At 43.7% G+C, this 72,089-nt stretch overlaps 1 protein-coding gene across 1 annotated transcript; it reads right to left on the bottom strand.

The window, feature by feature from the left end:
* Positions 1-15,787: 15,787 nt before the first annotated feature.
* LOC132222902 (zinc finger protein 772-like) lies at positions 15,788-60,882 on the bottom strand. The gene is made up of 2 exons (XM_059678258.1): positions 60,721-60,882; positions 15,788-18,124 (listed from the first exon to the last, which is right to left on the bottom strand). The coding sequence occupies exons 1-2, from the start codon at positions 60,839-60,841 to the stop codon at positions 17,061-17,063; spliced, it is 1,185 nt and encodes a 394-aa protein (XP_059534241.1). The 5' UTR covers positions 60,842-60,882; the 3' UTR covers positions 15,788-17,060.
* Positions 60,883-72,089: the final 11,207 nt, after the last annotated feature.

Genomic DNA, 72,089 nt, shown 5'->3' with positions numbered 1-72,089 from the left:
TACCCCTGAGGGAGGCAGCAGGAACTGAGGGCATAGTCTGAGTCCATGCCCCACTCTCTGTGTCCAGCCTCACAGATTGAGAGGCACCTCAGGTTTCTTTTTCCACTGACCTGGTCACCTTTACTCCCCCGACATGCGCAGCAAACTTCCACAAACCCCTCAAGAAGACCTCGTTAATCTGATCTTTAAGGTCTTTAATAATAGAGATGAGGAAACCCAAATCCAAAATCAAAGACGAGATCAGGCCAAGGCTGAGGCCCATTAGGAGCCTTCCAGCTCCTAGCCACCGCTTTCAAACCCCAAAGGAAGTGCCGGTCCTCCAACTGCGGGTAAGTCAGGGGTTAAGCCGCCTCCGGGCCCATGCTTCAAATGCAGCAAGGAAAGACAGTGAGCCAAGTCCTGCTCAAACCCGAGACCCCCCCCCCCCTCCACCGGGCCCTGCCCAAGGTGAGGAAGGAAAGGCCACTGGAAATCAGACTGTAGACTGGCCTCCGGTCCAGGCCTCAGCCAGTCCAGCATGGCCGCCCTCTGGATCCGGTTTGGAGCTCCCAGACCTCCTGGGACTGGCCACGGAAGAAGCTGCCCAGGCCCTGACAGGGCCCCACAGACTGACATCACAGGACAGAGCCTCGGGTAACGACTGTGGCGACAGGTAAGCCGATCTCCCTTTTAATTAACACCGGGCCACTTATTCTGCCCTCTCCAAATTCGCTGGGACCCTTGTCCGCTCCTCAGTCTCTATTATGGGGGTTGACGGATTAGTCTCACAGCCATTAGCCACCTCACCTCTATACTGCATCTTACTAAATTTCCCCATTCACTGTTTTCTCATTCTACCTCGGTGCCCAGCCAGGGCTACCATGCATCCCCTCATAAAGCCCAGTTGTCCCAAACCACAGTCACCTACCTCAGTTTCACTCTCTCACCGCACAAGGCTGCGCCATTCTGGGACTGTAAATGCCTTATCTTATCTCCTCTGTGACTGTCCCCTCCTCTGAACAAGAAATCTTTCTCAGGCTCACTGAGTACTCTCGCCTCTGGGTTCACAACTGTAGTCTTCTTGCAAAGCTCCTCTATGACATGACATGGCGAAGGGACCCCCCTCACTGAGCCTTTAGATCCCAAGGCCAACATTCTCACCCCTTTAATGCTCTGAAAACTACTCTGACCTCAGCGTCTTCTCACCCTGCTCCCCTCGCCCACTCCACTCTTCCCAAGAAACAACTTCCTTGACTGTGAAGGTTTACTCAACAGTCCGGCTACTATCAGAAACTGAGATCGTTATCTCTAGGAAAAATGCGGCAGCTTTAAAATCCAAGCGGCTGGAGGCCTGAGAACAGATTGCAGGGCCTGCTCCCTCCTCCCCCTGCATTTTCTCCAGCCTCATATACCTAACATAATTTTCCAAAGTCTTGATTAACTTAGAGACTTTGGAGCATTGCTGGGTTAAATGAATTCGCCTGCTCTTAGAATGTATACTTTATTGAAAGTAATGGAAGGTCTGAGGCATGGTTATGCATTTTTGAAGGACATAGAAAGAAGGTTTGAAGGCTAATTTGAAAGTGTGAAATTTACGATGGTTGTGTATGTGATGAGAAGGAAAAGAGAAATGTTGAAAGAAAGAAAGAAAGAAAGAAAGAAAGAAAGAAAGAAAGAAAGAAAGAAAGAAAGTTCTAAATTAACTATTTACAAGAATTGTAAAAGGGCCATTTTACTCTGAGCAAGAAGTGAGGTTCAGTCTCCAAGCCTGGCAGGACAAGCCTGCTGGATACTTCTTAAGATAAACCAGAATATTCAGAAAAACAGCAAGGACTAAGGTTCAGTAAAAATAAGAAGTTAAGCCAGCACAGTGTCTTACTTCTTATCCAACCATCCAGGTCCCCGGCTTCCACTGCTCCTTTCCTTCCTATTTTCTTTTCCCTTGGATACAGCCCATTCTAACATTCCCTCCCACTTTCACTGCAATACCTACCTCTCTCAGGCTCACCGAGTGCCTCCCACCATCCCCGAAGAAGACTCGGTGACACCATCCAGGACCCACCCGATGACTATTAACTCTTCACAGGCTCTTACCTGGCAAGGGACCCTCCGACTTTTTACTCTGGAAGAAGCTCAGGTTTTTAATATTTTCAGATGAAATGAACTTGGGATGTTGAGGGAGTCATCAATTCTACTATAATTGTCTTTATTAATCCCAACCTATCCCTCCCTCACTAAAGGACATTCTCTCTCGCCCTGCAAACCCTGGACCTACTCCTTTGCCCACCCTCCTCAACACAACTTTCTATCTACTCTCTAACATCAATCCCTCCTTCTCTACATCCTGCTGGATTTGTCTGTCACTGGCTCGAACCCTCATCATAGCCACTCCAATCCCAACCTATTGGACCACTAACTTAACTCTTACCTATACCAGACTTCAACGCACCCTATACAACATCTCTCTCTTTAATATGGAAAACACTACCTGTTTAACAAATACGTCTCAAACCACTACCTCAACTACTCCTGCACCTTACTACTGTGCACAATCTATAAATTTATCCCCTCCCTTAGCCTGCCCTCCACTGGGTATTTTTTCTCCTTTGTGGGACTACAGCCTACACCTGTGTCCCCCAGGACCTGTCACACTCGCTCTGCCTTTATGTCTTCCTAACCCCCAATCTTTCTATCAGAACAGAGGGAGAACTCGAATCCTCTCTTGGTCTTCTCAGGTCTCACCACAAAGGGCGGCCCTTGTCCCACTCCTAGTGGGTACGGGAGTTCTCACTGCAGTAGGAACAAGTGTGGGAGGCATTTCCTCCTCTGTTCATTTCTACCACAAATTGCTGAATTTTCAGAAGATATCTCCATCATTAGCAATTCCCTTGAATCCCTTCAAAGGCAGGTAGACTCCTTAGCAGCAGTAGCCCTACAGAACCTGCGCACTTTAGATCTCTTGACAGCAGAAAAAGGAGGTACCTGTGTCTTTCTTGGGGAAGAATGCTGCTACTTTGTAAATGAATCAGGAATTGTCGAAGATCACATTAAATCCCTCCGGGACAGGATTGACCAAAGACGACGTAACCACCTAGAAGGGGGATATGACATCTTTGGCTCACTTATACCATGGCTCCTCCCACTGTTAGGCCCACTGGTGTTTATTCTTTTAATCTTGCTCTTTGGCCCCTGTCTCATGTGCTGTTTCACTAGTTTTTTGCAGAACAGAATGCAGGCGTTCGCCAACCAGAAGGTGGGAGAAATCTATCTGGCCTTGAATTCAGAACCTAGAGACACCTATGTCACCGGAATCTTTGAGACCCCGGGTAGATGCCCCTGACGACATCCCCTCTCAGCAGGAAGTAGCTATGGAAGACAGACCTTCACCCCCTGACCTTGCCCGGACTCTCAATTTTTTTTTACTATTACCAAAAGCCTGGAATGATAGATCATCCCTTCCCCCAACTGGTGGGCGGGGTATGATGTAACCCGCAGCCCAGAAATACCTGAGTGACTAACCAGGTACCTTATATGGACTATACATTGGACCACCAATCCACACCTGCCAAATACCCTAAGCCCTTGTCCTATATGGACAATACAGTAAGCCACCAATCAGTGTGCGCCGAGTACACTAAGCCCCCCACCCCTTCCCATTCTGCCCCTCAAAAGGCGTGCCCACCCTGCACGGGCTGCTGTCTTCCCCTTGTGAGGCAGCCCGGCAGGTGCTTCTCCTCTAATAAAGCCTGTGGTCCTGGTTTTAGGCCTCCGTCTGATCTTTCAAAACCCACATGTACCATATACTTACAGATTTTATCTGCAATGTTAACATTCTCCACCACTCTTTTATAAGTCTTAGCGTTGAATAATACATTAAGCAAAGCACAGGTTTGTAATAGTTGTTAATTTCCCTGTTATAAATACTCTCATTGTGGTTAGTTTAAAACTGTCAAAATGATGGCATTGAACATGGATATGATAAGACAATCCAGTAGAAAGTTATTATATTTTATTTTCAACATACTGATGCAGTAGCAACAAATAACCTTCAATAACATTTATAATAAAATATTAAAATAGGGGAGAAACCAAGATGATGGCATAGGTAAACACCGGAAATTGCTGCCTCCAACAACAACTTCAAAAATACAAGGAAAAGAAAAAATGGACATCATCCAGAACTACAGGAAGGCTGGCTGAGTGGAAATTCTACAACTAGAAGGAAAAAGAAAAGCACACGTAGACTCATAGGAGGTGCGGAAGTAAAGTGCAGAGGTACGGAGGCTCGAGTGCACGCACGGAAAGGGGCGGGCACCTGAGGATGCGCTGTCTTTTTGAATCGGGAGGGAGTCACTTTATGGAAGCTGCCGACTGCTCTGAACTCCAGTTCCAGGAAGTCTCTGGGGACCCAGGACTCATACGGGGAGAAACTGGACTGTCTGGCAGCAGGCAGAACTCGGAACTTGAGGGCAGCTTTCCCTCAGAGGTGCTTGCAGCAATTACCGGGACACTGAGACGTGCGGCCCCTTAGGGCAGGGCTGAGGATCCGCCATAGCTGCTTGCTCTGCCCTTTGATTCCCTGAGACCCCGCCCAACCCAGGCTGAGGCAGAGGCTTTTGCATGTGAATGCCCTGGCCCTTTGCAACCTGAAAATTACCATACTGCAGCTGGGCAGACAGACCCAGAACTTCCAAGAGAAGGCCCAAGGCCCCACATCAGCTTGCATTGCTTCACAGCTGGGCCTCATCTGGGCACCTCCAAACTCCAAAAAAGGAAGGGGAATCTGCAGTTCTCTTCTTAGCTCCTTCTGGGTACCCTCAGGCAGAGGCTAAATTAGCACCTCCTTAGATCCAAGAGTCAGTGTACCCAGTGGTCAGAGTGGGACCATCCAGATTACAACTCCTCAGATCCATAAGGGACACACTCAGGGGGCAGACTCAGTGAGCACCAAAGCCCCACTGAAGCAAGTCTTGCCCCAGAAGGGTGTCTTCAGCACAGAAGTTCTCCCACTGCAGACACAGCTGATTCACACTGCCAATTGGCCTGGAGGTCAATTCCTCCCAGTGATCCTACAACAATCAAGGCTTAACTTCAATAAGACTGTGCACAAAGCCCACAAGGGGGTGCACCAAGAGTGTCCACCTCAGGTAACTGGGGAGGCTGAGCCACTGGGCCCTACAGGACACCTAGCACACAAAGCCACTCTACCAACACAGGGAAGCATAAAAAATGTGGAGACAAAGAAACAGGTCACAAATGACAGAAACGGAGGAAAGCAAACGACTGGATATAGAGTTCAAGGCCACGTTTATAAGGTTTTTCAAGAATTTTATGGAAACCGCCGATAAATTTAGTGAGACCCTGGAGGATATGAAAAAAGACCAACTAGAAATTAAGCATACTGACTGAAATAAAGAATAATATACAGAGATCCAACAGCAGACAAGAGGATCCCAAGAATCAAGTCAAAGATTTGAAATACGAAGAAACAAAAAATACCCAACCGAAAAAGTAAAAAGAAAAAAGAATCTGAAAATATGAAGATAGTGTAAGGAGCCTCTGGGACAACTTCAAGCATACCAACATCAGAATTATAGGGGTACCAGAAGAAGAGAGAGGGCAAGATATTGAAAACCTATTTGAAGAAATAATGACAGAAAACTTCCCCTACCTGGTGAAAGAAATAGACTTATAAGTTCAGGAAGCGCAGAGAACCCCTAACAAAAGGAATCCAAAGAGGACCACACCAAGACACATCATAATTAAAATGCCAAGAGCAAAAGACAAAGAGAAAAATCTTAAAAGCAGCAAGAGAAAGACAGTCAGTTACCTATAAGGGAGTACCCATACGACTGTCAGCTGATTTCTCAACAGAAACCATGCAGGCCAGAAGAGAGTGGCAAGAAATATTCAAAGTGATGAACAGCAAGAACCTACAACCAAGATTACTTTATCCAGCAAAGCTATCATTCAGAATTAAGGTCAGATAAAGAGCTTCACAGATAAGAAATAGCTAAAGGAGTTCATCACCACCAAACCAGCATTATATGAAATGCTGAAAGGTATTCTTTAAGAAGAGGGCTGAAACCGGTTTGGCTCAGTGGATAGAGCGTCGGCCTGCGGACTGGGGGGTCCCAGGTTCGATTCCAGTCAAGGGCATGTATCTGGGTTGCGGGCACATCCCCTGTGGGAGATGTGCAGGAGGCAGCTGATCGATGTTTCTCTCTCATCGATGTTTCTAACTCTCTATCTCTCTCCCTTCCTCTCTGTAAAAAAATCAATAAAATATATTTTAAAAAAAAGAGGAAGTAGAAAAAGGAACTCTTACCATTTACCACAACATGGATGGAACTGGAGAGCATTATGCTAAGTGAAATAAGCCTGTCAGAGAAGGATAAACACCACATGATCTCACTCATTTGTGGAATATAATGAACAGCATAAACTGATGAACAAGGACTGATCCAGAGACGGAGAGGCATTGATTGGACTGTCAGGCCTTGGAGGGAAGGTAGGGGAGGGTGGGGGTAAGGGGGAAAGATCAACCAAAGGACTTATATGCAAGCATATAGGCCTAACCAATGGACATGGACAACAGGGGGGTGAGGGCATGAGCGGGGGGTGGGGGGGTAGGGAGTAACGTGGGGATAAGGACACATGTAATATCTTTTTTTAAAAAATATATTTTATTGATTTTTTTACAGAGAGGAAGGGAGAGAGATAGAGAGTTAGAAACATCGATGAGAGAGAAACATCGATCAGCTGCCTCCTGCACATCTCCCACTAGGGATGTGCCCACAACCAAGGTACATGCCCTTGACCGGAATCGAACCTGGGACCCTTCAGTCCGCAGGCCAATGCTCTATCCACTGAGCCAAACTGGTTTCGGCCGCATGTAATATCTTAATCAATAAAAAATATATTAAAAAATTAGCCAAAACCGGTTTGGCTCAGTGGATAGAGCGTCGGCCTGCGGACTGAAGGGTCCCAGGTTCGATTCCGGTCAAGGGCATGTACCTGGGTTGTGGGCACATCCCCAGTGGGAGATGTGCAGGAGGCAGCTGATCGATGTTTCTCTCTCATCGATGTTTCTAACTCTCTATCTCTCTCCCTTCCTCTCTGTAAAAAATCAATAAAAATATATATATTAAAAAAAATAAAATAAAAAATATATTAAAAAATTAAAATAATTGGGAAATGGAAAATGTTAAACACTTCTTTATACTTTGATTTATACATAATTGATTTCAAAAATACATTCAAAAATATTTTTATTGATTTCAGAGAGTCTAGGGCAGTGGTCGGCAAACTCATTAGTCAACAGAGCCAAATATCAACAGTACAATTGAAATTTCCTTTGAGAGCCAAATTTTTTAAACTTAAACTATATAGGTAGGTACATTGTTATTAACTTAATTAGAGTGCTCCTAAGGCTTAGGAAGAGCCACACTTAAGGGGCCAAAGAGCTGCATGTGGCTCACGAGCCACAGTTTGCCGACCATGGGTCTAGGGAGAGGGAGAGATAGAAACATAAATGATGAGAGAAAATCATTGGTAGGCTGCCTCCTGCATGGCCCCTACTGTCATGGAGCCTACAGCCCATTCATGTTCTTTGACCAGGAATGTGAAGATAGTCACTGTAGTCGCTTTGGATGACCAGGATCAGAGCGTGGAGTCATGGCTGTTCCATAGGCCCATGTGGACGAACTTGACCTTCTCCTCAGGAGGCCTCACAGTTTGCCTTCAGCCATAGGCTGCCCTCAGAAGGGTAGACGTGTGACTCTTTAGCAACATCTGTACCAGAGGGAAATTTACAGAACTGAATGCAGCTAAAAAGGCAGTGGCTTACACTTTTGCTTGAAAGTGTATCTGTAATGTACTTTAGTATATTCACCACAAAGATAGTTCTCCAGAGGAAAATGACAAGTACCAAAATTTATAGGGAGGCATTATAGATGGTAAGCATCCACAGTATTTCAGAAAATCTGGCAAAAGTTCACAGTGATGGAGCAAGATACGGAACAGAAGAAATAATATTTGAGATAATAAGCCTTCAGCATTGAAAATGCATTGGTCTGTAGAAATCATCTTTAGAAAACCAACATCATCCTCCAAGAGGTCTCCAGGGGATTCCTCTGTTTTAAGAAAGACTGCAAGACCTGGACAGCTCCCTCAGTGGTTAGGGCTTTGACTCAAGGAGCCAATGGTCTTTGTTTCCATTCCTAGTCAAGAGCACAGACTTCTGTTGGGGGTTTATTTCTAAGCCCAGTGCAGAGCATGAGAGGGAGGCAACCAATTGATGTGGCTCTCTCTTCTGTTCTCTCTCTCTCTCTCTCTCTCTCTCTCTCTCTCTCTCTCTCTCCCTCTCTCTCTCTCTCTCTCTCAATCTATCTCTATCTCTATCTCCATCGCCTCCCAGCATTCCACTCTCTCTAGAAGTCAATGGGGAATATGTTTATCCTAGAGTGAAGAGGGATAAAAGAAAAATAAAGACTGCACGTTGACCAACTCATGCTTCCTGCTAAGTGTTTTTAGACATTAGAAGCGAGGGTATCTCTAGGGAAGCACAGTTTCTAGTTCATCATGGGCTCTACACCCTCCAGTTTCCAAACTTATGTTGGAATCCCAAGGAAAAGTTAATTTTTATCACTCAAAGACTAACCTAAGTTAAAAATAAAATGAACAGATTACTCAGAAAGTATCATGGATCTTTCTGTTTAAATAAAAGCAATGAGGGGATCATGACTATGACATTGTGTGGGTTTATTCTGAAATGTGGTCTTGATTGAATTAGCCTCTTATGTGAAAGAAGGCAGACTTCACTGAGATCAGATGATTCTCATAAATGTTCTTGATATAGATGTATTTTGCTTATAAAACTGTTGCAGTATAGGTGAATGTTTACTTTTTAATATATGCAGAACTGTGCTCAGAGGAAATATGCCCCATATGCACCCAGCCTGGACCCTGACACCCCTTCCCAGAATTTCTCAGGGAGACCCCAGTGACCACCCTGGCAGCACATTTCTGGCTGAGCTCTTACCACCTGTCATAGCAATTCTGCCCCATTGTTTTGGGGATGTCCTACTCTAGAACCAAGCAAACAAGGACAGGGGTCTTTATACTTCTCAAGTCTGCAAGAGTCAACAGTGTCCATGCCCTTGTCCCTTACAGGTCACAGCTGTGCCTTCCCTTGATTGCTGCCCTCCATCCAGCCCAGTGGTTCTCAACCTTCTGGCCCTTTAAATACAGTTCCTCATGCTGTGACTCCAACCATAAAATTATTTTCATTGCTACTTCATAACTGTAATGTTGCTACTATTATAAATCATAATGTAAATATCTGATATGCAGGTTGGTCTTAGACCACCACTGTGAAAAGGTCATTTGATCTCCAAAGAGAACCGCTGGTCCAGCCTGATTCATTTTCTGGTGCATATGGGAGTATGTATATGAGGAAATGCTGAGGGGAAAAACTCTTAGGCTCATAATTCCCCCTTAGAAATAAGGAACTGGACATCCCTGGAGTAGATGGGGACAGTCCTGTGAGTCTCATAGTCCCTGGAGAACAGGTCACACCCTTGCCTATGTGAAAGCTAGGCTGACAGTTAATAGGGGAAAGTGCCTGGGGCTGCTCAGAGCATCACTCCAGAACTTCTATATCCTGGTAATCTAGTGGGAGTGCATGGCCATCCGGGAACACTATGACCAGGAGGAAAAAGTTCCCCAGTGCTCTCTCCAATGGGATGGGGAGAACAATGGAGGGGCCATATTTAGCACAAGTTCATGAGCAGAATGAATGGAAACCACAGGATCACCACTGATGTAAATATCAGCATATATTACTGTGATCCCCAATGGGAGTGCTCACCAGGGCAATTGAAATGATAGAGAGACATAGAGTCAGGGTAGTGTCTGATGTGAATGCAAAAGAATAATGATGCTGGAATGTTTGCAGTCCTGTGTCCTTCCCAATCAACTCTATTAATGTGTGTCTTCACCCTCAGCACAGGGTAGAATAGCTCAGATGTTTGAGCATCTTCCCATGCATGGAAAGGTTGCAGGTTCAATTCTTCGTGAGGCACAAGCCAAGTGTTCTTGCTGGATTCCCAGTGTGGGGGGGTGAGGGGTCAACAGGAGGCAGAAGATGCATGTTTCTCTCCTTCCTGTCCCATCCTCTCTCTCAAAAATCAAATTAAGTAACCATTGCAATAACACTTTTCACCTCAAGGAGCATTCTGAGATTTGTGGAATCTGAAATAATATCTCCAAACAAAAAATCAGATGGAGACAACAATCCCCAGAAACTACCACCAGCCACACAAGCCTAATGTCATTTCCCAGCAACACACTGGCTCCCAAACACCAATATTCACAATGGTCAGTAAATGACTGGGATCCTATTTACACCTGGGAGGGCTGGAAAGGTATATTACCCACAGGGCTATGCCCCTAATGATGGCTGGGTGTAGCCAATGAAAGGCCAGGAGAGGCATATTATCCAGGTGCACGTGGGTGAGGGTGGGACTTCCTGCCTCTTTACCTGATGGTCATGTTGATCTCTTTGGTCTGTTTACAGAGACTGAGGCTTCTCCAGTAGGGCAAGGCCCAGAGGCAGTATCTCCCTATGCAGTAGTGTGTCTGAGGTTTTCTGAGCCCCAACACGCCAGAATTGGGACCTTTGTGACTCCTGGACTCCTCTCTGTTTACAGACTTTGTCTCAGCTTCACTGGATTTAACCCTCCAGCCTGGTGTGTGGGCACCTCATGTGTGACAAAAAGGTGTGATGGGGGAAGATGTTAACAGTCTACAGTTCCTCCATGTAAGGACATGAGGGTGTGACTGAGCTAGGAGGATTTGGGAAACCCAGGACTTGTTTTGTGTCTACAGGCCACAAAGATGAGGCAGAGTTTTGCATGAGGAGTTTTACTTTCATTCTCAGGAAACTGGCGACATGGATGGTCCTGACCAAAAAAGGGACATTGTGTGAGGTAGTTCTTTAAACTTTCCCCAAAGCAGCTCAGAAGAACAGACTAGAAGAGAGATGATGGCAATTAGGAACAGGAAGCAGAAGTCCTGTAAAAGATAAGGTAACTGGCAAGAGTGTGCACTGAGGACTGAGCCTTGAAGTAATGTGGGCATTTCCAGGACACGTGGCCCCATTGGCTGGGAAATGGTACTGAGAAGTCTGAGCCCTGGATCCAGGTTGGTGGCCTGGTTCTGAACAGATCTTTCTCTGAACACAGATTCCTGCAAATGCAGGGTGGTTTAAGGGTGCTGTTTTGTGGAACTTATATCAGGGCCTCACACTCTTATGACTTCTGAGATAGAGGTAGCCCGGAATTGCCCTGCCTCTCCTCTAGCCTTTGTTATCTGGGAACCTTGATGAGACACCAAGCCCAGAATTCTAAGTACATGACTAGGTTTGTATGAAGTGTTCCCTGTTTTTGGCAAACATTGGGATCAGATGTGAGAGGTCCTTCCAGGCACAGGTTCCTAAATGTGCAAAGGCTTAGAGTGAAGACTGAGCTCATTCAGGAACCAACTGGTGTCCTTTATATAAAAATATGTTTTTATTGATTTCAAAGATGAAGGGAGAAGGTGAGAGAGAAACATCAATGATCAGAGAGAATCATTGATGGGCTGCCTCTTGCATGCCCCCCACAGGGGATTGAGCCTGCAACCCTGACATTTTGCCCCTGACCGGAATTGAACCCAGGACCCTTCAGTTCACAGGATGGTGCTCTATCCACGGAGAAAAACCAGCTTAGAGTTTTACTTTCATTTTGTCCATTTCTTAAATATATATTTTATTGATTTTCTACAGAGAGGAAGGGAAAGGGATAGAGAGCTAGAAACATCGATGAGAGAGAAACATCGATCAGCTGCCTCCTGCACACTCCCTACTGGGTATGTGCCTGCAACCAAGGTACATGCCCTTGACCGTACATGCTCCGAGTCCACAGGCCAACGCTCTATCCACTGAGCAAAACCAGCTAGGGCATGTCCATTTTTAAAAATAAGACCTGGTCACATTGGGACAGGAGTCAGGACTAGAGGAGCTTTGTGATACCTTTGAGGTCTGTTCTGCAGGTGAAGGAAGTAATGGGAGATTTGGAGCAGTGAAGGCATGTGGTCTGACCCAGGCCTCACTAAACTTCCTGTGGCTGAAGCACAACGAACCATATGGGTGTGAGGGAGGTGGTAGAAAAACTAAAATTTAAGCTGCTGTGATAGTTTTGGTGAGCGTGATGGTAAGTGGTCCATGATGGTGACCGTAGATGTGAAAAAAGCAATTGGATTCTGGATCGGTGTTTTAGGTGTGGCCGCCTGGATTTTTTAATTGTGAGGTTGAGAGAGAGAGGTAAGAGCCAAGGATGACTTGAAGGTCTGTATTTGTCAGCTGGAGGTACGCAAGTACCATCAACTGTGATGCAAGATATTCATAGAAGTGTAATGTTCACTGGTGATACCAAACTTTTATTTTTTTTTTTATGTTACTAGTGGCCCAGTACATGAAATGTGTGCATGGAGAGGTGGTTTCCTCAGCTCAGCCTGAACCCTCTCCAATCAGGGACCCCCTGCGGGGATGACCAACTGCCAGTTTAGCCCTGATTCCTGTGCTAGCACCCAAGACTGTGGGGCGGGTGGCTTGTCCCTTTCCAGTGCCAGAGGCACAGGCACAACTGCTGGCACCCAGGACCCTAGAGCGGGTGGCTTGTTCCTCTCACTGGCTGCAGCCTGGCTGGCCCCCAATCCTCTCTCCCCAGTGTTGAGTGTCTGAGCCATTATGGCATGAAGGTGTGATGACTATTTGCATATTAGCTCTTTATTATATAGGATTTTAACTTGTCATGGTCTATCTTCAAGTGGATATTATATCATTTTACATCTTGTATAGAAACTCCTCTGTAACAAAATTTCACTTTTCCAGGGCAATCTTTGTGGTATTGCTGTCATGTATTTTACTTTCACAGATGTTATAAAACTGACATTACATTATTAGTTAATTATCTTTAAACTAGAGGCCTAGCACATGAAATGCATGCACTGGTAGGGTCCCTAGCAACTGCCTGCTCCCGGCCAGGGCCTCCCTCCCTTCCCCCAGCCAGCCCCACTCCTTGCTCGAACTCCTGAACGAACTCCTGGTCAAGGGGACAATTTGCATACTATGCTTTTATTATATAGGATATATTTAAATAAGAAACTTCTATTGGATGTTTTCCTATGCGTTTACTGTCTTTGGTGTTTTCCATTTCTTGGCATAGATCATTATTTGTTTCTGGCAAAATTTTATTTCTGCTTGCAGGACTTTTTTTTAACATTTCTTACACTACAAATCTGGTGATAAAAAAATTCAATCTTTTATATATGAAAAACATATTTTAACTATTTTAAAAAATATTTTCACTCAGTCTAGAATTATAAATTGAGATCCCCCCCCCTTGTGAATAGTTTAATGATGTTGCTCTACTATCTTCTCCCTTACACTGTTTCTGATGAGAAATCTTTTGTAATCCTTATTTTTATTCCTTTGTATAGTGTGTATCTTTTCTTCTGACTACTTAAAACATCTTTCTTTTCTTCATTGGTGTTGAGCAATGTGATTTTTATGTCTTGATGTAGCTTTCTTTATGTTCTGTGCTTGCTATTCAGTGAGCTTCTTTGATCTGTGAGGTTTTTTTTTTGTTACTATATTTTGCTAAATTTGGAAATTTTCGAATCATTCTTTCTTCAGATGATTATATATATGTAAGTTCGGGTCTCTAGAGGAGGCTGAGGAGGAAGAGAAGTGAACCAAACCATAGGGTCAGGACCTCAGCAGGCAATTGACTACGGGGACACCCAGCTGGGCCATCCCTGCAGTGGCCAGCTCATGACCAGCTGCCTGAGGCTGGCTCTTTCCTAGGCCCGGGGGCTTTCATGCATCTGCTCTGTGATGCCCACCAGTGCAGTGCCCGTTGGGGCTGTGCGTAGCTTACAGGAAAGGCACGCCTGAGGAGTCAGAGCCTTGATCCCAGGCAGTATGGTTACATCCCGGCATTAGAATGTGGCCAGTTCTCTGCACCCTGAGTTGCCCCACTGTTGCATCCCCAGAGCGGTCATGGTGCCTTCTTCCATCACAGTCCCCTAAGATTACAGCGATGGAGGTGTGCTGTCAGGTTTGGGTGAACGGAAGACTCATGGGTAATAGCAGGTGCCGGGTGCTGGCTAGGAATGCGGTCGTGTGGGCTTGTATGACGCGCTCAGTCACAGCTTTGGAAGCCTTTCTTAGTTTCTCAGAGAGCTCCGTGGCGAGGAAATGCAGGTATTGTCCTGCAATGCAGTTTCCGTGGGAAACCTCGTCATTGGGGGTTTCAGAGGGGTTGCCTGGGAGAGCCTGCAGCAGAGAGACACCCTTCTCCAGTAACCTCTTTGCAGGTGGACTCATCGCCGGATTCCTGGGAACTGCTCAGTGGGTCCCTGCTGTTCCACAGAGTTCTCTGAGCAGCTGTCCATCTTCTGTGGGAAGAAAGGTATGTGCTTGTGCACTGTCACTGCCCAGCCCTGGGTGGGCGGGGGCACCCCAGCCCTGGATGTGTTCTCCCGCTGGGTTTGCAGAGGTCAGACAATCGTCCAGAATTCCCTTGTTTAACAAAGAAAGTTAAGTTCCCAGCAAAGCCCATGGTTAGAAACAGAGAGGATTGGGGAGAGGAGGAGGAGCTGAGCTGCCTCTTCCCCTACTGCCGGAAAGCACGGAGTCCGAGGGATGACCGCCAGCCCGCTCACCTGCCCTGGGATGCTGCTTCCAGAGAGACCATGAAGGCTGGGCTCTGCTCCTGTGTCCTGGTGGGACTGAAAAGCAGGAGACAGAGCCATGCTCTCACCTGGGCCTCGGGGCAGCAGTCTCCTGGTTCTTGGCAGAGACGGTGCCCCTGGGGTCTGACCACTCCTACGTGGTTGGAACTGTGTGTAGGAGCTGCCGGCGCAGGCGAGCCCCTGGGAGGCAGATACAATGGGAAAACCATTGACCTCGTTGCCCGGATGACAACGCAGTGTCCCGCCTGGCCGCTATGGGTGCTGCCATCTTTGTCGCAGAGTGATGGCTAATTTGCATATTCCCTCTTTATTAGATAGGATACTTACCAGAATAAGAGAATTAACTGTGTGTTTGGCACACTCAGAACAGTAAGGCTACTTTTTTCCCAACATGGATGTGGGTAACAGAGAAGCCTATTTCACCTGTGACGGTTTCTCAGTGTTATCCGTGTGTACAACCTCACCAAATTGTACACATTAGAAAAGTGCATTTCCTTGCTCATCAGTTATACATATACCTAAGTAAAGCCTTGCAATGTGGTTCCATATAAATCCTAGATATCCCTCTGTTGTTAGAAAATTAAGATCGCAACCTTATATAGATACAACCACCTCTCTCCTCATTTCTTGGGAGGAGCAGCTTAGCCTCAGTGGCAGCAAATATTGGTAAGCAGTGAAGACTATTGCTATCAGCCCAGTCGGTGAGACTCAGTGGTTGAGCATAGACCTATGAAGCAAGAAGTCAAGGTTCGATTACTGGTCAGGGCACATGCCCAAGTTGTGGGCTCGATCCCCAGAGTAGGCTGTGCAGAAGGCGGCCGATCAATGATTCTCTCTCATCATTGATATTTTGTTCTCTCTCTACTTTTCTCTCCAAAATCATAAAAGTATATATTAAAAAAAACACAAAAACCCACAAAAACTATTGCCATGAAATTCAACAAGAATGCTGACTGCTTACAAAAAACACATCCTGGGACAGATGGCAGGATTATTCTTCCTCTAGCTCTGACTTCTTGCCTGGTGAGCAACTACCTTATGTGAATATCCTAGAGGGGCCAGGGAATACACAATAGCATTAGATTATTTTATCTGCCAATGACTTCAGCTACATGAAACAGTTTTGGAGGTCCTGAGAATGTCTGTACATAAAGGTCACACAAGCCACAGGCCCTGGGACATTCGTGGCCTTATGTTCAGAAGAGGCCCTTTTCATCTAATTTACTGCAGGCTTTCCCACTTACTATGGAAACAGTGTTTCTGTCCTGATTGTGGTTCCACCTCCGAGTCTTACAATAATGACACCAGCCTATGAAATTTCACACTTCCTGGCACATGGCCCCTTTGCAGTACGTGGAGAGCAGATTCCCTAAACATAGCTGAAACTTATGTAATACATATTGTGAACAGAGAACATGATTCATATTGGTCACAGAAGCAGAGCGATCTTCGGAGTGATCTTTGCCCTCACCAATAATCGAGGCACTAGGCTGCAAAATAAATGCACAAAGTCATGTGGTCTTTATTTCAAGGCCATGGGCTGCAGTAAATAATAAGCCAATATTGGACAAAAAGTGACTTCCTGCCATTATGCTCTCCCTTCCAAACCACATAAACTTTGGGATAAACACAACATCTATTCATCTCTGCACGCTGACGGATCACATTTGTGTTTGCAAATCATCCGTGGCAGGGAATAAAACAAAAATTAAAGGTACAAATGTAAAAACACCTTTAAAAAAGATCATAAACCTGAGCAGAGGAGAGCAAAGGGTTTACAGGATGGTGAATACGAATCCCCCCAAATTTATCAAAGCATAATGTGATTTACCAATATGTCCCTGAAAAAGGTAGCACTTCTTAGCTGAGAACAGGTACTCTGGATGAATCCTGGGCCAGGTCCATTTTCTAGTCATAGGTAAATTAATGAGGATACTGCCAAGAGCTTGGAGGAACCATAATTACTTCAAGCAAAAGTGAGAACACAGACTACATTCCCCTGAGCACCCACGGATTGTGACCGATGCACACTCCTCAGGTGAGCCAGGTTTTAGAGGTGAAATCTCTTCAGTGAGAAACAGATGGTGACATCATTTGGGTAGTAGGTCTGGGCATGTTAGCAAGTACAACACAACTCCTTCAAGTCTCACGTGTACGTCAAATTTATGAGGAATCTAGCAGAGTGTATCCTCTCATAAAAGGGGTTTACATTCATGTAAAGGGTCCCATAGAGCTCCTTAAGTGCTCTTATAATAAGTGAAAATAAAACATTCCCTGTATATTTATGGCTTTTCTCCAGTGTGAACTCTGTGGTGTAGAGTGAGGTGAGACCTTTGACTGAAATGCTTACCACATTCACTACACACATATGGCTTTTCTCCAGTGTGAACTCTGTGGTGTATAGTGAGGTGAGACCTTTGACTAAAGGACTTCCCACAATCACTACACTCATATGGCTTTTCTCCAGTGTGAACTCTGTGGTGTATAGTGAGGTAAGACCTTCGACTGAAATGCTTTCCACATTCACTACACACATACGGCTTTTCTCCAGTGTGAATTCTGAGGTGTCTAGTCAAGTCAGACCTGTGACTGAAGGACTTCCCACAGTCACTACATTCATACTGCTTTTCTCTAATGTGAACTCTGTTGTGTTTAATGAGAGCAGTGCTTTCACTGAAGACCTTCCCACAATCAATACATTCGTAGGGCTTTTCAGTAGTGTGAACTCTCCCATGATGAAGGTGGTTAAATATTCGTCTAAACACTTTCCCACATTTATTATACTCATCAATCCTATCTCCAGAGCAGAGACCTTTCTGATAAGCAACTTTCTGTTTCTGGTTGACAGCTGTTTCACATTCAACACACTGGTGATGTCTTTTTCCACTGAGAAATTCCTGTGAAATCTCATTGCTACTGTGTGGCTCCTCAGTGTTAAGAGTGGCCTGGTGCTGGAGCAGCCCTGAGATGGCTGGGGAGTCTTCACCGACCTCCATATTGGCTGCAGGCACCCCAGATAAGTAGAAGCAGCAACTCGTCACAAGCGAGGCACTCTCCATATCTTCTTTCCAGGGCTTCTCTCCACTGGCATCCTTCTGTTGCTGGTGAGGGTTTGCACTGAAACACAAGTCTCTCACACAGGCATCACTTAAGAACACATTCTTCTCAAAGTAAACCACTTGTAACTCAGTCAGGTGCAAAATATCTTTTAACACTGAGAAGCACGGCTTACACAGATGGGTCCTCTGGGTGGGTGCGGCTGTCTTGGAAGCCCTGACCTGAGACTCTCCTACAGATACACTGTGCTCAGAATAGGCCTCCACATCATCCCTTTTATGCCAAGGACCTGAAACAGAGAAATTATGCGATGAATGTTAATTCTTGTGACAGGGGGAAGTCCCATTTTAAAAATGTGTTGCACATACTACACTGGTTTCAAGAAATTGGCTGAAAATGAAAGACCTATAGGATGGATTAATAAGAGGCCCCTGTGAATTTCTTGACCACTGAAGATCACAAAACAAGGGAGACTTCAACAGAAATAGAGCAAAAACATGGCAAGCACCACATGGAAGAAAAGTGGACTGTCCAGCTCATTCTGCTGCTAACAGCCTTCAGTTGACCTCTGCTGGTGACATCAGCAAGCTGTGCAGAAGGCTGGTTACATGTCATTCCCAGTGAAATTCAATAAACAAGTAGCTGGTGTTTGTGACAGCCAGTTGGCCTGGAGGTCAAATCCCCCTAGTATTAACTACAACAATCAAGGCTTAACTACAACAAGACTGCGCACAAAGGCCACTAGGGGGTGCACCAAGAAAGCATAAAAAATGCGGAGACAAAGAAACAGGACAAAACTGTCAATGGAGGATATTGAGTTCAGAACCACACTTTTAAGGTCTCTCAAGAACTGTCTAGAAGCCACCGATAAAGTTACTGAGATCCTCAAGAAATCTAATGAGACCCTCAATGTTATGATAAAGAACCAACTAGAAATTAAGCATACACGGACTGAAATAACGAATACTATACAGACTGCCAACAGCAGACCAGAGGAGCGCAAGAATCAAGGCAAAGATTTGAAATGCGAAGAAGCAAAAAACACCCAACCAGAAAAGCAAAATGAAAAAAGAATCCGAAAATACAAAGATAGTGTAAGGAGCCTCTGGGACAGCTTCAAGCGTACCAACATCAGAATTATAGGGGTGCCAGAAGATGAGAGAGAGCAAGATATTGAAAACCTATTTGAAGAAATAATGACAGAAAACTTCCCCTACCTGGTGAAAGAAATAGACTTCCAAGTCCAGGAAGCACAGAGAACCCCAAACAAAAGGAATCCAAAGAGGACCACACCAAGACACATTATAATTAAAATGCCAAGAGCAAAAGACAAAGAGAGAATCTTAAAAGCAGCAAGAGAAAGAAACTCAGTTACCTACAAGGAATACCCATATGACTGTCAGCTGATTTCTCAACAGAAACTTTGCAGGCCAGAAGGGAGTGGCAAGAAATATTCAAAGTGATGAATGCCAAGAACCTACAACCAAGATTACTTTACCCAGCAAAGCTATCATTCAGAATTGAAGGTCAGATAAAGAGCTTCACAGATAAGGAAAAGCTAAAGGAGTTCATCACCACCAAACCAGTATTATATGAAATGCTGAAAGGTATCCTTTAAGAAGAGGAAGAAGAAAAAGGTAAAGATACTAATTATGAACAACAAATATGCATCTATCAACAAGTGAATGTAAGAATCAAGTGAATAAAGAATGTGATGAACAGAATGAACTGGTGATTATAATAGAATCAGGGACATAGAAAGGGAAACGACTCACTATTCTTGGTGGAGAAAGGGGTGTGGGAGATGCGGGAAGAGACTGGACAAAAATTGTGCACCTAGGGATGAGGACAGTGGGGGGGTAAGGGCAGAGGGTGGGGTGTGAACTGGGTGGAGGGGAGCTATGGGGGGGAAAAAAGAGGAAAAATGTAATAATCCAAACAATAAAGATTTACTAAAATAAAAAAATAAAAATAAATAAATAAATAAATAAATAAATAAATAAATAAATAAATATAAATAAACAAGTAGCTGGTGTTTGAGGAGTGTTTAAGCACCTATGTGCTCCTTATAACACTTGCATAGGTCCATGTTGTAGAATACTGAAGAAAGAGATGTGCAGAGGAATAGGTGATGTAAAAAGGACACAAAGGAAAAGATAGCCTGACTAAGAAGTCACTGATGAAATGACAAGCACCAAAGTGTCAAGTGTGGAAAAGGAAAGGTAAAAATGAGGTGTGGCTATTGGAACCTGCACCTAACACCATTGTACAGGAGCAGGTTCCTGGTACAATCTGAACACCATCCTTATGTCATACCTCCCCCCAGTTGCCACTCAGCCAGGCCAGGCTTCCTCTAGGACCGTCCTGTATGTTCACTCTGGAGAAATCCAGGGTTCTCCCTGCTCCTCCTTCTCTAGAAATATGTACAAACTAAATATTCCAAGCATCAATGAAAGACAACAGAGGTGAGCAGCCATCACTTGCCCATAGCATTCGGTTTGCAATAGTATTCACAGAAGGTAATATTACAAACGACAATGGAAGGAGCGTCTTACAAGAACAGTCTCTGGTGCATGTACGTAAAGATGATACCTGGCACAGGCATTCACCAAGGTCCTTATCTACAGGAAAGGTGCAGAAGTGGAAGCCATGGATCTGGATATAGTCACCCTCCTGGGAGAGGAAGACCAGGAGGGACCCATTAAGCTGCCTGTAAGACTGCTGACACCCACACACTTCCTGCAGTTTCTGAGGCAACTGGTGGTAGGGAGGCTTATGTAGTCTATTGCTCAGGGCTCTCTGACAGCTCAGCACTGGCAGCCACAGCCCAGTAGATAAGACAGTGGGGGAAATGAGCAGAGCCCATGTTCTTGCCTTGAGAGAGAGAGAAATATGTCTGGAGAATAAATAAAGAGCGGGCATCACGTCAGGACACTTGGAGAGATGAGAATGTCTTACCTACAAATGATGCAAGTGCAAACACTTCCAGCATCACATCACAGTACAGATGTCTCTGAGCCTCATCAAGGATCTCCCACTCCTCCTGAGAGAAGGCAATGGCCAAGTCCTCAAAGTTCATATCCTGTCATAATGGAGACAGTACATTCCATGATAAGATTCTCTCTTGAGATTCCAAACTTGTCATATTCCTCACCTTGCACATCCATCTGCTCCCTCTACTCCCCACATCAGAGAAGATAGCAGGCCTTGGTCCCATCAAAGTCAATCTCTCCTTATATTCCTACTGATGCTGTGTCTTCCCACAACAATAAAGGCAGATGAGCAGATAGAACATACCTGTGCTCTGTGCCTCAAATGTGAGTCACACTGCCCCTTTTCAAAAATAGTGGGTATCAGGGACATAGGGTAGGAAGTGATGTTGCACATAAAGGGAATGTGATGGATTTGACACTGGTCCTGTCAAGCAATACCCATGTTGTCCTCCAAATCCAAATTGTCCCTCCAAGACACCATAAAACATGGTAATGCCCATTACACTTCTGGCTCCAATCCCAGTTTGCCAGGGCCATCACTTTGCATTACCTGCTGCCCATAGTTCTTTGATCCACACTTGTCTCACAGCTTCACTCCCACAGGCGTAACTTCACTGGTAACACAAATATGCCATGACAAGGACAGGTTATTTTCTAATCAGCGTCTTTTCCAAAATTCTAGTTCACCACCTCTGTAATATATTTCTCTCTCACCCTTCTTTCTTCTCCTTTCGCCATGTCGGTGGAGATTATCAAGTGCAGGTGACACTGATGTATGCTATCTCATTCCTACCATTTACTGAGTCAGCCCTCAACAAGAAATGGCAGCTGGACATATATATGGCACCTAAGCTCTGGACATGGCATGTAGCAGCACAACAACGCATCTTGTTAGAAATTAACCTAAAATTCCCCATATCGTATCATAAAGACACCATCAGAAATGGACTCCCTTAGCCAAAACCGGTTTGGCTCGGTGGATAGAGCGTCAGCCTGTGGACTGAAAGGTCCCGGGTTCGATTCCGGTCAAGGGCATGTGCCTCGGTTTCGGGCACATCCCCAGTGGGAGGTGTGCAGGAGGCAGCTGGTCGATGTTTCTCTCTCATCGATGTTTCTGACTCTCTATCCTTCTCCCTTCCTCTCTGTAAAAAAAAAAAAAAAAAAAAAAAGAAATAGACTCCCTTTTCATTCACTTGTATGTCAATGTTAGTGCCCTGTCTTCATGAATTCACACTCCCTCTCTAAGTGCAAATCACTCTTCCTACTACACCTTTCTCACACCTGAACTCGCAAAGCCACACCCCCCATAGTCATCTCCTGGGTTTTCTACTCAGTACTCAACATGTGTGTTCCAGAGAATGCTTGGCAAATTCAAAGAAGATCAAGGATTCCACCATCTCTGATAGTCCAGACATAGCAACTGTCTTGAACCTGCTATGAAGGCCTCCCTCCCTGACTGTTTATTCCTTCAGCCTCACCTACTGAGAACACATCACATCTCAGATGTCCATAGCCCACCTCCACTGGTGCTGCACCTGATGTCACTTCACCAGTCATAGGCTTCATCACTCAAGTCCCATCACCTATGGCCCTCTACCCTATGCCCAGTGAGTCTCACAGATGTCCACTCATGGCCCTACGCAAGTCAACCAAACTGACTGCAACAACTCAGGCAACACCAAAGGCACAAAAAGTTCCTGATGGATATTTTAGAAGCAAATATGCACCAGCCCTGTCTCAACTTGTTTGAATTACTCTTAAGCCTCCAATTACAAAAATGACCTAAAGTGCTTCCTGGTCCATAATTCCCCAGAAGCTTTTGAAGAAGTCTTCATCTTAAACTACCCCCTCAGAGTCAGAGATGCTCATGAACTGCTCTGAAATCTCAGACTCCAATAGGCCAAAAAGAAAAGTTTTTGTATCTCCAATGAATATTACTCTTCTACTATGATTTTTCGCCATCTCAGTTGATGGTGCTTCCATACCTCCAGCTGCTAAATCCAAAATTCACGACTTCTCTGACTTTTACCTTTCTCTCTCTCTTGTCCTCAAAATTAGAATATTTATGTGGCCACAACTAAAACAAGAATCCATAATGCAACTGCTTCTTCCACTTCCACAGCCATCATCATGGGCCAGTTCCCATTACACTCAGCAAGACTATCTTCCTAGTATTTCTACCACCTCCCTCACACCCATATTGTGCATCATGCTGCAGCCACAGAATCTAAGGAGACCTTGGTCAGATCCCCTGCCTCCACTGCTCCAAATATCCCATTGCTCCCATAACATGCACAACAGACAGCCAGGTTGTCACAAAGTTCCTCTACACCTGACTCCTGTCCCATTGTTACCTGTTCCCATTTTTTAAAAAAGAATACCTGCCAGTGCTGTAATCAGCTCCATCTTATCTCCAAGCCATTGCACATTCTGGTACCTATGCCTGGGAGGACCCACAACTTCTCATTCCACTGGGTGCCCCAAACAGGGACCACTTTATATAATACTGGACCTGGACTTAACAGTCTGGGCTTGGTGTCTGTTCAAGGTCCCAGGTCCAACGAAAGGACCGTCCCAGGAGATCACTATCTTAGGCTACAAGAATCAGAGGCCGTAAAGTTAAGTTCCACAAACCAGGACCCCTAAGTGATTCTGCATTTGCAGGAATCTATGGAAAAATCAATGTTTATTGAGAGCCTGTCAACCACCGCCAGGATACATGGACTCAGGCTACTCAGTAGCCTTACCCAGCCCTAGAGCCAGGCGACCTCAAGACACCTGCATTACCTCAGGGCTCAGTCCTCAGTGCACATTCTTGCCAGATGCATTACTTTTACAGGACTTCTCCTTCCTGTCCCTAACTGCTCTCCTCTCTCTTCCAGTCTGTTCTTCCTCTGAGCATTTTGGGTAAATGTTTAGAACCCTACCTCAGACCATATCCCTTGTTTTTGTCACTAACATGGATGGCCCCACTTTCCTGATCTTAATGTAACAAACATTCAAAACGGTAAAGAATTTTTGTCAGTTCATTTTAGCAAAACTGACGACAATTGGCCAAAAGCAGAATCTCAAATTATTGAGATAATGTCCAGGGAACGGTGGTTTTTCCCCTATTTTCTTACTTTGCAATCAAAGCAGGAGATGTGAGTGGGCTACATGAAATCCACTGGTGATAGATCAGGGAGGCAGGGGCAAGCAAAGTGAGGAAACCTCTGGGATTGGATAAAAAGTAAAATGATAGACCTATGCTGTTTTACATAGGTTTGTACAAGATAGTTAATAGTCACTAATTAATAGCATAACAATAATAATGAGTGAATTTGTGGTCTCCACCCTGGCCCATTGATTATTCCCTGAAGGGTCCAGAAAAAGGGGAAGTTACAAGTTACTCTGACATTCCATCCATATGTTATCGTTTTTGCTTGTTTGTCTTTGCTTCTGTATTTCTTCTCCTCACTTGTTCTCTTCTTCTACTAATAGCTTCATTAGTTTAAATCAGCACTCAGGCCTATCTACTCTCTATTCTCCTTTTCCAAAAATAGATAAATATATAGATAGACTAAAGAAGGGGAAAAGAATTTTATATATATTTGGATTTTCTTTTATATACATATTTAAATATATATATATATTCTTTTTTTGTATTTTGCTTTTTACTTTTCTTCTTATACACTCATTCTCTTTCTCCCTCCTCTATACTGAACCATGGCCATGTCCCCATTCCTTCAATTCCTTGACCTCACCTTCTAGAAATAAGCTCTGCCTCTTCAGATTCATCTGGGTGTTTGTTGTTTGTATTTTTTGGATTAGTTGTATTTTATTGTTTGCATTCTTCTCTGGGTGTTTGTTGTTTGCATTTTTTGGATTAGCAATTGGTTTTTTGGAGTTTTCTCCCCATATACATATATTTTCCCCCTTCTTTTTTCTTCACTTTCTTCACTCTTACATTTTTTCCTTTTCTCAATATCATTTTGCACTCTTTTCTCTCCCCTAAATCTCTTTTCTCTGGTGGTAACTATTTTTGGGGTTTATTGGAATTGTGAATACATTTGTGTATGGTGCCCTGTGTGTTGTGTCTTGTCGTGCTGTATTTTGTACCTTTAAGTAAATGCAGGAGAGAGAGAGAGCTACAAAACTCTCTCTCTGAGAGGAGAGAACATGGGGAGACAAAGAAACCGCCCCCATATGAAAGAAAAGGAGGAATCACTGGAAAAGGAAGTAAAAGAAATGGAGGCAAACAATTTATCAAAGAAAGAATTCAGAGCAATGGTCATAAGGACGCTGAATAGTATGGAAGACAAATTCAACAATATGTGTAAGAATCAAGAGGAAATGAAGAAGAACCAAGAAGAAATGAAGAATGGCATCGCTGCAATAAAGAACACAATAGAAAGCACAAACAATAGCCTAGAAGAAGCAAAGTACTGCATCAGTGAGCTAGAAGGTAAATTGGAAAAAATATCCAAGCAGAGCAGCAATTGGAAACAAAACTTAAAAAATAGAAGGAGAGCCAAAGGGAACTTTGAGACAACATGAAATGAAAAACATCCTCATAATAGTGGTGCCAGAAGGAGAGGAAACTGAGCAAAGAATAGAAAACCAGTTTGAAGAAATAATTACAAAAAACTTCCCTGATATTGAGAAGAAAAAACTCACACAAATCCAAGAAGCTCACAGCGTTCCAAACAGGATGAACTCCAAAAGACTGACACCAAGATACATTATAATTAAATTGGCAAGCACCAACAAAATAAGAATCTTAAAGGCTGCCAGAGAGAGACAGAAAGTTACCTACAAGGGATCTCCCACCAGACTACCAACTGATTTCTCAACATAAACACACAGAACCAGAAGGAAATAGAATGAAATATTCAAAGTCATGCAAAGCAAGGGTCTGAATCTAAGAATACTGTATCCAGCAAAGCTGTCAATCAAAGTTGAGGGTGAAATCAGGAGCTTCACAGACAATAAAGGACTAAGGGAGTTTATTACCACCAAACCAGTAATGCAAGAAATTTGCTAAAGGGTCTGCTGTAAAAAGAAGAAATAAGAAGGGAAGAAGGAACACAGGCATAAATAATAAAAATGGTGACAAACAAGTACCTATCAATAGTAACTTTAAATGTTAATGTATTAAATGCCCCAATCAAAAGACAAAGGGTAGCTTAATGGGTAAGAAAACATGACCCATATATCTGCTGTCAATAGGAGACCTACCTCAGAACAACGGATTCCAACAGACTGATGGTGACGGGATGGAAAACAGTTTTTCAGGCGAATTGAAATGAAATGAAAAAAAAAAAAAAAGCTGGGGTAGAAATACTTACATCTGACATATGAGACCTCAAAGTGAAGGCCATAACAAGAGATAAGAAAGGCCACTTCATAATCCTAAAGGGAGTAATTCAAGAAAAAGATATAACTCTGGTAAACATATATCACACAATACAGGAGCTCCCAAATATATTAAAAAAAAAAACTTCTGGAAGATATCAAGGGAGAGATTGACAGCAATACAGTCATAGTAGGGGACTTTAATACCTACTAACACCACTGGATAAATCCTCGAAACAAAAACATCAGCAAAGAAAGATCAATCCTAAATGACTCACTACATCAGATGGAATTAATTGACATAGCCATAGCCACAGCCCATAGCCACAGAATATACATTCTTCCCAAGTGCACATGGGTCATTTTCAAAGACAGACCACATATTGGGGCACAAATATCTTCAAAATCTAGAAGATAGAAATCATATCAACCATTTTCTCAGATCACAATGGCATAAAATTAGAAATCAACCACAATGAAAACAATGAAAATAAATCAAACATCTTGAGGCTAAATAGTATGCTATTAAACAATGATATTGCCGGGGTCCAGCTCCAGCGGTCCAGGGGTTCCCAAAGATGCGGACAGAGTCAGTGAAGAATGAAGGACATGGAGACAGAGTTCAGATGATCAGCATAGCCAGGTTCTCTCTTTATTCTTCTGTTACATCTGTATTTATACCATTTGATCCTATAAGCATGCCTCTATAGTTACATCATCATATGTTTTGGGTCCTCCTTTTACTTCTACAGTTGCTTGTTTTACGTTTATAGTTTCTTATCTGACCTTTGATAAAACCTTATCTCTATCTAGCTCTGTTGATTTTAATCTTGTCTAGGTTAGTCTCTGTGTTCCATTATAAAGGCTAGTTTGTTTTCTCTATTCCAAGGTCATTATCCTATTGCTATAAGGAGATTTTCCTATTCTATGGCCTAAGTAAGGATTATGTAGCTTAATCGTGATTGTTTGTCGTTAAGGTGATTAACTACCCACCTGGCACTTAGTTAAGGGGTTTTACTGATTTATTCCCTTCCCTAGCCCCTTTAATCCCTAAGTCCAGGGAAACAACCTTTCTTGGGGAGGTGGCTCTGGTTATAACACCTAGCGCTAAAAAAGGGGGTGCAAACATATTAAGAACAGTATGCCATATACGCCAAGTCCCTTGAAACGTATGCTGTGCAGATGTTTCTTCCCTGCAGCCACTGTGTCAAGCAGCAAGGATGGATCGGCTTGTGGCATGATTGGGTTACTAAAGACATCAAGGAAGAAATAAAATGCATCATGGGAACAAACAACAATGAAAACACAACAATCCAAAAGCTATGGGACACAGTGAAAACAGTCTTGAGATGGAAGTACATAGTTCTACAGGCGTACCTCAAAAAACAACAACAACAAAAAACAAAAAAAAAGGTAATAAATTATCTAACCCTACAACTCAAAAAGTTAGAAAGAGAACAACATAATAAGCCCAGTGTAAGCCAAAGGGGGAAAATACTAAAGATCAGAACAGAAATAAATGACATAGAGACCAAAAAAAAAAAAAAACAATACAAAAGATCAATGAAACCAAGAGCTGGCTCTTTAAAAGGATAAACAAGATTGATGAACCTGTAGCCAGGCTCACCAGGAAACAAAGAAAGGGGACCAAAATAAACAAAATCAGAAATGAAAGAGGTGAAGTAACTGACCCTACACATATACAAAGGATTCTAAAAAAATACTACAAATAACTCTACTCAAACAAACTGGACAACCTCAACAAAAATGGACATATTCCTAGAAAAATACAAGCTTCCAAAAATCAGGAGGAATCAAAAAACCTGAATAGGCTGACAACTACTGATGAAATTGAAACAGTAATCAAAAAGCTTCCAGCGAGCAAAAGCCCTGGACCAGATGGCTTCACAGGGGAGTTTTATCAAACACTCAAAGAATAACTAAAACCAATCCTTCTCAGACAATTCCAAAAAATTCAAGAGGGTGGCACACTTCGAAGCTCTTTCCATGAAGCCAGCATTATCCTAATTACAAAACCAGATAAAGACACCACAAAAAAAGAGAACTACAGGCCAATATCCTTGATGAACATGGATGCTAAAATCCTTAACAAAATTCTGGCAAATCGGATTCAGCATACATTAGAAAGATCATACACCATGACCAAGTGGGATTTATTCCGGGGATGCAAGGATAGTACAATATCTGCAAATCAATAAATGTGATATATCACATAAAGAAATTGAGAGACAAAAATCACATAATCATATCAATCGATTCAGATAAAGCATTTGACAAAATCCAACACCCTTTCTTGATAAAAACTCTTAGCAAAATGGGAATAGAGGGATCATACCTCAACATAATAAAAGCCTTATATGAAAAACCGACAGCCAACATCATACTCAATGGGCAAAAATTAAACTCACTCCCCCTAAGAACAGGAACAAGACAGGGATGCCCACTTTCACCACTCCTGTTCAACATAGTACTGGAAGTGCTAGCCATAGCGATCAGACAAGAAGAAGAAACAAAGGCATCCAAACTGGAAAAGAAGTAAAACTGTCCTTATTCATAGTTGACATGATAGTATACATAGATAACCCCAAAGACTCCATCAAAAAACTACTAGACCTAATGAATGAATTTGGCAATGTAGCAGGATACAAAATTAACACCATAAAACTATGGCCTTTTTATACACCAATAATGAACTCCCAGAAAGAGAAACAAACAAAACAATCCCATTTAACATTGCACCAACAAAATTAAGATACCTTGGAATAAACTTAACTAAGGATGTAAAAGATCCTCACTCGAAAAACTATAGGACATTTAAAAAAGAGACCAATGGAAGAATATACCATGTTCATGGATTGGTAGAATCAACAACATTAAAATGTCCACACTACCTAAAGCAATCTATAGATTCAATGCAATCCCCATTAAAATACCAAGGGCATATTTCAAAGATCTAGAACAAAGTCTCCAAAACTTCATCTGGAATAATAAAAAGACCCCAAATAGCCACAGCAATGCTGAAAAAGAAGAACAAAGTTGGAGGGATCACAATACCAGATATCAAGCTATATTACCAAGCCACGGTTCTCAAAACTGCTGGTACTGGCAAAAACACAGACATATAGACCAATGGAACAGAACAGAGAACCCAGAAATTGACCCAAGCCATTATGCTCAATTAATATTTGACAAAGGAGGCAAGAGCATACAATGGAGTCAATAAATGGTGCTGGGAAATTTGGTCTGATACATGCAAAAAAATTGAAACTAGATCACCAACTTACACCATACACAAAAGCAAACTGGAAATGGCTAAAGGACTTAAATGTAAGATGTGAAACCATAAAAATCCTACAGGACTCCAAAGGCAGCAAAATAGCAGACATATGTCATAGCAGTATCTTTACAGACACAGCTCCTAGGGCAAGGGAAACTAAGGAGAAAAAAAACACACAAATGGGACTACATAAAAATAAATAGTTTCTGCACAGCAAAAGAAACCACCAAAAAACCACAAGAAAGCCATTGCATGGGAGAACATATTTGCCAATGATATTTCCAACAAGGTTTTAATCTCCAAAATTTGCAGAAAACTCATACAACTTAACAAAAGGAAGATAAATGATCCAATCAAAAAATGGGCAAAGGACCTAACTAGACACTTTTTGAAAGAGGACATACAGAAGGCCAAAAGACATATGAAAACATGCTCAAAGTCACTAATCAGTCAAGAGTTGCAAGTCAAAACAACGATACCATCTCACACCTGTCAGACGGGCTATCATCAACAAATCAACAACAACAAGTGCTGGAGAGGATGTGGAGAAAAAGGAACCCTCGTGCATGGCTGGTGGGCGCGCAGACTGGTGCAGCCACTGTGGAAGACAGTATGGAGTTTCCTCAAAAAGTTAAAAATGGAACTCCCATTTGACCCAATAATCCCACTTCAGGGACTATATCCAAAGAAACCAGAAACACCAATCAGAAAGGATATACACACCCCTATGTTTATAGAAGCATGATTTACAATAGCTAAGATTTGGAAACAACCTAAGTGCCCATCAGCAGATGAGTGGATTAAAAAACTATGGTACATCTACACAATGGAATACTACGCTACTATAAAAAAGGAACTTTTACCATTTGCAAAAGCATGGATGGACCTGGAGAGCATTATGCTAAGCAAAATAAGCCAGTCGGAGAAAGATAAATATTACATATTCTCACTCATATGTGGGATATAATGATCAACACAATTTGATGAACAAAAATAGATCCGGAGACAAATGGCACGGGAGGTGGGGAAGGGGAGTTATAGAGCAAGCAAAGGACTTGTATGCATGCATATTAGCATAACCAATGGACAGACACAGGAGGTGATGGGGGCTTGCCCAGGGTGAGAATGCCTGGCGAGGGGTTCAATCAGGGAAAAAGGAGACATATGGAAAACTTTAGAAAATAATAATAATAAAATAACTGAATGCAATATTCCCAACAAATTTATTTATTATACCCCTAAACTGGAAATAACAAAAACCATAGACAGATCAATAGATAAAGAGTTTATACACAGAACACAACACTTCTCAGCAATAAAAAATAATAAACATGTCACATAAGCATTAGTGTTCAATCTCAAATAACTGCGCAGCATGAAACAGACCAATATTTGTTAAAGAATACACACCTTATAGTGCTTACAATATTATGAAAAATATGAACTAATCTTGTAAAGGAAGGAAAATCAATGAATGCACTTAGGGCTGGGGAAGGCAGAAGACAGATTATAAAAGGCAGGAGGTAAGTATAGGGTGTGGTAAAGTAGCTTTAGAGTTGTATGGAAATTAATTAAATAATAAATGAATGATAATACAAGTATACACTCTTCCTGACCACTGTACTTCCATTTGTTGGGCACCATCCCTTGTTCTGAAAGGTCACTGATTCCATTCTAGGACAGGGAACATACTTGCCTGGATGCTATGTACAGGAGGCAGCCATTTGAGGTTTCTCATATAACCATTTCTCTCTCTCTCTCCTACCCCCCCCCCCCCGCACCCTTCCTCTCTTTTTAAAATGTCAATGAATATATTTTTTAAATACATAAAATACTTATTTAAAATAGAGAATAAGCTCTTTGTTTTACATACTCAATCTGTAAGCCTCCTTTTGGCCTAACCTATGTATGGGTGAGAGATACATTTATTTCACAAGTGAATGTTTTACAGTTTAATCCATTTTTCCTAGCTCAACAAATAGTACACATGACAGTTATAATTATACCTAAATAAAGCCTTAAAAAGTGCTTCCAAATGAAGACTTAGATATCTCTGTCTTGTTAGAAAATTAAAATAGCAACCCTATATGGGCTTTACCTCTCTCTCCTAGTTTCCTGGGAGGACCAGCCTTGCCTCATTGGCAGAAAATATTGGCAAGCAGTGAAGACTGTTGCTATCAGAATCGGCATGAATGTTGACTAGTTCCAAAAGACACATCCTAGGACTGAATACAGGATTATCCTTCCTCTAGCTTTGAGATCTTGCCTGATAAGGAAACCTTTAGGTGAATGCCTGAGATAGGCCAGAGGAATCCAAAAAACAGTTAGATTATTTTTCTGCCAATGACTTCATCCATCACGGTGCAGATGCTCAAGACAGGAGCTGCCCCCTAGTGGTCAATGCGCTCCCACAGGAGGAGAGCTGCTCAGCCAGAAGCCAGGCTTACCACTGGCGAGTGCAGTGGCGGTTGGCAGGAGCCTCTCCTCTAGCTTTCAGTTCCTGCCTGTTGTGATAACCTTGAGGTGAACACCATAGAGGGGCCCAGGGAATTCCCAAACCATAATTCTTTCCGCAACCAATCACTTCAGCTACAAAAAGAACAATCAAGCTTTACGACTGGGTCATTTGTGAATAATGTTGAGCAGAGGCAATTGTCATCCAATATACTGCTGTCTCTTACATTCATTATGAAAAGAGTGTTTGTCCCAATATTAGTTGCACTTCAGCGTTATAACAACTGAAATCAGCCTGTGAGATTTCACACAACATGGCACAGGGCTCCTTTGCAGTATGTAAGACATACTATGAGCAGAGAATATAATTCATATTGTTCACAGAAGCACGACAAAGAACTCTTCTTCTGGGTGATCATTGACTTCACCAATAAAACAGGCACCAGGCTAAAAAATTAGAACCAAAAAGTCATGCAGATTTTCCTTAAAGGGCTTGGTCAGCAATAAAAAACAAACCAAGACTGGACAAAGAGTGATATTTTGCCATTATTATATGCCTTCCAAAGCACAGAAAGTTTGGGACCCCACCATATCTGTTCCCCTCTCCATGCTGACAGATCACAACTATCCTTTCAAATCATCCCAGGCAGTGAATATAACCAACCAAATTAAGGGCAAAAAAGCAACAAACCCTTTACTAAAGGAACATAAACCAGAACAGAGGACAGCAAGCAGTAGGTAGGTTGGTGAATTAGAACCTAAAACAACTCCTCAGAGGATAACGTGAGAACAATGACAGAAGCACAAAAAAGGACCCCTCTTCTGGGGGACCACTGACCTCACCATTAGAGGCACCACACTACAAATTGGAACCACAAAGTTATGCAAACTTTCTTTCATTGCCTTGGTCAGTGGTATAAAATAAGCCATTATTGGACAAAGAGTGATTTTTCTGACATTACTATAGCTTTCCAAAGCACAGAGTTCTGGACCCCACCATATCTGTTCATCTTGCCATGATGATAGATCACAACTTTTGTATCAAATACCCCAGAGAGTGAAATTAAAAAAAAAAAAGCTATGAAAGAAAAAACATCTTGGCAATTTTCAGGTTGGTGAATTAGAAAGTAAAACAATTCACAAAAGCATAATGTGAGACCCACAATGTCCCTGAGAGTGGTAGCACTCCTTAGCTGAGGATGGGTGCCCTGGACAAACCCTGGGTCAGATGCATTCCCTAGTCAGAAAGGAAGGAAGATCCTGTAAAGAGCTTGAAGTAATCATAATTTCCTCAAGCACAAAGGAGAACACAGCATACATTTCCCCTGAGCACACAGAGTTTGTGACTGATGCACACTCTTCAGGGTGAGCCAGGTGTTGGAGGTGAAATATCTTCAGCTACAAATGCTTGCTGTGACATGAATCGGTTAGTAGGTCCGGGCATGTTAGCAAATACAATGCAGCTCCTTCAAGCCTCACTTATACCTGAAACTTATGAGGAATATATCAGAGTGCATGTTCCATTAAAAAATGTTTAAATTCAGGAAAATAAGTCCCAAAGAGTCACCTTCAGTGTTGTTATACTAAGTGAGAACAGTAAAATATTCCCTGCACATTTAACAATTCTCTCCAGTCTGCACTCTCAGGTGTCTAATAAGGCTAGATTTTTGGCTAAAAGACTTCCCACATTCAATACACTCATATGGCTTCTCTCCAGTGTGAACTCTGCGGTGTACAGTGAGGTGAGCTGTTAGATGAAAGGACATCCCATTCTCTATACTCATACGGCTTTTCTCCAGTGTGAACTTTGTTGTTGTTTGAGGGTAGACTTATAACTGAAGGACTTGCCACAATCACAGCACTCATTTCGCTTGTGGCCACTGCAAACTCTCAGGTGTTTAATAAGGTGAGATTTTTGGCTAAATGTCTTCCCACAATCAGTACACTCATATGGCTTCTCTCCAGTGTGAACTCTGAGGTGTAAAGTGAGCTGAGCCCTTCGAAGACAGGACATCCCACATTCTCTACACTTATAGGGCTTTTCTCCAGTGTGAATCCTCTGGTGTTGTTTGAGAGTACACTCATCCCTGAAGGACTTTCCACAATCAGACCACTCATGGCTTTTTGCCACTGTGAACACTCAGGTGTCTAATAAGTTTAGACTTATGCCTAAAAGACTTCCCATATTCCGTACATTCATATGGCTTCTCTACAGTGTGAACTCTGAGGTGTGCAGTGAGGTTAGACCAGGGGTGGGCAAACTTTTTGACTCGAGGGCCACAATGGGTTCTTAAACTGGACCGGAGGGCCGGAACAAAAGCATGGATGGAGTGTTTGGGTGAACTAATATAAATTCAAAGTAAACATCATTACATAAAAGGGTATGGTCTTTTTTTTTTTTTTAGTTTTATTCATTTCAAACGGGCCAGATCCGGCCCGCGGGCTGTAGTTTGCCCACGGCTGGGTTAGACCTTTGAGGAAAGGACATCCCACATTCTCTACACTCATATGGCTTTTCTGCAGTGTGAACTCTCTTGTGTTGAATCAGGTTAAAGATTCATCTAAATACTTTCCTACATTTGTTACACTCATAAACCAGTTCTCCAGAACACACACCCTGACACTGAACAACTTTCAGGTTGTGGCTGGCAGCATTTTCACATTCACCCCACTGGTGATGACTTTTTCCATCAAGAAATTCCTGTGAAATCTCACTGCCATAGGGGAGCTCCTCAGTGCTGAGAGTGGCCTGGTGCTGGGGAAGCTCTGAGTTGTAATGCAAGTCTTCCCCAACCTCCCTGCTGGCTGAAGGCACTGAAGGTAAGTAGAAGCTGCACTTTCTCAAAAAGGAAGCCCTTTCTATAGCTTGTTTCCAGGGCCCCTGTCCACATTCATTCCTCTGTTGCTATTGAGGGTTTGCACTGAAACAGAAGTCTCCAACACATGCGTCCCTACAGAAGGCTTTCTGCTCAAAGTCTGCTGCATGTGACCCAGTCAGGTGCAAAATACCTTTTAACACAGAGAAACACCGCTTACACAGAGGGATCTTCTGTGTGCTTGGAGGTGCCTTAGAAGCCCTGACCTGCGACTCTTCTTTAATAGATACACTCTGATCAGAACAGGCCTCATCACCATTGATTTTATGCCAACAACCTAAAAAGTGAAAAAGGGTAAAGAGCCCTGACCAGTTTGGCTCAGTGGATAGAGCGCCAGCCTGCGGACTGAAGGGTCCCAGGTTCGATTCCGGCCAAGGGCATGTACCTCAGTTGCGGGCACATCCCCAACAGGGGCTGTGCAGGAGGCAGCTGATCCATGTTTCTCTCTCATCAATGTTTCTAATTCTCTATCCCTCTCCCTTCCTCTCTATAAAAAAATCAATAAAATATATTTTAAAAAAAGAAAGAAAGAAAAAGGGTAAGGAAATGAATGTTGAATGTGGTGGCAGAAGGAAGTCCCATTACAAAAGTGTGTTACACATCACACGTTGGTTCCATGCAATTGTCTAAAAATAAGAGATGTGCAGGAAGGATTAATAAGAGGCTCTTGTGACTTTCTGGGCTAATGAAATCACAACACAGGGAGGCCTCACCAGAAATATGACAAAAATATGGCAAGGACCACATGGATGAGAATATGGATCTCCAGCTAATACTTCAACTAACAGCATTCAGCATGGCTTGTCTGCTGGGGACTGGGGCAAGCTATGTAAAAGGTTGGTTCCATTTTACTCCAAGAAAAATTCAATAAAGGAGTATCTGGTTTCGAGGACTACTTAGCACATATGTGCACCTCATAACACATGTGCAAGTCAATGTTGCAGAATACTGCAGAGGCACCAGTGCGGAGGAACAGGTGATGAAGAGGTGAGCAGTCAGCACTGGGCCAGAGCAACACAGCTTGCTATAGTATTCAGGGAAGAGAATATAACAAACAATTGATGGAAGGTCTTACAAGAACAGCCCATGGTTCATGTAAGTAAAGACCATAACTTGGCACAGGTCACCATAAAGAACCTTTACCTAGACAAAGAGTGCAGAAGTTGAAGCCATGAGTGTGGACACTGTCAGCCTCCCATGAAGAGAAAGTGCAAGCTGGGAACCGTTAAGCTCACTGCAAGACTCCTAACTTTCTGTTTCCTATACTTTTTGAGGTAACGGGTGTTAGGGATGTTCCTCGGGTCCTTTGCTCAGGACTCTCCATCCAGCTCATCCATGGAAGCCACAGCACTTTTAACATGACAGTGGGGAAAATCCGCAGAGGCCATGTTCTCGCTGTGGGAGAGAGAAAGCTATGGATGAGGAATAAAGGAAGAGAGGGCATCACCTCAGGACACTGGGAGAACATCAAGGTCTTACCTACAGATGACACAAGTGCAAACACTTCCACCATCACACTACAGTACAGAAGTCTCTGAGCCTCATCAAGGAGTCCCCACTCCTCCTGAGAGAAGACAATGGCCAAGTCTTCAAAGTTCATATACTGTCATAATGGGGTCAGTACAGCCCAAGATGGGATTCACTCCCATGATTGTATGTCTGTCATACTCCCCACCCTCCACATCCACTCCACACATCAGAGAAAATACCAGGCCTTCATCCCATGAAAGCCACTGTCTTCTTATATTCCTACTGACATTTTGTCTTCCCTCCATAATAAAGGCATTTGAACAGATAAAAGATACCTGAGCTCTGGACCTCCTGTGTATACCACACTGACTTTTATCAACAGAGTGGGTGTCAAAAACCATAGGTTAGAGAGAGATCCAGGCTATAAAGATAGTGTGAGTGATTTGATACTGGTCTTGTCAGACAATACCCTCAGATTGTTTCTCAAAGGCACCAAATACATGGCATCACACTTCACCCTCTTGACCCCAACCGCAAGGTGCTGAGGCCATGGCTTTGCACTGCCTGTTGCACAGAGTTCTTTGAACAACACTTCTCTCACACAGCTTCACTCCCAGAAGGACAACTGCAAAGGTAATGCAAATTTGCTGTGGTGAGGACGAATTGTTTCCTAATCACCTTTTTTTCCAAAATTATACTTCACCATCTCCATAATCTCTTATCCCTTACCCATGCCAGTGGAGATTTGAAGCCTGTGTAACACTGATGTTTGCTATCTCACTCCTATTAACCAGGGTGTCATCCCCAACAACAAAAGGCAGGTGGTTAGTGAAATTGCACCTAAGCTCTGTACCTCAAATATAGTGCCAAAACACCCCTTTTTACAGGCAATTACCCTAAAATTCACCTTATTGGATCATCCACACACCACCAGAAATGGGCTCTCTCGTCATTCACTCTTATGTCAGCATAAGACATCAATTCCAATTCTCTCTTCAAGTACCCAGCACTCTTTACCACAACAGGCTCACAACTGCACTCCCTCAGCCCAGCCCCCATAGTCCTCTCCTTGGCCTCTGAGTTATTACTTATCAAGTGTTGTCCAGAGAATGCTTGCCAACATCTCTTCCTTAACTGCCACTCAAGTCCCAGTGCCAGTGGCCCTCTGCATCATGCCCAGTGAGTCTCACAAATGACCACTCAAGCCTCTAAGCTAATCCATAAGATTGACTGCAACTTCCCACAGCCAGGCCACACCAGGGTTACAAAAAATCCCGGTGAGTGTTTAGAGGAGTTAATATGTACCAGCCCTAGTCTCATCTTGTTTGAATAATTCTTTAGCCTCCAGTTAATCTCAGGTCCATTCATCATTTAAAGGCCTTGACCACTACAAAATGATTACCTCTCCCCAAACTCTACATGACAACTTCTCTCCCTCTGCTGTGCTGTGACACCCACCTCCTACAGTGGCCCCAGCAGGAAAGCCAGTCCTCAGCCTCACACTGTCCCTTCTGAGCTACTACTACCATTACCAACCTCACCATGATTGACTGTATTAAAGTGATCTACAGCTCTGGCTCATGTGTGTCAGTTGGTTGAGTAGAGACCCATGCACTGGTGAGGTCACATGCCTGTGTTGTATATATTTTAAAAAGATACCTAATGGTTCCTGAATCAGCTCACTCTGCACAAAAAGCCTTTTCACATTCTGTAACCTATGCCCTGGAGAAGCTGCTGCCATGGACCACCAGTTTGGGACCACTGCTCCAAAAGTTTCCTTAAACCGCGGTCACCAACCTTTCGACCTCACAGACCACCAGTGGTCCACGGGCAAATCATTGGCGACCACTGCCCTGGACGACCTCCAACTCATTACACTGGTTTCCAGGAAGAAGATTCACTTTATGAAGTCCTAGTCCTGGCCTTAGGAGTCTGGACTTAGTGTCTGTTCCAAGTCCCCAGGTCCAAGGGCTACAAGAGCAGCTGACAGTCCCAGGACTCTGCTCTCTCAGAGGCCACAAGAGTGTGAGGCCCTGAAATAATCTTCACAAATCAGTACCCCTAATTCATTCTGCATCTGCAGGAATCCCTGGAAAGAAAATGGTCTGGTGAGAGCCTGGCAATCACTGCTAGGAACTACGGGCCCAGGATGCTCAGTGCCCTTGCCCAGCCCAGAAGCCAGGTGCCCTCCAGATGCCTGTGTTATCTCAGGGCTCACTCTGCCACTTACCTTATCATTTACGGGACTTCTCCTTCCTGCCCACAGCTGCTGTCCTCTGTCTTCTAGTCTGTTCTATCTCTGAGCAATGTTAGGAAAAGTTAGAACCCTACCTCAGAAAATGTCCCTCCTTTTTTTCCCAAACATCTATGGCCCCAGCGTTCTGAGAGTGAAAGCAAAACTCCTCCTACAAAACCTCACCTCATCTCATTGTTGCCTTAACACCCAAAACAGGCCCAGGTTTCCGAGTCCTCCCTGCGCAGTCGTCCCATCACGTCCTGACAAGGCGGCCCTGCAGCCTTTCACCCTCTTCCCCCATCAGCCCTGTGTCACCCACGAGGGACTCACCATTCTGCGCGCGGGGACCTGGGCGGCGGGACCTGAGAGGCCGGTCCCCCAGGCTGGAGGGTGAAATGGGGTCAGGCTGCGGGGACGCTGTGAGCAGAGAGGAGTCCGGGAGGCACGGGGACCCCAATCTCGGGCTGTTGGGCTCAAGGAGCCTCAGACACACCCCGCACAGCAGGCGCGCTGCCTCCCAGGCCGCCTCCTCCTCACGACCAGCGCCCTGAAGCCTGTGAATCTGTTAATCTGTGAACAAAGACCTAAAAAGTTAAAATGACCACCAGGAGGAGGAAGGCGGAAGTCCTTCCCTAACCAGATATTCAGACACCAAAATGCCCTTTAGCTCCGCCCACATGGGTGCATTGCCTTCTGGGTAATGTAGTTTTCTTAACGGCCCTGGGGTGTACAAACAGCCCAGGCAATGACTTAGGTCAGGGGTGGGCAACCTTTTTGTGAGTGCGTGCCCAAACCAGCAAAATCTCTGACTCAAAATTCTTCTGCGTGCTAACCCTAATTTTTTGAGAACTTGTTACACCTACTTGATATCTCTTAAGGTGTATGTATGAGAATAACCTTGAAGAAATAATAAAAGAAATAATAAAATTCATTCGAGTGACAAAAACAGTATATGATGATGAAAAATACATTTATTTTTTAATGTATACATGTACACTGATAGTCCCACAGAAAACTTTATGACTCCGTTTGATATTATCAGTGGGACTTTTGCTGCTGCATCACTGATGACAGAGATTTTACAAAAGGGTATATATTTCGTGACTTTCAGAGATATGCACGAACTACTACTCTCTTTTTTTAAATTAAATTTTATTGTTCAGATTATTACAGTTGTTCCTCCTTTTCGCCCCCATAGCTCCCCTCCACTGGGTTCCCACCCCACCCTCTGCCCTCACCCCCCCCACACACACACTGTCCTCATCCATAGGTGTACAATTTTTGTCCAGTCTCTTCCTGCACCCCACACCCCTTTCCCCCCAAGAATTGTCAGTCCACTCCATTTCTATGCCCCTGATTCTATTATATTCACCAGTTTATTCTGTTCATCAGACTATTTATTCACTTGATTTTTAGATTCACTTGTTGATAGATATGTATTTGTTGTTCATAATTTGTATCTTTACCTTTTTCTTCTTCCTCCTCTTCTTAAAGGATGCCTTTTAGCATTTCATATAATACTGGATTGGTGGTGATGAACTCCTTTAGCTTTTCCTTATCTGTGAAGCTCTTTATCTGACCTTCAATTCTGAATGATAGCTTTGCTGGGTAAAGTAATCTTGGTTGCAGGTTCTTGGCATTCATCACTTTGAATATTTCTTGCCACTCCCTTTTGGCCTCCATAGTTTCTGCTGAGAAATCAGCTGTAGGTAACTGACTTTTTTTCTCTTGCTGCTTTTAAGATTCTCTCTTTGTTGTTTTTTTTTTGCTCTTGGCATTTTAATTATGATGTGTCTTGGTGTAGTCCTCTTTGGATTCCTTTTGTTTGGGGTTCTCTGCGCTTCCTGGACTTGTAAATCTATTTCTTTCATCAGATAGGGGAATTTTTCTGACATTATTTCCCCGAATAGGTTTTCAATATCTTGCTCTCTCTCTTCTTCTGGCACCCCTATAATTCGGATTTTGGTATGCTTGAAGTTGTCACAGAGGCTCCTTACACTATCTTCATATTTTTGGGTTCTTTTTTCTTTTTGTTTTTCCGGTTGGTTTTTTTTGCTTCTTCGTATTTCAGATCTTTGACTTGATTCTTGAGATCCTCTATTCTGCTGTTGGAACTCTGTATAATATTCTTTATTTCAGTCAGTGTATGCTTAATTTCTAGTTGGTCCTCTTTCATATCCTCGAGGGTCTCACTAGACTTATTGAGAGTCTTACTAAATTTATCGGCGTTTTCTAGAAAATTCTTGAAAACCTAATAACTGTGGGTTTGAAGTCTATACCCAGTAGTTTTCTTTCCTCCATTTCTGTCATTTGTGACCTGTTTCTTTGTCTCTGCATTTTGGCTGCTTCCCTGTGTTGATAGAGTGGCTTTCTGTGCTAGGTGTCCTATAGGGCCCAGTGGCTCAGCCTCCCCAATTACCTGAGGTGGACACTCTTGCTGCTCCCCTTTGTGGGCTTTGTGCACAGTCTTGTAGTTAAGCCTTGATTGTTGTTGGTATCAATGGGAGAAATTTACCTCCAGGCCAACTGGCTGTGAGAATCAGCTATGTCTGCAGTGGGAGAACTTCTGTGCTGGAGACACCTTTAGGGGCAATACTTGCTTCAGTGGGACTTTTATGCTCACTGAGTCTGCCCCCTGAGTGTGTCCCTTATGGATCTGAGGAGTTGTAATCTGGATGGTCCCACTCTGACCACTGGGTACACTGGCTCTTATATCTCTAAGGAGGTGCTAATTTAGCCTCTGCCTGAGGCTACCCAGCAGGTGCTTTGGAGAGATATGCAGATTTCTCTTCTTTTTGGGGGGTTTGGTGGTGCACAGATGAGGCCCAGCTGTGAAGCAATGCAAGCTGCTGTGGGGCCTTGGGCCTTTTGGAAGTTCTGGGTCTCTCTGACCCAGTTGCAGTTTGTTAGGTAATTTTCAGATTGCAAAGGGCCAGGCCTTTCATATGGAAAAGCCTCTGCACACAGCTTGGGTGTGGCGGGGTCTCGGAATCAGCAGGGCGGAGCAAACAGCTATGGCTCATCCTCAGTCCTACCCTAAGAGGCCCCAAGTCTCAGTGTCCCAGTAATCGCTGCAAGCACCTCTGAGAGAAAGCCGCCCTTGAGTTCCGACCGATGCCAGACAGTCCAGTTTCTCCCCATATGAGTCTGGGTCCCCAGAGACTCGCCTGGAACTGGAGTTCAGAGCAGTCGGGATCTTGAGACTCCCTCCCGATTGAAAAAGACAACTGTGTCCTCAGTTGCCAGCCCTTTCTGCGGGCGCCTCCGTACCTCTGCACTTTACTTATTAACCAGTCAGTCCACACACATGTGAACACCAGCACATGTATCTCAGTGTGCTTTTCTCTTTCCTTCTAGTTGTAGAATTTCCACTCAGCCAGCCTTCCCGTGGTTCTGGATCATGTCCATTTTGTCTTTTAGTTGTATTTTTGAAGTAGTTGTGTGAGGCAGCAATTTCCGGTGTTTACCTATGCTGCCATCTTGGTTTCTCTCACGAGCTACTACTTTCATCCATCAGGCTACTCCTATTACGGGACTTAACAAAATTCATCACTGAGAACAAAGATTCATAAGCGTATGTGGAAGAAAACATGGAGAGTAACGCTGTTGCAAAGTTTTTTAAACAGAAAAAATTTTCTGGAATGGCATTCCAAGTCCTCAATAGTTTGTTTTTGACACTATTGAAATTGCTCTTCCCCTCTCTCGTCAATCCATGTCTATGGTCTTTAAGAGAACTTGTTATGTAAAATTATTTATTTATCTAAGATGCACCTACACTGAATTTATCTGAAAAATAAAAAAGTCGATATTAAGAAAAAAATTGTAAATAGAAGATTATAAGAGAGCGTTTCGTGTGCCAGCAAGTTACTGGTGTGCCATGTTTGGCACGCATGCCAGGGGTTGCCCACCCCTGACTTAGGTGAATTAAGGTGTTGTGGCCCAGCAAGTGACTCCTGGGGAGGGACAAGATGGGACAAGAGGCCTGGCTAACTGGAGCAGACTAACAGATCTCTGAGGGGAAGGAGGTGGAGAGAAATGCAAGAGATCCACCAAAGAATATACACAGAGGGGGAAATGGGAGACATCGATAATATATCAACGATAAAAAATATATGTATTTTGGTAAATTTTAAAATAATGCAGCCCAGCTGGTGTAGCTCAGTGGTTGAGCTTCGACCTAGAACCAGGAGGTCATGGTTCTTTTTATTTTATTCTTATTTTTTATATAATTTATTGTTTAAAGTATTACATATAGTATTACATATAACTCCTTTTTCGCCAATGGAGTTCTGCCCAGCCACCCCCACACCTCAGCACATGCCCTTACCCACTAGTGCCTGTGTCCATTGAGTATGCTTATATGAGTGCATATAAGTCCTTTGGTTGATCCCTTATCCCCACCTTCCCCTGACTTCCTTCTGAAGTTTGACAGTCTGTTGGAGGCTGGTGTTGGGATTATAAAGATGATTTCCTGAGACAAATGCATTGTAAATGCCTAAGGCTTCTCATTATCTCACATAGTATTTCATCTATTGTATATCCTGCCCCATTACAGTGTCCTCCAGCCAGTTTTTTGAAATTCTGTGGAAGCTTACGATCATTACTGTCTCCTTGTATATTTCTGTCTTTGTCATTTTGCCCTGGAGAACTATCCTCGTGGTGAGTAAACTAAAGCAATTTACAAATGCACTTTTACTCATAAATAAGCAAACATGTTTAAGCCCCTGGATTCTTTATGTGCAGTCAGGACTGTGAATTCCCCTCTGGCAATGATTTTTCTGAAGGGGCTGCCCATCGGCCCTTCTGAAGACAGCCTGGGGCTGGAGGCAAACTGTGAGGCCTCCTGAGGAGAAGGTCAAGTCCTGCCATAGCGCCCACATGCCAGCCAGGACCCCCCTTTCTAATGTCAGTGTCCAAAGCAGCCACAGTGACCTGCCTTCATCTCCCAAAATGGGGGGAACACCCATGGGGCCCCTGGGCGGTGCTGGTGTTCACATGTGTGTGGACTGACTGGTTAATAAACACATATACTGACTTCAGAGTGAGATTAAAATGGGGATAGAGAGACACACACACCAGTTCTTTTGCTCCATTGCTTTCATACCTTCAGTAGTTGATTCCTGTAATTGCCCTGACCGGTGATGGGGCATCTCCCAAATGGAAGCCCAAAATCCAGCAGGCCTTCCAACTGGACTCTGCCAGCCCTTCCTGGATTGTCTCAGGGAGGCCCCCACTGACCACCACCGGCTTCATCTTATGCCTGAGCGCCTGTCGCCTGTCACAGCTGTCCTGATCACTGTCTGTGGGCTGTCCTCCACTAGGACTCCAGCTCCTAAGGGAAGGGGACTCTGTATCTCCAGAGTCTGGAACAGTTTTGTCAACAGTGTCCATGCCCTCAGTCCTTACAGGTCTCAGCTGTGCCCGCCCTTGGCTGCTGCCTCTACATCCAGTCTGATTCCAATTCTCCTTCCTAGAGCCTTCCCTCAGCCCAACCACTCAAGGACCCTGCCCCTCTCCAGCCTCCAAGACTCCAAACCCTCTGCTCCTTCACCCACACACCCCAGCAGCACACTATGCCCAGAGTTCAGGGTCCATCAACTCACTTCATGAGAATGTCTCACCTTCAGTGGGAACATCCCAGGCACATCCAGGAAAGAGTGTAGAGGGTGGGCTATGCAGGCAGTAGAGCAGTCTCAGTGCAGCAGGGTGGATGCTTACCCATGAAGGAAAGATCAGGGCCATTTGCTCTCTCTAGATTGATAAATATCTAGAACCTCCTGTAGTGGCTAAACTTCAAGACACTGGTAATCCAGGACAGGACCACCTGGCTCAGCAACCTGCACCCCCTCCTGCTGGGCAGATAGGGAATCAGCCTCTGCAGAGACAGCTCCTCTCCCTCCCTGTGCAGGTCAATGGCTGGAGCACCTCATTACAGTGGACTAGGATGGCCCTTCCTGGGTCACAAGTTTTCTTGGAGCACACGCTGATCCCAGGTCATGACCCCCCAGAAACTCCTGCAGCAGAGCTTGCTCCCTTTCCCACTCACCATGGCCCCAAAGAACAGAGAGACCATCAGCCTACCAGGGGTGGGCAAACTTTTTGACTCGAGGGCCACAATGGGTTCTTAAACTGGACCGGAGGCCGGAACAAAAGCATGGATGGAGTGTTTGTGTGAACTAATATAAATTCAAAGTAAACATCATTACATAAAAGGGTACGGTCTTTTTTTTTTTTTTAGTTTTATTCATTTCAAACGGGCCAGATCCGGCCCGCGGGCCGTAGTTTGCCCACGGCTGGCCTAGACTGACTAGGGAGGGCCTTAGAGACACACACATGGCCCAGCACCAATTCTCCCTGGAAAATGCCCTGAGATTTTGCCTGCCCACACCCACCCACCTGCCCAGCAGCTACTGCTGCTCCCAGCCTTGCCACCTGAGAGAAATCTGGGCTTCTCAACCATCTGAATGTGAAATAACCCAGCTTAAAACCCCTGACTGGAAGGTGCAGAGCCACAAGTGGCAGGTCCTAGCTCAAAGCTTCTCCCAGATTCTTTGCTTTCAGTCCCAGGGACAAACCCTGAGTCAGGCCCATTCCCTAGTCAGAGAGGAAGGAATGAAGATCCTGCCAAGAGTTCAGAGTATTCATGCATTTATTTACTTTTAAATCAGAGACTTTATTTAAATTTCACCAGTTGTTCATTTATAAAAAATATTTTTTTTATTTATTTCAGAGAGGAAGGGAGAGGTAGAGAGAGGTAGGAACATCAATGATGAGTGGGTATTATTGATCAGCTGCTTCCTGCATGCATCCCCTCAGGATCGAGCCCTCAGCCCCAGCATGTGCCCTTGACTGGAATCAAACCCAGGACCCTTCTGTCTGAATACCAACACTTTATCCACTGTGCCAAAGTGGCTAGAGTGTGTTCAGAGTATTTAGAATTTATTCAAGAACTACAGAGCATACAGGGTTTGTGACTGATTCATACTGTTCATGTGAACCAGGTGGTAGAGGAGAAATCACTTCAGCCATAAACCCTCACAGTGACATCCACCACGTAGTAGACCTGGGCCGGATAGCAAGTGCAAGCAGCTCCTTATGACCTCACTTGTACCTGAAACTTATGAGGAATCTAGCAAAGTTTATGTCCTGATAAAAAGGGAGTATATTAAGGTAAATGTGTATCATGGAGTCTCCTTTAGTGTTGTTATTCTGGGTTAAAAAACAAACATACATTCCCTACACATTTAAGGCTTTTGTCCAGTGTGAAGTCTCAGGTGTCATAAGGCTACATTTGCGGGTAAAAGATTTCCCACAATCCGTACACTCATATGGCTTTTCTCCAGTGTGAACTTGCTGATGTTTATTGACATCAGACTTCCTTCTGAAGGACTTCCCACAATCACTACAATTATAAGTCTTTTCCCCAGTGTGAATTCTCTGATGTTGAATGAGTTCAGAACTCTCACTGAAGTACTTCCCTCAATCTGTACACTCATATGGCTTTTCTCCAGCATGAACTCGCTGGTGTTTATTGACGTAAGATTTATTTCGGAAGGAATTCCCACAATCACTACATTTATAAGGCTTTTCCCCAGTGTGAATTCTCTGATGATGAATGAGTTTAGAACTCTGACTGAAGGACTTCCCACAATCCCTACACTTACAAGGCTTTTGTCCAATGTGAATTCTCTGATGTTGGATGAGGGTGGAACTCTTACTGAAGGACATCAACAATCTGTACACTCATATGGTTTTTCTACAGTGTGAACTTTCTTATGTTGAATGACTTTAAAGATTCGTCTGAAAACTTTCCTACATTTGTCACTCTCATAACTCAGTTCTCCAGAACATACACCCTGAGATTCAATAACATTCTAGTTCTTGCTGGCAGCTATTTCACATTCACCCCACTGGTGATGACTTTTTCCACTGAGGAATTCCTGTAAAACCTCACTGCCACAGTGTGGTTCCTCAGTGTTCTGAGAGACCTGGGGCTGGAGAAGCTCTGAGGGAGCTTCAACATCTTCCCCTAACTCCCTGCTGTTTGAAGGCACCTCTGATAAGTAGAAGCTGCACCTGGTCACAAATGAGGGCCTGTCCATAGCTTCTTTGCAGGACGTCTCTCCACTGACATCCTTCTGTTGCTGGTGAGGGTTTGCACTGAAACAGAAGTCTCTCACACATACATCACTGAAGAAGCATTTGTGCTGAAAGCATTATGCTTGTGACTCAGTCAGGTGCAAAATATCTTTTAAGACTGAGAAACATTGCTTACAGGAATGCGACTTCTGGGTTGCTGGAGCTGTCCTAAAGCCCTGAAGTGTGACTCTCCTTCTAAAGATACACTCTGATCAGAGCAGGCCTCCTCCTCAGCCTTTTTATGCCAACAACATGAAAAACAGAAAAATGGTGACGAAATGAATGAAGACCGTGGTGACAGGGGGAAGTTCCATTACAAAAGTATGTTGCCCTTGATATCTTAACTCCATGCAATTTTCTGAAGAGATGTGCAGGAAGCATTAAGAGGCTTCTGAGAAATTCTGGGCCTCTGAAGATCCTGAGAGAATGCAGACTACACTGGGAATATGACACAAATATGGCAAGCACCACATGGAAGAGAGGTAAGATTTCCAGCCCTTCCTTAGCCTAACAGTGTCCAGTAGGGTTTGTCTGCAGGTGACATAGGCAAACTCTGCAGAATTTTGCTTATGTCTTATTTCAAGAATAATTCAATAAATGAGTAGCTGGTGTTTGAAACCTACTTAAGCATGTGTAGAACACATGTGTATGTCAGTGTTAAAGAATACTGCAGAGGCAGCAATGCAGAGGAACAGGTGATGTAAAAATTCCAACAAAGTCTAACATAGTCCAAAGCCAGTAGTCACAGGTGAAATGACATGTCAGAAAGAGCAAAGTAGGTAAAAGATAAGGTAGAAATGTGGTGTAGCCAGTGGCACCTGAATCTGAACACTGATGGAAAAGAGCTGGTTCCTGGTATGAAGGAGGGTCTTACAAGAACAGCCCATGGTTCATGCAAGTAAAGACCAAAATCTGGCAGACAGTCACCCAGGGATTTAGCTATAGGAAAGGGGCAGAAGTGGAAGCCATGGATACGAATATAGTCACCCTCCCAGGAAGAGAAACAGCAGGTGGGATCCATTAAGCTGTCTGTAAGATCCTTGAATCCCAGAAACTTCTGGCACTTCCAGAGGCAAATGTAAGAGAAGTTTGTGGAGTCTATTGCTCAGGGCTCTCCACAGTGCTCAGCACTGGCAGCCACAGCACATTTGAAAAGACAGTGAGGAATATTTGCAAAGCCCATGGTCTGGCTGTGAGAGAGTGCTATGCCTGGAGAATAATGTAAGAGAGAACATCACCTCAGGACACTGGGAGAATGTGAAGTTCTTACTTACAGATGCTACAAGTGCAAACACTTCCAGCATCACATAGCATACAGATGTCTCTGAGCCTCATCAAGAAAACCCTACTCCTGAAATAAGGCAACGCCCACATCCTCAAAGTTCATATCCTGTCATAACGGGGACAGTACAGACCATGATCAGATTCTCTCCTAATATTCTAAGTCTGTCATACTCATAACCCACCACATCCATCTGCCCAATCTACTCCCCACATCAGAGAAGATACAAGGCCTTGGTCCCATTAAAGTCAGTCTTTCCTTATAGTCCTACTAATGCTGTGTATTCCCACAGCAATAAAGACAGTTGAGCAGATAGAAGATACCTGTGCTCTGAGCCTCAACACTACCCCGTCTCAATAACAGTGAGTGTCAGGTGTTAGGGTAATGAGAGCTGTTGCATATAAAGGGAGTGTGAGTGATTCAGCACCGGTCTTTTTTGGGTAATATGCTCTCAATTACTCCTCCAGGACACAAAAAAACATGGCATCACACTTCACCTTTCTGACTCCAACCCCAGATTGCTGAGGCCATTACATTTCACTACATCATTTTTCTTCACATAATTCTTTGAACCACACTCCTCTCAAGCAGCTTCATTCCAAGAGGCACAAACTCACTGGTAACACAAATATGCCGTGACAAGGACATGTTGTTTCCTAATTAGCTCCTTTTTAAAAATTCTAATTTATCATCTCTATAATGTATTTGTCTTCCTTCCTCATGCCAGTGGAGGTTTTCAAGCACAGGTGACACTGATGTCTGTTATCTCATTCCTATTGATCACTGGGGAAGCCTTCAACAAGAAACAGCAGCATATATATATATACTCTTCATCTGGCATGTAGAACCAAAACTGTTATTTTCAGGAATTACCCCCAAATTCCCCATATCATACCATCCAGTCCCCACCAGAAATGGACTCACTTCTTTCCTTCTTGTGTTAATGTCAGGTCCCTGCAGCCATGAATTCACATACCCTCTTCAAGTGCACACCACTTTTTTCTACCACACCTGTCTCACACCTGCACTCCCACATCCTAAGCACCCATAGTCATCTCCTTGGCCTCATACTCATTATTGAGCATGCGTGACCTAGAGAACGCCTAGAAAATTCAAACTGGGTGATGTACTACCCATAATATCAAAGTCCACAACCATAAAGGAAGCATTGTGTCCGGTTCTGAAGGTCTCCATCGCTGATTATTTTTTTTCCTTCCACATCTCCTAATATGACCCACATCAGATCTCAGATATTCAGAGCCCACCTTCACTGTTACTGCATTTGATGTCTCTTCACCAGTCACAGCCTTTCTTTTTTTTAAATTAAATCTTTATTGTTCAGATTATTACATTTGTTCCTCTTTTTTCCCCCCATAACTCCCCTCCTCCCAGTTCACGCCCCACCCTCTGCCCTCACTCCCCACCCACTGTCCTCATCCATAGGTGCACAAGTTTTGTCCAGTCTCTTCCCGCATCTCCCACACCTCTTTCCCCCCCACCAAAGAATAGTCAGTCCATTCCCTATCTATGTCCCTGATTCTATTAAAATCACCAGTTCATTCTGCTCATCAGATTATTTATTCACTTGATTCTTAGATTCATTGTTGGTAGATGCATATTTGTTGTTCATAATTTGTATCTTTACCTTTTTTCTCCTTCTTCCTCTTCTTAAAGGATACCTTTCAGCATTTCATATAATACTGGCTTGGTGGTGATAAACTCCTTCAGCTTTTCCTTATCCGTGAAGCTCTTTATCTGACCTTCAATTTTGAATGATAGCTTTGCTGGATAAAATAATCTTGGTTGTAGGTTCTTGGTATTCATCACTTTGAATATTTCTTGCCACTCCCTTCTGGCCTGCAAAGTTTCTGTTGAGAAATCCACTGACAGTCGTATGGGTACTCCCTTGTAGGTAACTGAGTTTCTTTCTCTTGCTGCTCAGTCACAGCCTTTCATCACTTATGGCCCTCTACCCCATCTCCGTGAGTCTCAGAGATGACCACTCATGCCCCTAAGCAATTCCACCAAACTGACTGAAACAACCCACCCAGCCACAGCAATGGTAACCAAAAACCCCAGTAAGTGTTTCTAGAAGAAAATAAGCACCAAGCACAATCTCATCTTGTTTGAAATACTCATTGTAATCCAATTCAAAACAAACCAACCAACCAACCAATAAAGGTGATCCACAACTATTATCTGGTCTATACATTTTCCACTACATTTAAGGAAGTCTTCCTATTGAACGTCTCATCAGAGTTCTAGACGCTCTTGAATGGCTCTCTGAAATACCCTAACAGGCCAAAAAGTAAAAGGTTTTGTATCTCCTTTGAACATAACACTTCCTACTACGAATTTCTCTGTCTGAGTTGATGGTGCTTTCATACATTGAGGTGCTAAATCCAAGCCTTAATGTCAACTCTGACTCTTACCTCTCTGTCTCTCTCAAACTCACATTAGAAAATCCAGGTGGCCACACCTAAATCACCGATCCGGGCTTCCCTTGCAGTCCCTGAGCAACTGCTCCTTCCATCTCCACAGCCACCATCATGAGCCAGTTACCATCACACTCACCCAGTCTATCACAGCTGCTTCCTTTCCAGTCTTTCTACCTCCTCCCTCACAGGCGTATTGATCATCATGCTGCAGCCACAAAGAGTTTAATGAGACCTGGGTCAGATCACCTGCCTCCACTACTGCAAATCTCCCATTGCTCCCATCACCTGCAGAGCAGACTTCCAAGTTGTCACAAAGCTCCTCTAGACCTGATTTTAACCCATTTTTACTACTTCCCTTTTTTTTAAAAAAAAAAAAAAAAAAAAGAAGAGGATGCCCGCAAGTCCCTGAACTGTTTTGGTCTTTACTCCATGTGTTTACAAGTTCTGGGAGGACCTCCCACATCTCATTCCTCTAATTGCCAAAATCACAGAGCACATCATACAACTGTAGACCTGAACTTTGTATTCTGGGCTTAGTGTCTTTTAAAGGTTCCCAGGCCCAGGGGCTGGAAGAGTGGCAGGACAGTCCCAGGACTCCACTATCTCAGAGGCCACAAGAGTGTGAGGCCCTGAAATAAGCCCCACAAACCAGTAACCCTAGGCGATTCTTCATTGGCAGCAATCTGTGGAAACTAAAGGTATGAGATCTTGGCAACCACCACCAGGATCCATGGGCTCTGCCCGTCGGTATCTTTCCCCAGCCCCTGGAGATGACCGCATTATGTCAGGGCCTCAGTCCCAAGGGCACAATCTTGCCTAGTTGTCTATCTTTCAAAGGACTTCTGCTTCCTGTCCCCAACTGGGATCCTCTCGCTTCTAGGTTCATTCCCAGCAGTTAGGAAGAGTTTAAAACCCTATTTCAGACAATGTCCCTCTTTTATTCTCGACCATCGATGGCCCTAGGATCCTGAAAATTAAACGGAAACTTCTCACCAAATACTTTGCCTCGTCTTCTCTGTTGCCTTTAGATACAAAACAAGACCAGGATTCCTGAATCCTCCCAGCTCAGCCACGCCAACCAAAATCTTACAGGGTGGCATTGCAGCCTGTCACCCTCTTTCACACATCACACCATGTATCACCCACAAGTGACTCACTGTTCTGGACTCAGTGACCTGGGTTTCAGGATCTTACAGGCACCGGCATGCAAGGATGGAGGGTAAATGGAGTGAGGCAGAGTAGAAGTCTTCAAGCAAATCGGAGTCTGGGAGGCACATAGGCCTCAATGCTGACTGTGGCTGCTCAACAAGCTTCAGACAAACCACTGCACCATGGGGACAGTGCCTCTGAAGCCTTGTCCTGGTTGTGACCCAGTGCTGGAGCCTATAGGTTAACTATTAAGTGGTCGGCAAACTCATTAGTCAACAGAGACAAATATCAACAGTACAACGATTGAAATTTCTTTTGAGAGCCAAATTTTTTAAACTTAAACTATATTGGTAGGTACATTGTTATTAATTTAATTAGGGTACTCCTAAGGCTTAGGAAGAGCCACATTCAAGGGGCCAAAGAGCCGCATGTGGCTCACGAGCCACAGTTTGCCGACCACGGGAACAGAACAATAGGTGAAAATGAGCACCTGGAAGCAACACCCAACCCAATTAGCACTGGCTAAGACACCTGGCCTGGGCTTCAATTGGCTAAATGCAGCCATGATTATGCGTGGATTAGGAAACTGGTCCATCTACACAGAGGAATACTACGCTGCCGTAAAAAAGAAGGAATTCATACCATTTGCAACAGCATGGATGGAATGGGAGAGCATTATGCTAAGTGAAATTAGCCAGTCAGAGAAAGATAAATACCACATGATCTCACTCATTTGTGGATTATAGAGAACAATGTAGACTGATGAACAGGGACAGATCCAAAGACTGAGAAACAGCGATCAGGCTATCAATCCCCAGAAGGAAAGTAGGGGAGGGTGGAGGTAAGGGGAAGAGATCAACCAAAGGACTTGTATGCATGCATATAAGCCAAACCAATGGACACGGACAACAGGGGGTTGAGAATATGAGTGGCGGGGTGTGGGGGAGGTTGGGCATTAATGGGAAATGAGGACATATTTGTAATACCTTAACCAATAAAGAAATTAAAAAAATAAAACTAACAGAATGCTGAAAATCTATATACATAAAAGGCTAAGCGACCATCTGACTGGTAACTATAATGCAGAATGACCACCAGGAGGCAGATGCTCCAACAGTCAGCTATGATGCGAGGGACCATGGGAGGTTGGCTCCAGGGCGTCCCCGGCGCACCTCAACCAGTCCCGCTCTGCCAGCCATGTAATTAATTTTCTTTCAATGTTCACGAATCCAAGTACGGGTCACTAGTAAAATATAATGGTGCACCACTGAAATATCATGTACATATTCAATGCCATCATTTTGACAGTTTGAATGTGGTGATGATGAGAGTATTTACACCAGGGAAATTGTCAACTACTACTAACCTAGACTTCACTGAATGTATTATTAAATGCTTAGACTTAAAGAACGCTGGTGGAGAATATTAACAATGCGGATTAAATTTATAAGTATTTGGTACAAGTGGGCTATAACTCATACATAGGGTAAAAATTGAGAAAAACTGTTTTGTATATAGAATTCAAAACCAAGAATTCCACACAGCAAAGAAGTCACTGGAGTCATTGAGGGATGAGTGAAATTCTAACGTATGTCTTAGAGGCTGCACTGTCTTCATATTGGTTAGAATAATAAATTAACTTCAAAAGTAGACAAAAACCGTGAGCAGACATTTTAACAAAGGAGATAAAGACAGTGTAAAGCAATGCATGAAGAAATGATCACCATCTAACTTTTTTGGGGAAATGGAATTAAAACAAAAGCAAGTTAACAGGATACTCATTGATGGGGCTAGTATTCAAAAATATTAAACTTCGCATGTGCTGGGAGGGTTGCAGAAAAATGGAATTTTCATTTCTGTGGGTGGGAAGGCAAAATGATTGACCATTTTAGATCACAGTTCCCCATATGTTAAAATGTGACAAATTCACTGACACTGGAACAGTTTAATAAGTAAGACAAACACCTGGTGGAAAGAACAGAACACAATATTACCAGCTGTTTTATTTATAAAACCGTAAACATAGAAATAACTGAAACCATAGATAGCTCAATACTTAAAGTGGTTATCCATAGAATACAATATTCCTAGCAATAAAAAATTAACTATTGACAACATTAGTATCAGATCTCAAAATACCTGTGTAGCATGAAGGAAGCCAGTGTTTGTTAAAGAGAATGCATCTTATAGTGCCAATAAAATTATTAAAAATATGAAGTACTCTATTGTACAGGAAGGTAAATCAATGCGTGCATGGAGGGTGGGGAAGGCAGAAAGCTTACAAAAGGGCTGGAGGTAAATACACGGTGTGGCAAAGTAGGTTTAGAGTTGTTGCTATGAAAAGAATACAGCCGGGAGCCGATCCATCCTTGATGTTTCAAAGGACCTGGCATATATGGCATACTGTTCTTAATATGTTTGCTCACCTTCTTGGCACTATGTGTTTTAACCAAGGTCTCTGAGAAAGGTTGTTTCCCCAGGTAGGGATTTTCCCCTGAAGTTAGGGAGGGAATAAAACCTCTTAACTAAGTGCCAGGTGGGTAATTAATCACTTTAACTACGAACAATCATGCTTAAGCTACATAATCTTTACTCCCTGGAATGGAGATAAGAAATGCCCTAACCTTTGTAATAGAGATTGATAGGATTGAATCAACTGGTATAAATACAGATGTAACAAGACAACAGGAGACATAACTAAGAAGACAGAACCAAGAGAGACAGAACCTAGGCACAGAACCTACACAGAACGTTCTCTAGAGACAGAAGAACTTCACTGGAGAGAACATGGCAAAAGATCCTGGACAGAAACTGGCCTCAGAACCTAGAGACAGAACCTAGCGAGAGAACATGGCAAAAGATCCTGGACTGAACCTGACTACAGAAATTGGCAAGAGAACCTGACTAGAACCTGGTGACTGAACCTGGCTGGAGAACCTGGACAGAACCTGGCTGGAGAACCTAGCGAGGGAACATGGCTACAGAACCTGGCAACAGAACCTGGCTGGAGAACCTAGCAAGAGAACATGGACACAGAACCTGGCTGGAGATCCTAAGCAGAACCTCTCTGGAAATCCAGACCAGAACTTGGCTGGAGATCCTGGCTGGAGATCCTGGCTAGGCTGCTGATCAACTGAACACTGTCTCCGAGTCTTTCCTTCTTCGCCGACTCCGTCCACGCCTTTGGGGACCCCTGGACCTGCTGGGGTTGGACCCCGGCATCTGGCGCCCGCACAGGGACTCCTAGGTAAGCGCCCCGCACTCGGGACGGATCGGACTCCACCGTAGGAAGAAGGTGGATAGTCTTCGCTGACTCCGTCCACACCTTTGGGAACCCCTGGAACAGGATTCCCCTAGGCAAGCCCCCCCATTGAGAACCCCACACTCGGGACGGATAGGACTCCACCAGGGTACTGCAGACCCCCCTATAGAGGATAAGTAGGGTAAGAAGGTGGATAGTACAGAACTTAGATTGAGAAGATGTGCCATACTGAGTCCAAAGAAAGAAGACTCTGTATTGATCTTTTAACACATATGCTTGCTAGCAGAGGAATTAAGGTTACTCCCAGTCAGACAGAACATTTTATACAAGAAGTATGTCCATGCTTTTCTGAGGAAGGAAAGGTAAATGTAAAGGCATGGGAGGAGGTAGGCCCAAGGAGCCTTATCCTTAACCCCACTGCAGCCTTTCCACCCCGGGAAAGTGCAGGATTGGCAAGCTCCCCCTGGGGTGATAGATCAGGACTCAGGTAATAGCAGAAAGCGCCAATCCTACTCTTAAAATGGATACAAGAGAGCATTTGGGGTTTTTCTTTTTAATGCCTGCTTTTAAAAAATAAAAAAGGGGGAATTTGCTGGGAGCCGGTCCATCCTTGCTGTTTCAAGGGACCTGGCATTTATGGCATACTGTTCTTAATATGTTTGCTCCCCTTAGCGCTGTGTGTTTTAACCAAGGTCACCTCTCCGAGAAAGGTTGTTTCCCCAGGTAGGGATTTTCCCCTGAATTCAGGGAGGGGATAAAAGCCCTCAACTAAGTGCCAGGCGGGTAATTAATCACTTTAACTACGAACAATCATGCTTAAGCTACATAATCTTTACTCCCTGGAATGGAGATAAGAAACACCCTAACCTTTGTAATAGAGATTGATAGGATTGAATAAACTGGTATAAATACAGATGTAACAAAACAGCAAGACACAGAACTTAGAACACAGAACTTAGATGAAGATCCTAGAGACAGAACCTGGCTACAGAATCTGGATAGAACATGGCAAGAGAACCTGACTAGAACCTGGTGACTGAACCTGGCTGGAGAACCTGGACAGAACCTGGCTGGAGAACCTGGAGAACCTAGCAAGAGAACATGGCTACAGAACCTGGCTGGAGAACCTGGAGAACCTAGCAAGAGAACATGGACACAGAACCTGGCTGGAGATCCAAACCAGAACTTGGCTGGAGATCCTGGCTAGAGATCCTGGCTAGGCTGCTGATCAACGGAACTTGGCTAGAGATCCTGGACAGAACTTGTCTAAAGATCCTGGCAAGGCTGCTGATCAACTGAACGCTGTCTCCGTGTCATTCCTTCTTCGCCGACTCCGTCCACACATTTGGGGACCCCTGGACCTGCTGGGGTTGGACCCCGGCAAATAACAACACAAGGCCACTATGCCACATTTTTTGGGGTGTGATCATGTTCACTGAAAGCCACAGGTTTCATTCCAGGGCAGAGCACATGCCTTCCTGAATCCCCAGGAATGGTCATGCGGGAGGCAGATGATTGCTGTCTCTCCCTCTCCCTTCCTTTCAAAAGTTAATAAAAATGCACCTTAAATATATAAAATAGTTACTTGAAAAAGAGAATTAACCGTGTGTTTGGCATACTCACAACAGTAAGCCTACTATATTCCCCACATGGATGTGGGTAACAGAAAAGCCTATTTCACCTGTGACGGTTTCTCAGCTTTATCCGCATGTTCAACCTCACCAAATAGTGCACATTAGAAAACTGCATTCCCCTGCTCGTCATTTATGCATATACCTAAGTAAAGCCTTGAAAGGTGGTTTCATATAAACCCTAGATATCCATCTGTTGTTAGAAAATTAAGATGGCAACCCTATATAGACAGGACCATCCCTCTTCTCATTTCTTGGGAGGACCAGCCCTGCCTCAGTGGCAGCAAATACTGGCAAGCAGTAAAGACTATTGCCATCAGCCCAGCCTGTGTTGCTCAGTGGCTGAGCATTGACCTGTAAGGTCATGGTTCAATTCCTGGTCAGGGCATATGCCAGGGTGTAGGCTTGATCCCCTGTATGGGGTGTGCAGGGGGTACGTGATCAGTGATTCTCTCCCATCATCAAAATTTCTCTCTCAATCCCTTCCTTTTTGAAATCAATAAAAATGAATATTAAAAAAAACCCAAAAAACTATTGCCATCAAAATCAACAGGAATGCTGACTGCTTACAAAAGACACATCCTGGAACAGATTGCAGGATTATCCTTCCTTTACTTTTGACTTCTTGCTGGTGAGCAAATACGTTATGTGAACAGCCTAGAGGGACCAGGGAATACACAATACCATTGGATTATTTTATCTGCCAATGATCTCAGCTACACGGAACAGTTCTGGAGGTCCTGAGAATGCCTGTACATAAAGGTCACCCACAGGCCCTGGAACATTTATGGCCTTATGTTCAGAAGAGGCACATGTCATCTAATTTCCTGCAGGCTTTCCCACTCACTATAGAAACAGTGTTTCTGCCCTACTTGTGGTTCCACCTGAGTCTTACAACAAATGACCCCAGCCTATGAAATTCCATACTTCCTGGCACATGGCTCCTTTGTAGTACATGGAGAACAGGTTCCCTAAACATTGCTGAAGCTTATGTAATACATATTGTGAACAGAGAACATGATTCCAATTGGTCACAGAAACACAGCAAAGGTCTCCTCTTCAGAGTGACCTTTTGCCTCACCAATAATCGAGGCACTAGGCTGCAGATTAAATGCACAGTCATGTGGTCTTTATTTCAAGGCCATGGGCTGCAGTAAATAATAAGCCAATATTGGACAAAAAGTGACTTCCTGCCATTATGCTCTCCCTTCCAAACCACATAAACTTTGGGATAAACACAACATCTATTCATATCTGCATGCTTACAGATCACATTTGTGTTTGCAAATCATCTGTGGCCACGAATAAAACCAAAATTAAAGGTACAAATGTGAAAACACTTTTAAGAAGATCATAAACCCCAGCAGAATAGAGCAAGGGGATTGCAAGTTGGTGAATAATAAACACCCCCAAACTTACCAAAGCATAATGTGAGTACCACAATGTCCCTGAAAGAGGTAGCACTTCTTAGCTGAGAAGGGGTGCTCTGGATGAATCCTGGGTCAGGTCCATTTTCTAGTCACTCAGAAATGAATGACGATACTGCCAAGAGCTTGGAGGGACCATAAATACTTCAAGCAGAAGCGAGAACACAGAATACATTCCCCTGAGCACCCAGGGAATGTGACCGATGCACACTCCTCAGGTGAGCCAGGTGTTAGAGGTGAAATCTCTTCAGCGACAAAAGCTCACAGTGACATCATTTGGGTCGTAGGTCTGGGCATGTTAGCAAGTATAATGCAGCTCCTTCAAGTCTCACTTTTACCTCAATTTATGAGAAATCTATCAGAGTGTATGTTCCCACAAAAGGGGTGTACATTCATGTAAAGGGTCCCATAGAGCCCCCTATGTGTTCTTATCATATGTGAGAAAAATAAAATATTTCCTGCATATTTATGGCTTTTCTTCAGTGTGAATTCTGTGGTGTTTAGTGAGAGCAGCCCTTTCACTGAAATGCTTCCCACATTCACTACACTCATATGGCTTTTGTCCAGTGTGAACTCTGCAGTGTCTAGTGACGTAAGACCTTTTAATGAAGGACTTCCCACATACACTACACTCATATGGCTTTTCTCCAGTGGGAACTCTGTGGTGTAGAGTGAGGTTAGACCTTTGACTGAAGGACTTCCCACATTCACTACACTTATATGGCTTTTCTCCAGTGTGAACTCTGTGGTGTCTAGTGAAGTCAGATCTGTGACTGAAGGACTTCCCACAGTCACTACATTCATACCACTTTTCTCTAATGTGAACTCTGTTGTGTTTAATGAGAGCAGTGCTTCCACTGAAGACCTTCCCACAATCGGTACAGTCACAGGGCTTTTCTCCAGTGTGAACTCTCCCATGTTGAAGGTGGTTAAAGATTCGTCTACACACTTCCCCACATTTATTATACTCATCAATCATATCTCCAGAGCAGAGACCTTTCTCATAAGCAACTTTCTGTTTCTGGCTGAAAGCTGTTTCACATTCAACCCACTGGTGATGTCTTTTTCCACTGAGAAATTCCTGTGAAGTCTCATTGCTACTGTGTGGCTCCTCAGTGTTAAGAGTGGCCTGGTGCTGGAGAAGCCCTGAGATAGCTGGGGAGTTTTCCCCAACCTCCATACTAGCTGCAGGCACCCTGGATAAGTAGAAGCAGCAACTCGTCACAAGAGAGGCACTCTCCATATCTTTTTTCCAGGACTTCTCTCCACTGGCATCCTTCTGTTGCTGGTGAGGGTTTGCACTGAAACACAAGTCTATCACACACGCATCACTTAAGAACACATTCTTCTCAAAGTAAACCACTTGTAACTCACTCAGGTGCAAAATATCTTATAACACTGAGAAGCACGGCTTACACAGATGGGTCCTCTGGGTGGGTGCGGCTGTCTTGGAAGCCCTGACCTGAGACTCTCCTACAGATACACTGTGTTCAGAATAGGCCTCCACATCATCCATCTTATGCCAATGACCTGAAAACAGAGAAATGATGAGAAAATGAATGGTGACTCTGGCAACAGGGTGAAGTCCCATGATAAAAGTGTGTTGCACATACTACATTGGTTTCATGCAACTGGCTGAAAATAAAAGACCTGAAAGATGGATTAGTAAGAGGTCACTGTGAAGTTCTTGAGCACTGAAGATCACAAAAAAGGGGTGACTTCAATAGAAATAGAGCAAAAACCGGGAAAGCACCACATGGAAGAGAAGCGGACTGGATAATATAAAAAGGACAAAAATAAGAAGACAGCCAAAGCTAAGAAGTCCCTGATGAAATGACAAGTCAGCAAAGTGTCACGTGTGGGAAAGGAAAGGTATAAATGAGGTGTGGCTACTGGCACCTGCACCAAACACAGTTGGACAGGAGCTGGTTCCTCGTACAAGCTGAACACCATCCTTATGTCATACCTCCCCCCAGTTGCCACTCAGCCAGGCCAGGCATCCTCTAGGACAGCCATGGGCAAACTACGGCCCGCGGGCCGGATCCGGCCGGTTTGAAATGAATAAAACTAAAAAAAAAAAAAAAAAAGACCGTACCCTTTTATGTAATGATGTTTACTTTGAATTTATATTAGTTCACACAAACACTCCATCCATGCTTTTGTTCCGGCCTCCGGTCCAGTTTAAGAACCCATTGTGGCCCTCTAGTCAAAAAGGTTGCCCACCCCTGCTCTAGGACCATCCTGTTCGTTCACCCTGAAGAAACCCAGGGTTCTCCCTGCCCCTCCTTTGCTAGAAATATGTACAAACTAAATTTTCTGAGTATCAATGAAAGACAACAGAGGTGAGCAGCCATCGCTTGCCCATAGCATTCGGCTTGCAACAGTATTCAAGGAAGGTAATATTACAAACAACAATGGAAGGAGGGTCTTACAAGAACAGCCCCTGGTTCATGTATGTAAAGAAGATCCTGGCACAGGTATTCACCGAGGTCTTTATTTACAGGAAAGGTGCAGAAGTCGTGGATCTGGATATAGTCACCCACTCTAGGTGTGGATGAGCAGGAGGGACCCATTAAATGTCTGTAAGTCTGCTGACACCCAGACACTTCCTGCAGTTTCTGAGACAACTGGTGTTAGGGAGGTTTATGGAGTCTATTGCTCAGGGCTGTCTGAGAGCTCAGCACTGGCATCCACAGCCCATTAGACAAGACAGTTGGGGAAATTAACAGAGCCCATGGTCTGGCTTAGAGAGAGAGAGAGAGAGAGAGAGAGAGAGAGAGAGAGAGAGAGAGAGAGACAAAGAGAGAGAGAGAGAGAGAGCGTGAGTGGTAAGTCTGGAGAATAAATAAAGAGTGGGCATCACTTCAGGACACTAGGAGTGATGTGAAGGTCTTACCTGCAATTGATAGAAGTGCAAAAACTTCCAGCATCACATCACAGTACAGGTGTCTCTGAGCCTCATCAAGAAGCCCCCACTCCTCCTGAGAAAAGGCAATGGCCATGTCCTCAAAATTCATATCCTGTCATAATAGAGACAGTACATCCCATGATAAGTATCTCTCTTGAGATTCCAAGTTTGCCATACTCCCCACCCTGCACATCCATATGCTCCCCTACTCCCCACATCACAGAAGATAGCAGGCCTTGTTCCCATTAAAGTCAATCTCTCCTTATACGGATGCTGTGTCTCTCACAACAATAAAGGCAGATGAACAGATACAAGATACCTGTCTTCTGATCCTCAAATGTGAGTCACACTGCCTCCTTTTAATAACAGTGGGTGTCAGGAACAGAGGGGAGGAAGAGACGCTGCACATAATGGGAATGTGATGGATTTGACACTGGTGTTGTCAGGCAATACCCATGTTGTCCTCCAAATTGTGCCTCCAAGACACCAAACAATATGGTAATGCCCATTACACTTCTGACTCCAATCCCAGTTTGCTGAGGCCATCACTTTGCGTTACCTGCTGCCCATAGTTCTTTGATCCACACTTGTCTCACAGCTTCATTCTCAAAGGCACAACTTCACTGGGAACACAAATAAGCCATGACAAGGACAGGGTGTTTTCTAATCAGCTTCTTTCTTAAAATTCTAGTTCACCACCTCTGTGATATATTTCTCTCTCACCCTTCTCTCTTCTCCTTTCCCCATCCTGGTGGGAAATTTCCAGTGCAAGTGACACTGAGGTATGCTCTCGTCCTTATTGTTCACTGGGTCAGCACTCAATAAGAAATGGCAGGTGGGCACATATATGGCACCTAAGCTCAGGACCTGGCATGTAGCACCAGAGCAACCCATATTGTTAGGAATTATCCTAAAATTCCCCATATCGTATCATAAAGACGCCATCAGAAATGGACTCCCCCCAAAAAAGATGGCGACCAGCAAGAAGGTAGGGAGGGCTTGTGACAGAGGGAGGGAGCGATAGAGGAGTGTGTGGACATGTGTGATGTGTGTGAGTGAGAGCTAGGGACAGCTAGATGCTACAGGTTTTTCAAGGGGCTGCCAAACCGGGCAGTCTTAGACGGCAAAACCTGCTGCCACCACAAACACTCCGGGGAGGACACCCCCAGCACAGAGACTGCACCATCTTGAAGAACAGAACTGCTTGGAACTAGGATCCTAGCCTCGCTATTACCCAATCTCGTCTCAGTGGCAAACAAGGAGCCCACAGTCACTCGGGTAAAAGATCTGCGACCACAGCTGCAGGCCCACGGACACCAAGACCGCAGGCACCGAGGCCAAAGATTCTTGTGAGGTACAGAGCCAATCCCCCTCCCCACCACCCCCACGGCAGTGGCATAGGAACTGCCAGACCCTCTCTGCTCAAACAGACCTCTTGCCCACACACAGCAACGGCAGCTCTACTTGAATTTGGGCCTAGATGTGTGGACATGGGAAGTTAGTTTCCCTGACCAGAATCCGCGCCCAAACAGGTAGGCTGTGCTGAATTTGAGCCTTGGTGCATGATCTTGGGGAGTTTGTTTTTGGCAAACAGATCCCACACCCACGCAGGGAGACAGCGCTGAATCTGAGCCTGGGGGCATGAACTGAGGGAACTTGTTTCCCACAAGGAGACCCTGAACTCAACCAGGGAGGCAGAGCTGAATCTGAGCCTGGGGGCGCAAACTCTGGGAGTTTGTTTCCAGCGATCAGACCCTGTGCCCACACAGGGAGGCAGTGCTGAATGTGAGTCAGGGTGACGGACACGGGAGTTTGTTTCTTGCAGTGCACACTCACGTGACCAGACCGCAGGCCCACACTGAGGGGCAGTGCCACCTGACTTTGTTTCAGGGCAAGCACACACGGAAGGCTTTTTCTGCAGGGCAGGAGTGCACCTTCTGCTGACACAGTGCGACTGTGCAACTCGATCCCCAAAGCAGACCAGGGACCCTGATTTTCCATGCAAGAGGCAGCACCAGTGACTTGAATCTGTTTCTCATTGCACGCACCTGGGATCCCTGATTCCCAGTGCATGCACACTAAGAGCCAGTAACTCCAATTCATGGCACATGCCCAAACAGGGACCCTGATTCTCGGCACGAGACCACACCAAGCAACAGAGACTCTGATACTCGATTCTCAGTGCGGACACAGGGGGTCTTCTGACTCCTGTCACGCGCCAGGAAACGTTGATTTTTGGCACATGCCAGAGGGATCTGTTTCAGGATGGCGCAGGCACGGTCCCTAATTCTAGGTGTGCACATTGCCGGGGTCCAACCCCAGAGGGTCCCCAAAGGTGTGGACGGAGTCGGCGAAAAAGGAAGGACACGGAGACAGCGTTCAGTTGATCAGCAGCCTAGCCAGGATCTCAAGCCAAGTTCTGGTCTCGATCTCCAGAGAGGTTCTGCTTCGGATCTCCAGCGAGGTTCTGTAGCCATGTTCCCTCGCTAGGTTCTCCAGCCAGGTTCTGTCCAGGCTCTCCAGTCAGGTTCAGTGTCCAGGTTCCAGTCAGGTTCTCCTGCCAATCTCTGTAGTCAGGTTCAGTCCAGGATCCCCTGCCATGTTCTCCCGCTAGGCTCTGTCTCTAGGCTCCGAGGCCAGTCCCTCTCCAGGATCCTCCGGCATGCTCTCTCCAGCAAAGTTCTTCTGTCTCTAGGCTCCGTGTAGGTTCTGTCTTCTTGATTCTGTTCTAAGTTCTGAGTGTTTCTGTCTTGTTACAACTGTATTTATACCAGTTGATTCAATCCTATCAATCTCTATTACAAAGGTTAGGGCGTTTCTTATCTCCATTCCAGGGAGAAAAGATTATGTAGTTTAAGCATGATTGTTCGTAGTTAAAGGGATTAATTACCCGCCTGGCACTTAGTTGAGGGGTTTTATTCCCTCCCTAACTTCAGGGGAAAATCCCTACCTGGGGAAAACAACCTTTCTCAGAGACCTTGGTTAAAACACATAGTGCCAAGAAGGTGAGCAAACATATTAAGAACAGTATGCCATATATGCCAGGTCCCTTGAAACAGCAAGCATGGACCAGCTCCCGGTACACATGAGGCCACATTAATTGCCTGTGAATGTGATACTCGGTGAGCGTGGCTCCCACCAACCCAAGGTAGGCACACATCTTGGTGTCAGAGCTCTTCAGTGACACTTGCGAGGTGCAAAGCTCCCACTACACATGGCCCCGTTACTTGACATTTGAACCTTCTTGTGAAAGAATGGAGAGACAATGAAACAAACCCCAGAGGAAAGAAAAAGAGAGATCGCCAAGAAAGGAAATAAGTGAAACACAAGCATGCAACATGACAAAAAAATAAAAAAGAATTCAGAGTAATGGTCATAGAGTTCATACACCTGATGGAGGAGAAAATCAATAACCTATGCAAAAATCAGGAAGAAATGAAAAGTGATATAGCCACAACCAAAAACACCATGGAAGGTTGCAACAGTTGACTAGAAGAAGCAGAGGACCGAATTACTGAGTTACCAAAAAGTACAGAAACAAGCCCAATCTGAGCAGCAACTGGAGAAAAATTAAAAAGCAGGAGGAGAGCCTAAGGGAGCTTTGGGACAACACAAAATGGAGTAACATACATATAATAGGGCTGCCAGAAGGACAAGAAGAGCAGCAAGGATTAGAAAATCTATTTGAAGAAATAATGACAGAAACCTTCCCTGATATGGGGAAGAAAAAAGTTACACAGTACAGAGAGTCCCAAGCATGATGAATCCCAAAAGACCCACACCAAGACAAGTCATAATCACAATGGCAAATGTTAGTGACAAAGAGAGACTCTTAAAGACTATAAGGGATGCCGAAACTGGTTTGGCTCAGTGGATAGAGCATTGGCCTGCGGACTGAAAGGTCCCAGGTTCGATTCCGGTCAAGGGCATGTACCTGGGTTGCGGGCATATCCCCAGTAGGAGATGTGCAGGAGGCAGCTGATCGATGTTTCTCTCTCATCGATGTTTCTAACTCTCTATCTCTCTCCCTTCCTCTCTGTAAAAAATCAATAAAATATATTTTAAAAAAAAGACTATAAGGGAGAGACAGAGAGTTACCTACAAAGGATCCCCCATCAGTTATCAAAAGATTTCTCAACAGAAACATATCAAGCTAGAAGGGAATGGAAGGAGGTATACAAAGTGATGGAAAGTAAAGGACTGAATCCAAGAATACTCTATCCAGCAAGACTATCAATCAAAATTAAAGGGGAAATCAGGAGCTTCACAGACAAAAAAAAGGCTAAGGGACTTTATCACTACCAAGCCAGCAATGCAACAACTGCTAAAGGGAATGCTGCAAAAAGAGGAAATAAAACGGTAAGCAGGAACACAGGCACAAAAAAATAACAATGGCTACAAACAAGTACCTTTCAAAATAACTTTAAATGCCAACGTACTAAATGCTTCAATCAAAATACATTGAGTCGCTGAATGGATAAAAAACACGACCATATATATACTGTCTACAAGAGATCCACCTCAGAACAAGGGACTCAGATAGTCTGAAAGTGAAGGATTGGAAAAATATCTTTCAGGCAAATGGAAATGAAAAAAAAAAAAAGCTGGGGTAGCAATACTTATATCTGACAAAATAGACCTCAAAGTGAAGGCCATAACAAGAGATAAGAAGGCCACTTCATAATACTAAAGGGATTGATACAACAAGAGGATATAACCCTGATAAACATATACGCACCCAACGCAAGAGCACCTAAATATATTAAAAAAACCACACAAAATCCTGGAAGATATCAAGGGAGAGATAGACAACAATACAATCATAGTAGGGGACTTTAATACACCACTGACATCACTGGATAATTCCTCTAGACCAGTGGTTCTCAACCTTCTGGCCCTTTAAATACAGTTCCTCATGTTGTGACCCAACCATAAAATTATTTTCATTGCTACTTCATAAGTGTAATGTTGCTACTGTTATGAATCGTCATGTAAATATCTGACATGCAGGGTGGTCTTAGGCAAACCCTGTTAAAGGATCGTTTGATGGGAAAAGGGGTCGAGACCCACAGGTTGAGAACCGCAGCTCTAGACAAGAAATTCAGTAAAGAAATAGCAACCCTAAATGACTCACTAGATCAGAAGGACTTAATTGACATCTTCAGAACATTTCACCCCAAAGCCATGGAATATGATTAAAAGTTGCCACTCCCATTAATTTATTTTATCATGAATGTTCTTAAGTATAGTTGTACCTACTGCATCAGCATGTTGGAAACAAAATATAATGATGTGCTACTGATATATCCTAGCAGGCCCATGATCAGTGCCAACGTTTTCACATTTTGAAACTGATCATGATGAGAGTATTTGCCACCAGGAAAATTGATAAATAGTATACAACTTCACTTCACCTAATGTACTATAGAATGCTTTGACTTGAAAAACAATGGTGGAGAATTTTAGCAACGTAGATTTAACTTAAAAGTGAATCATGCAAGTGGGCATTAAATTGTGCATAAGATAAAAGTTGAGAAAAACAATTTTGCTTCCAGTATTCAAAACATATAATTCCAATTGCCAATGAAAGCAGTTGTGTCTTTAAGGAATGAGTGCAGTGAACACAGATTTCTTAACACTGAATTGTCCTACTATTGGTTAAATCCTAAATTAATTTTTAAAATTGCAGAAGTATCTGACCAAAACTTTCATCAAAATAGAGACAGTGTAAATAAATGCATAAAGAAATGCTCACCATAAAAATTTTTTATGGAAATGGATTTAAAACAAGTTAACACTATATTGATTTTTGGGCCTACAGTTTAAAAATATTCAACATTGCATGTGTTTATAGGGATAAAAACCCCCACTAGATTTCATTATTGTGTGTGTAACTGGGAAGGCAAAGGGAATGACTATTTTAGATCACAGTTTTTCATATCTTCAAAAGCAAAACTCTCACCTACACTGTAACATTTAGATAAGTAAAACATACATTTATATAAAGAACTGAACACAATATTTCCAGAAAATTTCTTTATAATACCCTAAACCTGGAAATAACAAAAACCATAGACAGATCAATAGATAAAGTTTTTATACACAGAGCACAATATTACTCAGCAATAAAAAATAACATTTCACATAAGAATTAGTGTTCAATCTCAAAATAACTGTGTAGCATGAAGAGACCAATATTTGTTAAAGAATAGACACCTGCCGAGACCGGTTTGGCTCAGTGGATGGAGCGTCGGCCTGCGGACTGAAGGGTCCCGGGTTCGGTTCCGGTCGGGGGCATGTACCTGGGTTGCGGGCATGTCCCCGGTGGGAGATGTGCAGGAGGCAGCTGATCGATGTTTCTCTCTCATCGATGTTTCTAACTCTCTCTCTCTCTCCCTTCCTCTCTGTAAAAAATCAATAAAAAAAAAAAAGAATAGACACCTTATAGTGCTTACAATATTGTGGAAAATATGAACTAATCTTGTAAAGGAAGGAAAATCAATGAATGCATTTAGCGATGGGGAAGGCAGAAGACAGATTATAAAAGGCAGGAGATAAATATAGGGTGTGCTAAAGTAGCTTTAGAGTTGTATGGAAATTAATTCAATAATAAATAATAATACAAGTATACATTCTTCCCTGGCCTTTGTCCTTCAGTTGGTTGGGCACCATCCCTTGCCCTGAAAGGTCACTGCTTCCATTCCAGAACAGGGAACATACTTGGCTGGATGCCCTGTAGGTGGCGTACAGGAGGCAGCTATTATGTCATCATTTCTCTCTCTCTCTCTCTCTCTCTCTCTCTCTCTCTCTCTCTCTTCCTCTCTTTTTAGAAAGTCAATGAATATATTTTTAAATATATAAAATATTTATTTAAAATAGAGAGTAAGCTCTTTGTTTTATATACTCACTTCGGTAACTCTGCTTTTGCCCTAACCTGTATATGGGTGAGAGATAAATTTATATCACATATGATGGTTTTAAAGTTTGATCTGTTTGTCCAAGCTCAACAAATAGTACACATTAGAAAAGTGCATTTTGTTGTATGTCAGTTATAAATATATCTAAGTAAAGCCTTAAAAAGTGGTTCCAAATGAAGACCTACATATCTCTGTCTTGCTAGAAAATTAAAATAGCAACACTATATGGGCCCTACCATCTCTCTCCTAATTTCCTGGTAGGACCAGCCTTGCCTCATTGGCAGCAAATATTGCAAGCAGTGAAGACTATTGACATCAGAATCAATGAGGATGTTGACTGGTTGCAAAATACACATCCTTGAAGTGACTACAGGATTATCCTTCCTCTAGCTTTGAGATCTTGCCTGATTAGGAAACCTTGAGGTGAACGGTCCAGGGCAGGGGTGGGCAAACTTTTTGACTCGAGGGCCACAATGGGTTCTTAAACTGGACCGGAGGCAGGAACAAAAGCATGGATGGAGTGTTTGTGTGAACTAATATAAATTCAAAGTAAACATCATTACATAAAAGGGTACGGTCTTTTTTCTTTTTTAGTTTTATTCATTTCAAACGGGCCGGATCCGGCCCGTGGGCCGTAGTTTGCCCACGGCTGGTCCAGGGGAATCCAAAACTCTGTGAGTTTATTTTTTATGCTAATTACTTCAGCCACAGGAACATTTTGGAAGCCCTGAGAATGACTGTATGCAAAGATCACAAAGCCAAAAACCGTTGATCATATGTGGAATACATTCATGAGAGGCACTTTTCATCTAATGCAATCTTTCCCACTCACTATGACTACAGTGTTTATGTCCTAGTGTTGGCTCCATTTAAACCTCAGAGTCATACACAAAACGACACCAGGGGATGAAAATTCATACGTCACAGCACATGCCGCCTTGGCAGTATGTGGGGAAGAATTCCCAAAGCATTGTTGAGAATTATGTAATACAGACTGTGACCAGAGACTATACTGAATATTGTCCACAGAAACACAACGAAGGCCTCCTTTCCAGGGTGACCATTGACCTCACCATTAATAGAGGCCAGAGGCTGTAAATTAGAACCACAAAGTCATGCAGACAATTCCCATGGCCTTGGGCAGCAATTTAAAAAAAGGCAATATTGGAGAAATAGTGATTTTCTGCCATAATTGTGTGCCTTCCAAAGCACAGAAAGTTTGGGTCTCCACCATATCTGTTCCCCTCTCCATGCTGACAGATCATAACTTTCTTTGTCATCCCAGGCATAAGCCCCAAAATTAAAGGTACAAAAGGAAAAACACCTTTACTGAAAGATTATAAACCAGAACAGAGGACAGCAAGTGGTTTCTAAGTTGGTGAATTAGAACCTGAAACAATTCATCACAGCTTAATGTGAGATCCATAATGTTCCTGACAGGGGTAACACATTTTTAGCTGAGGATGAGTGTTTTGGATGAAGCCTGTGTCAGTTGCACTCCCTAGTCAGAGATAAAGGAATGACTATACTGCCAAGAGTTCAGAGTAATCATAATTTTCTCAGGAACAAGTGAGAACATAGAATTCATTTCCCCTGAACACACAGCGGTTGTGACTGATGAACATGCTTCAGGTGAGCCAGGTGTTAGAGGTAAAATCTCTTCAGCCACAAATACTCGCTGTGACATCAAGTAGGTCTGTGCATGTTAGCAAGTGCAATGCAGCTCCTTCAAGCCTCACTTGCATCTGAAACTTATGATGAATCTAGCAGAGTGTATGTTCCATTAAAATGAATTTAAATTCAGGTAAATGTTCCACAATGAATCTCCTTCAGTGTTATTATTCTAAGTGAGAAGAATAAAGCATTGCTTGCACATTTCAGATTTTCTCCAGTGTGAAGTCTCAGGTGTATAAGCAGGGTAGGTTTGTGGCTAAAAGGTTTTCTACATTCACACACTCATGAGATCTTTCCCCAGTGTGACCTCTGTGGTGTTCCATGAACTTAGATTCTTGGTTAAAGAACTTTCCATAATCACTACACTCACATAAATTTTCTCTAGTCTGAACTCTACTGTGGTTAAGGGGTCAATATAGCACGTAAAGGACTTCCCACAACACACTATTTAAACGCTTTGTCTCCAGTGGGAACTCTGAGATGTTCAGAGAAGTGAGACCTCTGATTTCAAGACTTCCCACAATCACTACATTCATTTAGCTTTTATCCATTGTGAATTCTGTAGTGTTTAATGAGGTGAGAGCTTTGATGAAAGGACATCCCGCATTCTCTATACTCATACAGCTTTTCTCCAGTGTGAGTTCTTTGATGTTGAATCAGGATAGAGCTATGACTGAAGGAATTCTCACAATCAGTACATTCATATGGCTTTCTTTAGTCTGAACTCATTGGTGATCATTGAGGTCAGACCTCTGAATGAAAAATATTTCCCCCATTTACTAAAATAATACTGCTTTTCTTTACTGTGAATTTTCTGGTATTAAAAGAGGGTAGACCTTTGATTGAAGGATGTCCCACAATAACTACATTCATAAGGCTTCTCCCCAAGCTGAAATGTGTGGTGGTTAGTGACCAGAACCTTTTGAAGACAGGGCATCCCACATTCTCTACACTCATATGGGTTTTCTCTAGGGTGAATTCTGTGGTGTTCAGTGAAATCAGACCTTCGGGAGAAGGAATTCCCACACTAACTACACACATACCTCTTTTTTTCAGTGTGAATGGTGTCATGTTGAATGAGGGTAGACCTTGACTGAAGGCCTTCCCCCAATCAATATATTCATATAGCTCTTCCCCATTGTGAATTCTCCAGTGTTTAATGAGAGTGGTGTTCTCACTAAAAAAAATCTTACATCAAGTTCACTTACAGGGATTTTGTTCAGTGTAAATTCTCTAAAATTTCTAATTAGGTTAAAGATTCTTCTAAAAACTTTTCCACATTTTTTACACTCATTATTCATTTCTCCAGAGCAGACACCCTGCTGTTGAACAACTTTCTGGTGTGACTGGAGCTATTTTCACAATTACCACTCTGGTGAGTACTATTTCCAGCAATAAATTCTTGTGAAATCTCACGGCCACAGTGTGAATCCTCCGTGTTAAGAGCTGCCTTATCCTGGGGATGATATGTGATGGCTGAAAAGTATTCCTAAGTCTCCTTATATGGGTCGAAGGCACCCAAGGTGAGGAGAAGCTGATCTGGAACTCAAATGAAGCTCTGCCCACATCCTCTTCCCAGGGCTTCTCTTCACTAGCATCTCTCCGGTGCTGGTGAGAGTTTGCACTCAAAGAGAAGTCTTTGTCACATGAATCCCTGAAGAATGCTTCCTACACAGTGTATGCTGTTTCTATCTAAGTCAGGTGCAGGATATATTTTAACACTGAGAAACAATGCTTACACAGAAGGGCTTTCTGGCTTGCTGGAGTTGTCTTGAAAGCCGTGACCAGTGACTGTCCTTCCACAGATGCACTCTGCTCAGAAGATGCCGCCTTATCTTCCATTTTCTGACAAAATACTAAAAAGAGAGATTGATAAGGAAATGAATATTAACTGTGGTGTGATGAGAATGATCTAATAAAAAAGTGTGTTCCACACAATACACTGCTTTCATGCAATTGTGTGAAAGTAAGTGGTGGTGCAAGAAAGATTAATAAGAGGTTCCAGTGTCCCCAGGTCCAAGGACTGGGAAAGCTGTAAGACAGTCCCAGGGTACCGCTATTTTAGAGGTCATAAGGGTGTGAGGCCCTGAAATCAGCTCATAATCCAGTACTCCTAAGCATTTCTGTAGAAATTTGTGGAAAAAAGATTTGTGAGAGCCTGGCCATCACTGCCAGAATCCATGGGCTCAGGCTGCTCAGTACCCTTGCCCAGCCAACGGGGCTACATGTCCTTTAGATGACCACATTACTTCAGGACTCAATCCTCAGTGAACTCTTCTGCAAGGTACCTCATCTTTTACAGGACTTCTCCATCCTGTCCCCAACTGCTGTCCTCTCTTTTCTAATTGTTCTTCTCCTGAGCTGCTTGGGGAAAAGTTTAGAAACCTACCTCACACAATGTCCCTCTTTTGTTCAGGACCATCCATGGGCCCAGTTTCCTGAGAAGGACAGCACAATTCCTCATGCAAAACTTTGCCTCATCTTCTTTGTTGCCTTTAGTCACAAAACAAGACCTGGATTCCCAAATCCTCCTCATTCAGACACACTACCATGTCCTTTAAGGTGGCATTGCAGCCTGTCACCCTCCTCCCCCATCACACCTGGTCATTCACAATCGACTCACTGTTCTGGATGCTGTGACCTGGGCTACAGGACCTGAGAGGTGCCCACACTCCAGGCTGGAGGGTTACATCAGGTGAGGCGGAGCCAATCTCAGTGAGCAGACAGGAGTCTGGGGGCACAGACACCCCATTCCCCGCCTGTTTG

The sequence above is a fragment of the Myotis daubentonii genome, chromosome 21, assembly GCF_963259705.1.
Source record: "Myotis daubentonii chromosome 21, mMyoDau2.1, whole genome shotgun sequence".
NCBI lineage: Eukaryota > Metazoa > Chordata > Mammalia > Chiroptera > Vespertilionidae > Myotis > Myotis daubentonii.
Note: the sequence above shows the minus strand (reverse complement) of the source record. Positions and strands in the feature narration are given on the sequence as shown.

Excerpts from the sequence above, each read along its gene's own strand:
- LOC132222902 (XM_059678258.1), bottom strand. The coding sequence starts at position 60,841 with ATGAATTTTGAGGACATGGCCATTGCCTTTTCTCAGGAGGAGTGGGGG. Across the intron at positions 18,125-60,720 it reads TGCACTTCTATCAATTGCAG|GTCCTTGGCATAAAAGGGAT; the intron begins GTAAGACCTTCA and ends TCTCTGTTTCAG.